The 72,089-nt window shown below is 37.2% G+C and overlaps 1 protein-coding gene across 2 annotated transcripts; it reads right to left on the reverse strand.

Moving 5' to 3' along the window:
- Window positions 1-245: 245 nt before the first annotated feature.
- Window positions 246-45,765, reverse strand: LOC149797305 (tubulin--tyrosine ligase-like protein 12). Of its 2 annotated transcripts, XM_089962023.1 has the most exons (14): window positions 45,503-45,765; window positions 40,409-40,530; window positions 38,289-38,453; window positions 27,239-27,275; window positions 26,664-26,823; window positions 25,350-25,483; window positions 24,392-24,582; window positions 20,458-20,676; window positions 16,153-16,264; window positions 14,344-14,498; window positions 12,225-12,309; window positions 10,388-10,456; window positions 5,269-5,407; window positions 246-2,226 (listed from the first exon to the last, which is right to left on the reverse strand). In XM_089962023.1, the coding sequence occupies exons 1-14, from the start codon at window positions 45,629-45,631 to the stop codon at window positions 2,078-2,080; spliced, it is 1,866 nt and encodes a 621-aa protein (XP_089818149.1). In that variant the 5' UTR covers window positions 45,632-45,765; the 3' UTR covers window positions 246-2,077. The 2 variants fall into 2 exon arrangements, with proteins under 2 accessions (XP_089818149.1, XP_089818151.1); XM_089962025.1 differs by lacking the exon at window positions 45,503-45,765 and having other exon boundaries at window positions 40,386-40,518.
- Window positions 45,766-72,089: the final 26,324 nt, after the last annotated feature.

Below are 72,089 nucleotides of genomic sequence, written 5' to 3' on the forward strand. Positions count from 1 at the left end.
CATGGTAGAGCCAGAGATCAAACCATGGACTACATAGATGAACTAAAACTGTGCTGCCACTGTGATACCCTGATGCAGTCTTTGTATTCAAAGCTAGACTTATTAAATACAAAAACTGAATACGATGACTTAAATATAATAATTGTGCAAAAATATGGTCTTTTTATGAATGGGTCACAAAATTACTTTCTGTTAATAATATCTGTCAGATTTACTGGCTGATAGAATGATCATCAAAGCATATACAACATATATATGAGGTTTTTATTCACAAAGAATTAAGTGCCTTTACAGTTATTATCAGAAATAATTATATTTCTTATATTCGATGATACAGGGCAAATACTTATCAAAGGGCTAAGCATTGCACAGAACATTTAAGATACAGGAACACCTAAAAGTAGTAATCTGCCTTACTCATTTGTTTGAATTTTTGTGAGATTCCTCAAAAATGAAAACTGTATTTAATTTCACAGAGTATCTGCTATTACCATGAAAACATGGTAATAATTTTTAAAAATTATTGTCAACAGGACTTGCACAACATACTAATTCAGTGCAATTTTAATGATATTTGACATAGGATTTAAGGTAAAACTGGAATAATAGATGTATCCAATAGAATTAATGCATATATTGGTAAAATACTGTTCCTTTCTTAATTACTGTATGATCTGTCTACAATGTACTACAATATATGCATGTCTTTTGCACACTTGTCCTCACAGATATAATCTGAAAAACAAGGCTTTCAAATAAAACAGTGTCTCACATGTGAATATGTGATTATCACTCAGCTTTCTGCTTTAGCAGACCAGAGAGGTTTGCATTGGTCTGGTGCAGTACAGTGCCTTGCCCAAGGATACCTAACCTAAGTTGATCTGATAGGAGGATTAGAACCTGCATTTCTTCATACAAATTAATACTTTCATAATGTCCTAGATGAATACGTCAACTAATGTAGATGACATATGAGTTTCACAACCGTCTGAATGCTGTCAGTCTATACCATTATTGTGGGAGAAAGAAGGATCCTCAAAACATCTGGGTACAAACATTAGGCATATAGCAGTAGTTAAACAAGTTCAGTTGAGTACAGCAACTAATACTGAAGATACATGACATTCATAAGCTTCAACACTAAATCTTAATGTTGATTTAACCACCACCAATGTGATTATAATGTCTTGTTATTTACAGGTAAGACCTTAAGTAATCATGTGCACTGGATGAACTTTTTGGGAATTTGTTCACACTTTTTGATTCCTGCAAATAAACAAAAGTTGTTAATTTAAAGTAGCTCACAAATACTGGTCTCCTCAGATATGTGCATGTATTTTTCAGCAATATTAATATGAATAAAGTCTTGAAAGTAGGTGACATTGACCCATTTTAAAGTACCAGGCAAAAATTGATCCAAACTTCAAGATGCAACTTTAATCCACTATTCTACATAATTGGTGAAAAAGTATTAGTCATACCCAAGACATTATTTAAACAATTTTGAAAATTCTTGAAATTAAGTTACAGTGACAAAGCTTGTCCACTAAACACAATTTCTTCTCACAGTGCATACACAACCAATAATATTTTCAATAGATATATCAAAGTATTAATAGCGAACAGACCAGACAGTAGACAAAGATCCACAAATGTATAAATGGATGCAACGATTTAAATGTGTATGAAAACACAAAGTGAATTCTGAACACAACCCTGGCCTTCAAATGGTGTATACAAAGCAGGACAATAACTATAAATTCACTGAAAAGGATATGAAACCTTGAGGCCTCCTCTCTATCGTATATGATTTTTCCTTCTTTACATCACAACAATGGCTAACACCATTTATTAAACCAAGGTCTCCTTTCAAAATTTGTTCTGACAGAAAATAAATTTTCAATAGTATCAAGCCAGTGTTTTTATACTTTGGTATCCTTAAAATTTCACAATATGAGGCCCAAATGGAATAATATTTGGGAAACCATTTATCTTCTAACTTTTAAGATACAAAAACTATTTTTCAGTCTCAAATCATAAAAACCACCATATCAGCTGTTAGTCGAAAGTCTTTGTATCATAATGGTGTGTATGGTCTGCCCTCTACGTCATCCAAGAAAAGTACACTAAAAAGGTTATTAACAAAATCAGGATAGTAATGGCATGCTCGTTCACAATCTGGACCAAAGTTGACTTCACACAAGACTGGCTGTATCACCCTATTTCCTGGAATGAAGATGAGAAAATTATCAACTGTGCAGTCATTTCCAACTGTATGAGAAAACTGTATTTATAGTTCAGGAACATAATACACTTTTACTTTCAATTGTTCCTTACATTGCTGACTGTACACTGAGTAGGGTGACTAGAGATTACTATCTTTCCCATTTAGTGCAGTACAGATTTTTATCAAAGAGCCTTAGGCCAATAACTTTAATTCGATGAACTATTTTCTGTACCATAGTTTGGGACACATATCTTATATACAAACAAGTTGAGTCTAACTACAAACAACACAGATCTTGAACTGTTGTTACATAAGGCACTGGAAGATCTGGGTCTATGCTGTTTGTTTTACTGATTGCTACTAACTAACTGCAGAGACCCATTTCATCCACTAGCAGACAACCTGGGTTGATGCAGTTTGCAGCTGGACTTGTCTTTTAAGCCACAATATACAGCATTGAATTTATTTATATTACCAGATATAAACTGTTGTGGGTACTAAACTGTTGTGGGTACTTAAATTTGTGGATATGCATGGGGGTTGTTTTTGTGGGTGTAAAGATTTGTGGATATGCCTGAGGCATCAGTTTTTGTAGGTACTTATATTTGTGTATGTACCTGGGGGTGTTTTTGTAGGTACATAGATGGGTGTGCCTGAGGTATTATTTTTTGGGTATTACTAATTAGATTTGTGGCTGTGCATGAGGTGTGTTGATGTGAGTACTTAAATTTGTGAATGTGTCTGCGGTAAGTAATTTTTTTAAAAGCAAAACAGTTTATCTGAAATATTCTTAAAATTCATAATTTTAAAAAATACACAAAATCCATAGACACTGATACACCACTTATGACTTCATTCATGTTTAGACTTCACTAACATTTTACTGATATGATTTATATAACTTCAACTTGTTCTTCAAATTATGGGGTAGGGGTGCATTCAGTGTCAAAATAATTCACTTTATTAGACTACTACAGTAGCAAATTTCAAAGGTTTACAGGTTATCAAAAAGTCTAAATATTTAAAGCACCAATCGCACTATTTATCATAAATTTCACCATTCTTCTAATAGAACTACTGTTTGGAAAGAAGGAAATGACTTATTAAAAAAGCTACATGCCAAACTATTTTTGAAATAAAAAAATTGTTACGTTCAAACAAAGTGCAAATATTCAGTTTATAATTAAGAGGTGCCTTCTGTTAATTCAGTCAACGAAGTCGCTCCTAACTCCTTTTATGACGTGCCCCAAAAATAGTGATGGGATACATTTGACAAATTCCATTAATGACTAATCTAGCGGCAACAACATTCACATGTGGCACAAAAATTTAATTAAGAGTGAATAAAGAGAGGCATGCCAGCTTTTTGAAAGCGAATCTGAGAAGAAAAAGTGAGCATTTGATAAAAATAAGATTTGGGTGAATATTAGTGATCATCTGGGGCACTGGAATATACATTGATGAGGAAATCTGGCCAGAAGACAATACAACATAGTGTGGTATTAGCCTCTTATGCTTACGACAGTGAAACACCAAATCTTGTTACAGTTTTTGACTGAAATGAGTACAGCCATGCACGTTGCCAATCACTGGATTAATTCTGCACATGTGAAAAATGACCCTGGTTTCTCAGCTCAAGAGAGAAATTAAATGGTTCATAATGTGATGAAATATAGATATTATCTGGTTTCAATGGAACCCAATGATGTTTCAGACCAATGTCTTTCAAGATTCAGCATTATTCTGATGACTTGTACAGTTTTGTGCATATAACGGCGACAATGGGACTTTAAAAATAATATTAGCAGTCACAAACCTAAAAAAGAAGACAAAGGTGAAGCAAATTGACATTGTCGACTGGAAAGTAATGGACTGTACATCAGCAAAGAGATCAGAGAGAAGAGCACCTCAGATTGGTGGTTGTTGTTGTAGGGTTTAATGCCATTTTTCAGCACAAGACAGGCTATACATGGCAGTCAGTATAACTGGTGGAAGAAGAACCCTGGAAACCCCCAGGAAGAACCACCAACCCACGAGAAACTACTGGTTTTTGCAGATGCAGTGCAGAACCATGAGCAGTGTAAATGTCAGACCTGCATCACATCCTCTATTGTTCAAGCAAACCCAAATGTGCCACAAACAGTTCAGAGCATAAATTGGCCTAATTAGTCACTCACGTACTCACAGAAATCATACCAGTCAGTGATGTCATGTTCATCTTTATGAACAGGAAAGAAATTATTCATCATGATTTATTTTGACTTCTAGCTCTACTGGTTAAAGACCAGAAAAGCTATTGGGATGATATGCTGTTCGTCGTCCATCCAACCATTAGCACATGTCTGTTATTGCTACTAGTCCTAAAGTACTTACTGGATTGCCCCGAAACTTTACACCCATTTTCATTCATGGCCAAGTCGGTCCTAAATGAAAATGGTACAGCTAGGACATCCAATATAACCAAAGCAGTGGCCATATTTGCAATCATACCATAAAAGATAACAAACTTTCCCATCATTTTATACTAATCGTGTTGTTGATCTACTATAGTCTGTGTGGATCTGCAATGAATTTTATGGAATTGTAAATAGGTTAATTGATGACATATGAAAAAAAGACATACTGGGATCTCAAAAACTAAATCACTATTTTACATTTCTATGCAAGTTTTTTATTACATGTTAAATGAGATTTATACTATTAACTAAATAGTTTAACTAAAAATAACTCAGCCAACTTTCAAATGAACAAAACAAGAACCAATTTTTTCTTCAAATAGCACTCTAAAAATTAATCAATCAAATACTGTTGGTGATTTTCAGGTATACATGGATGGCTCTCACTGCCCTAGGTGTACCCACTACTGTATGCTGAAGGGGACTAATTAGCTGCCTGACCAAGGGAATAATGAGTTTTATGTACCAACAACAATGTCATACTTTTTGCAAAACAACAAAAATTAATATACAAGAAAATTAGTAAGTATAACTCTTGAGAAGTTGAGGGATTTAGTGATTATATCAAAGCTTGACACTACCAACCTTTGGTATTCTTATCCCATTTAAGTAATAGATCTATTGCATACATAGCTCTGGACTGGGGGGAGTGAGCAATGCCTGCAGGGGCAGGCTTAGCACTGGCTGCCTCAAAAATCCCCCTTATCATCTGGAATATGGACTCCTGCAAGAATAGAGCATTCAATTATAGCAATGGTAGATGTTGTATGCTGTCATACTGGAAAATACTGTTGAACATGTATGATAATCACTCAGAAATTCAGCTTAAAGTGATCTTTATCTAGAGGTAGTCTTAATAAACATGTCATGTGGGTATCCTGAAAGACAGAAAGACATACAAATGGAGAAATTAGATAAGCTGAAATTAGCAGTCGTCTGAAAAACAGATAGAATGTTCTGTAGAGAGGTTAACAGCACATCAGCACAGTCTTGACCTTACAGTACTGAGGAACTTTGGACATCCAAAAAATGTGTAATTTTTTTCAGACAAAATGCTATAATGGTCAGAAAAAATCTTGGAAAAGTCTGATTTACAGATATATAGTACATGGACAGGACCAAATCAAGATTATCTGCTAAAAGCAATGGGGACTTGAAAATATTAATAAGAAAGCTTTTAGCATAGTAGATTTATTCTTCTGTGAGAAATATGTTTGATGGAAGAGAAAGTAGGAAAAACTATGCCAAAACGTTTGCAAATTTTTTTATTACTTTGTTAGATATGACAGGTTTGCTGTAAAAAAACACAGTAAATTATATTTGGCAGCTAAAGACATTGTAATTTTGTATAAGAAACTTGTAATATTGACGACAATCACATGTCAACTAGCACCAATTTCTGCAAATTAATTTAAGTACAGCTGCGATCCTGATATCGTACAAGTTTTCTTTAACAACAATGCCTACTGATCAGAATTACAATGCAGTAAAATCTGTCTTGAGGGGAGATAATACCTTCTAATAAAATATGGTATATCGAAGTAAAGTATTTCTCATGACAGGTCTATGAAGAGTCAGTTTTCAAGGTCAAAATGGTTTCAGAAAAAATGTCCATAATAACTGTACATGTATCTTATTTTTTATTCATAATTCTTGCTAAAATATTAAACGCATTCATCTTATATACTAATAAAAATGTATCGATCATGAATATTTACGTTTATTTTTTTTAAGTTCACCTGACTAACTGCAATGTTAACTAATATAATACAGTGTGACCCCACTATAACACGGCAGCTGGGAGCCACAGAACCTGACCGTGTTATAGACTGAACCATGTTATAAGCAACCAGATCAGTTAGCTGAAGAAAATGATGCATGTACCCAAACAAAATTTGCAGGTGGTGGGTGGTGGTGGGGGGGTAGGTAATAAATGCAGGCAGTAAAATATGTGCTTCAATGGCACAGTAACCATCTTAAATCGATGCATATAAAATAGGAAGTACACCTGTAGTGAAAACAGAGAAGGCATATATAATATTTTACTTTATTTAGAGAACCACGGATTGGTACATTTACGTGTATACTGTTTATATATACATGTTTTATGTACAGCATGAATAGAGTATCAACACCATGTACTCACCGGCAAATCTCATCACATACATTGAATCCACAATATAATTCCATCGGACAAAATGCACATGCACAGATTTAATATATTCAATAATTTTGTCACAGGTCATACAGGTCTGAATTCAGTGGATAAATATAGCACAATCATGTAACAAATGAAGCACATTTACTTTTCAGTACACCCCAAGTCGGTAAAAGTTAGTCTGCATTTTAAGCCAGCGTTGGTAGCATTCGTAAACACAAACGTTTTCCCTGCAAAAGGAAACTTTCACAGCATAGTAAATGTCTTCCAGTCACACTGGAAAATGATCAGATTCCATTGCTTATATTTAAGTTTGGCATTGACATCTCTGAAGAAAAGTTCTTTGTTTTCATTGAAGATTGTAGTCAGCTTTCTTTGAAGAAAGGTGCATGTGTTATTTAAGTCACTGCTAAAAGACAACTTTGGAGAACCAAAAAATTGCCAATTTCTTATTGTGGCGGCAACATCATATAATTATACTGCATGATTTTTTTTCTCCATTTGTTTAGCATGTTTTCATAACAGTTGGTGCTTCAAAGGTAATGTTTTCTTTGAAATTTCAGCAAACTATTTTATCAGGGTACATTTTTAAAAAAGGAATTGGCCGTCATTTGGTTGATTATAGTTACAGTTTCTCCCTGCCTATTGAACAGACCAACAAGTAGATGGGTTTTTTTTTTGGTTTGTTGTTTTACAACTATGGTATCGGAGTGATGCTGCCTTACACTCATGTGTCAGAAATGTAACAAACGGTCAAAGGATGATAGAGGCAGGTGATCCAGTCTGAGTGGAAAAAAGAGGAATTTTACTTACCATCCACACACAAATGTCAGTCTATGTAAATATATTAACTACTAGCGAGCAGCCGAAAATCTGACAAAATATAGATGACAAAAAAATGCCTCGTCCAGTTGATCTCTGCAACCAGAAATGTCATCAACAAAAAAGCAGATATCTCACAACATTCACTACTCATGCTCGATGTCAACATAAGTGGATTATGATATAACAATGCACTGTTAAGATGGTTTTTCAATATGGACAAAGAAATTGTTTATGTAACAATAGATAAATTTCAGTGCATTGTAAATCAAGTTTGCAGCTTCCTTTTATGTGGCCTCTGAATTTATCCACTCCAAACCAATGGTTGTATATATAAGTTGAACAGCCAACAATTTCGCCAACAAAAAAAATTGCCAGATGGTATATCTGGCCATCAATAAGCAAAATAAAATCGCAGTTTGCAACATTGGCAAAGCCCTACACGATCCTAGAATAAACTTTTTCCACTTGATTTTTTGTACTTTTAAGAAGAAAAAACTACTTTTTCGTGTACGAGAAAAATACATATAAAATTTCAGAAGCCATGAAATGATCATCTTGTATTATTCATGCATGTCCTCTTCCCCAAAATGATAATAAACTTTCTAAAGTTCTTTTTTTTACTTTCAAGATTATGTTTTTCGTGTGTGAGAAAAATACATGTATGTACAATTTCAGGAGACACACCACAACCATGTTATATACGAATTCGTGTTATAAGGGAGCATGCTATAGTGGGGTCACACTGTACTTATAAAAGCTTTCCATTGTTAAGTTAGCTTTGATAACACTTAATGGATGAATTTATTTTCTGTCAGTGTCCAAAACTGTCACCCACAACATAATAAATGGATCAACTTGATAAATTAGGGTACGTATCAGATGCGGTAAGGAGAGATTGTTTCACTTTTGGCATTGTGTGCAGGTTTTAATAACAGTAACAATGATGAGCAACAGAAGAAGAAAAAAACCTTAACAGTAACTACAGAATTTACTCATCCGGGAAATGCAAAGGATTTGTTAAGAGAATAAAGACCCTTGCCATTATGTAATGTAACTCCATAAACAAATTAGTAGTATCTGATGAATTACAGCGAAAGCATGGTTAGAAGATCTCCCTTTACGACAATATTGGAATTCTTCAGATTTTCACAACAGATAAATAATACTAACTTTTTTTATTACAAATGTTTTAAAGATTGATACATCCAAAGACAAGCTGATTACATCTAAAAGGGATTTATGAAACTGCAACAATATATTGGCAGCTTGTGACATGTACTTAAGTGATCTGTACTCAAGTGTGGTTTATGGACTGTGGCATACAACTCTACCTTCAGAATAAAACTGATATCCAGACTCAGCCTTTTCCCCCATTTCATTGCTTCCATCTTGGTTCCAAACAATCTACACTTAGCCTTCAGAATTTGTAACTTGGCAATTTTGGTCACAAAGGACAAAGTAAAGATCTATAGTTTTTATATCTGGTTTTTTTATGAAGTTTTCACGGTAACGAAGAAACACATATTCTGCCTAAAACAGAATGACCACTAGTCACATTAATCAGGGCTGTTCCATTAAAACACACATGAGACCGAGTGAAGGCACTTTTAAAGTGGGGTCCTCACCCATAGATGCAATTTAGAATTTTCTTATCATTTTAATATGAACTCTGTGAATCAAAGTACCCTGGCATATATTTAAAAAAAACTGCCTTCCCTGGGTACCATATGCATTTTAATGAAACAGCCCTCAGATGGTTTCTCACGCCAGTACATTTATATAGTGAAATGATTATGGTCATTAATGACAGTTACTCTTAGTAGTGGTCACTCAAATCAGGCTTATGTGTAATACAAACAATAGTCTTTAATTATCCATATGCTTTATTGTCAGTCCATTACCAGATAAAATCCAAGCTGCCAAGCAGAAATTAATAAAACATTTATATTTATCTAACTCCCATGTTAATCATGTGCAAGATGTTGTTCCTGACTTACTAGTCCACAAAACATGCCAGAGATAAAACATGTACATAATATGTCTATTAAAATAATATTTTCAAAGATTTTCTATAACTCCCAGGTCACTGTTTATGATGTGGAGGATGGGATGGGTAGGCTACAGAATGCATGGAGAATCACAAATAGTAACACTTTTGTTGCTCAAACTTTCTATAAGATTTTATGGTCATAAATTTCAGCAACAAAATTTAAACAGGCTCTTTCCAAGGTAAATGTCTGGGACATCTCAAAGTACCAATACCTCAATCAAACCCACTCTCAGTTGTGTCCAACATTTGATCACATAAACGAAATACACAACACAATTAAAATTTATATCAAAACAACAGTCAAATTAGTTCAAAACTTACAAACTTTTCATACCATTATTTCCTGAATCAACACATATCCTCTAAATCTGTGAAAGGTTGCTATGAAAACATCTTTCATTTGCAATGAACAAATCAAGATATTTTGAAAAGTAGAGCTGCATAATGTAAATGATGAGCTGCTCCATGTAGACAAATTAATTATTACCTATACATTGTTCAGTTAGCAGAAATGAATGACTTATCACAATATTTTATCAATTTCCAACATTAGACCAATAAATGGATGAACATATATATATACGAGTCAGATCATGGGCATCCAAAATAATGTCCTGAGCACTTCCTGGACTTGACTGACAATAAAATGCTGAAAATGACATGAAAATTACCTCTACTTCACTCCAACTGTGTCCTGGGTACTGGCTTTCAAACATGGGGATAAATTCATAGTAGTGAATCTGAAACAAAAAATCAAGAATCAAAAGAATAAAAGCAGCAAACAAGCAAACAAAATGGCTGAGATTTGCTCACCTCATTGGCATACACAGAAAAGTCACATTCTTTGTTAGCCATATCTGATGTTTTAGTACAATGCTTTGACATTTAGCAGAATTACTGGATGGGAGCTGAGCATCACGTAGCAAACCAATCTGAATGACCATTGCCTTTTCCATTTCATGTTAGAAAATTATGTTGGATGAAAACATTATTCCTTTTGTACTGCCCTTAAGCATTGGATTTGGATTCTTTTTTAACGTAGCTTTAACAATTTTTCAGTCATATCACTACAATGCCTTCAGTATAGCAGTGTATAGTGATGTCATGCTGCAGACATGTAGCATCTTGTCCCACCCAATCACATTATCCTGACACCAGGCCAATCAGTCCAAACACTAACCTCTTAATGCTGAGCACCTAGCAAGGCAGATGTTAGTAACAAAAAATTAAGTCTTTGATATGACTCAGCAGAGGTTCTAACCCACGACCTCCTGCATCCAAGGTGTATGTTCTAACCATTTAGTCACTGAAGCGGTCCCTTAAGCCTGTGGTTGTCATTATATCATAATAATTTCACATACATCACAATCACTAGATGATGTGTCTTCACTAACTGACTTCATAAAGTTGATTAAATTCTTCTCAGTAGTGTTGATGAAGTTGCTTCAAGTTTTTTTCTATTCTTAGTAACAACATCCATATTTGATTGTGATCAGCATTATTTGTTTGAAATTGAAAGGTCTTTACACCACGAACATTTCTGTCAACTGTTCAGTATTTTCTAAGAAGAAATCATTCATGCCAGAATGCGAACAAGATTTTGTAGAAATCTGTGCAGCGATTTTTGAGAAAAGCTGAAAATAACAAGCTTAGATAAAAATTGGATGCTGGATGCCAAAAGGCATATAATAAATGCTGGATTATTCAACAAACTCACACGGCCTTATGGCTAGATAAGTTAAAACATTTACTAAAAACTGTTTAAGAAAGCACTTAAGTAAGCCTGTGTCTAAACACAACACTTTCATAAATTTCAAATGAATTTCCCAACTTGACTATCCTGTTCATATAAAGGACATTATGCAGTAGAACCTGTCTTGAAAGACCACCCATTCTGCCAAAAAAAGGTTTCACAGTAACCTAAAACACCAACTCAAACCTTGTCCTTAAATGCCCAAAACTCTCAGATTATTACAAGTGATAATATCAGAAATGAAATATGTTCTGCAGTGAATAGCAATATGATGACTCACTTGGAATTCTTACATATCAGGGCACAAACTTTAAATCTTTGCTAATAACACTGAAAAGTTTACGTTGAATGCAGCCACTAGGATTAAGATTAGCATAAATACCATTTTTGTCTCTTTGCTAATGCTGCCACCACTACTGTGTTGCTGACAGAAAAGTTCCATCCATGTCTTGTAATTTGTAGATGAGACAAATATTAATTTTACAAAGCATACTTCCCTGATTCTTATTAGTTTCATGTCAATTTCATTATATGATCATACATTTTCATCAAACTTTGACAGAAAAAAACTCATATAACCAATAAACCAGAGTGGAAGAATCCATATAGAATTAATGTTTAGTAAAGTTTGGTCAGAATTGAAGAAATGTAGCCTTTTTAAAACACATATTGTAACCTAAAATGTATGATTCATTGTAGTTTAAGACATGGTGATTTCTTTTAGAAAAATGAAACTGTATATCACAACAACTTGCCTGTTTCAGATTCTTGCCTCCTTCAACATAGTTCATCACAGTGAAATGCTTTTCATATACATCAAGCTTTTCCAGCGAAAATGGTCTGAAAATCATCAGGATTAAATGTGAGCTTGAATGTTATCATGAATTTCAGAATAAATTATAAGAGGTTCGTTTTCATTTAGAAAACATCTTGATTGAAAATTTATTTTTCAACAGCTATACACACATCTGTATATGTAACATGCATCCAATTTTGAAACTAAACAATAATTAAAAAAATAATTATATTTCTTACATTATCGTGCATGTGGTATCCCGGAATGGTTAAATCTGGAGATTTACAATAGCCATACTGACTACTGCATCTTGCATATACATCATCTACTAATCACATGCAGTGGAAGGGGAAACCCATGCAATTCCAAACTATCTTATTAGGAATTGTATTTCTAATCAAGAGTATATTTAATGACCCTGTTGTCAGCATTTGAAAGAACAAAGTTAACAAAAAAATTATAAATATTTAAATATGCTCTCTTTATAAGCTACCAAATCAGCATTTAATTCAAGCACATTTATAAAAGCATTACATCAACTGCCCATTAACAGTACAGCAAAAAACACCATTATTTTTATACTTATTTTTAAAATCATGCTAATATCACAACAGTTTCATACTAGTACTATCCCAAGGATCACATCACACTAGTACTATCCCAAGGATCACATCACACTAGTACTATACCAAGGATCACATCACACTAGTACTATCCCAAGGATCACATCACACTAGTACTATCCCAAGGATCACATCATTTCTTCCAACTTTGTTACTGACAGTGCATTTAAATGTCATCACTTCTATCTACTCAAGCAGTGTGGATAAAGAATAGATAATCCTATCTTCCTTGAGGCAAGCTAATAAAATATGCCAATTCATAGCCAATGAACCAGAAATATGTCTGAAAGACATAGATTCCTCTACCAATGTGGCAATATTAAATAAATTTTGGTTCCAAGCATAAAGGCAAACTATTTAGTAAAACAGGGGCCACAACTCAATCAAAATTGGATATAAATGGAACTTAATTTAGAACTTATTTATATTTAACCTCGCACTAAATTTAGCTTCAATCTATTAAGCCTTTCAGAAGTTATTGTGCAGATAAAAAATTCATATGTTAGATATGTAGGGAAAGTTTCTTTATTTAAACAGGGGCAAAACTTGCACAAATTCTGAAAGAATATGGATTGAATAAACTAAGACTAAGACATGTTTTATACTTAGTTTTGATTCATACAGTTCTTCAGAATCTATAAAGTAAATGCAAAACTGATATTTGCAATACATGGGACACTGAAGACATGCAGTGATATGAGTAGCACTTTTTGACCCTTCCACAGAATATAGTGAGGGTACCAAAATAGGTGCAAAGGTTGTTGTTATTGTTGTGGGGTTTATTGCTATTTTTCAGCACAAGATAGGCTATACATGGCAGCCAGTATTAATGGTGGAGGAAGAACCCAGGTAAACCCCGGAAAGAACCACCTACCCACGAGAAGCTACTGGCAAGCTTTCGCACATACCCACATAGGCCATTACCAGTGATCCATAACTGTAAGTGCTTTAGACCACTCGGCAACTCGGGGCCCAGGTGCAAAGTTATATTTTATGTCCAGACAAACATGGAAATTACAAGCAATTATTAATTAGTTTTCAGCTATTGCTAACAAGGTCAGTGTGCATAATTGTCATGAGCAACAACCCTGTATACATAGTGATGGACATTTTATGCAGCCTTTGTCTGTCAGAGGAAACAGTTTAATGTCATGTTATGTATATACCAGAAAAAACAATACACAGGTATAACAAAAAATGCCCCCAAAAAGAGAGACAAGTAATGCAAACAGTCCATCCATTACTGCTCAAAGCAGACAAAACTCTTACCAAGATCATCAATGTCTCACTCATTAAAGATATGTGCATCTTTATGCGAAGGTTAAAATGTTTGCCAAAACGTCAAAATCATCAGTCAAAACTGAGAGACAATCTGCCCATCATAGACAAACAAGAAAGACTTTATCTATGTCCCTCTTTTTCCTTGTGTGAAGAAAAACAGCATACAGTAGGTACCTGTTGGCAAAACGAAGCCAGAAGACTTTATCCACATACAGCTTGAGAGGCTGGACACTGGACAGCAGGACAACATACCGTAGGTCAAACTTCACACTGCCCCCTACATCCTCTCGGTAGAATAAAACTGGGTCTTCGACATACTTACAAGCAATCTGAAAACAGAAAACATGCAAGTAAGTAAATAAGTACTGCTGTACCTATTTATAGATATTTTGTATCTGTTTATCAATCGCTTCGCCAATAAATTTGATGGATATACACTGAAACCAATAATGATCATATGTTCAAAACACAGCTTACAATGAGGTAACAAGCTCAGGCAATTTTAATGCAAGATTGAATCATTAGTTTGTGCAAATGTTCAATGTGACCAGTCTGTGAAGTACACATGAATCTCTTGTTTGGTAACAAAATCAGCCAACAAAATGCAAGCTGATCCCATCAATGAACCATGATGTCACTTTTAATCATAAAATCATACACACCAAATCTAAGCAAGATCTGTTCACAAATGAAGCATCCAGAGTGGTCACAAGCTCAGCCAACTAAATAATTGATCACGTCATCAACATACATGGATGTCACTGATACCTGAACTTGTATGAGACATTTAAAAATATAACCAAAACTAGTTCATAAATGAAGACACCACCCACAGTGGTAAGAAAGTTCAGCCAATCAGAAGAAAGATTACCTCAATAATATACATGTTGCTCATAATCAAACTCATCCCAGATCTTGACGAAATAGACCTATGTATCAAAATTGGTTCATAAATGAAGCCTCTATGTTGGTAACAAGCTAAGTGAATCTGGTGCAAGCTCATTTCATTAATATGCATGGCTGTCATTCTTAACTGAATTTTGTCATGATCTTCATGATGCATACCAAATCTGATCGTAATCAGTTTGAAACAAAGCCTACAGAGCATTAACAAGGTCAGTCAATCAGATGCAAGACCATCTTAAATAATATGCTTGGATTTATACAGAATAAAAATCTCTTCTGAGACACTGATGATATAAAAATTGTATTTTAAGTCTGGTAAAAACTGGATTAGAAACATGGCCTCCAAAGTGGTATCAAGCTCAGCAAATAAGGTGCAAGCTCACCTCATTAATACACATGGATGACACTCATATTCAAGTTTGTTGGAAACTGATTACAAAAACGTTTGTTCTCCATTTTATCCAAACTGGGTCAGAAATAAAGTATCCACAGTAGTAACGAGCTACACATCTGATACAACACCTCATAAATATATATGCACATGTGGTTCCTATTTAAACCCTTCCAAGAACAACTTAACATTCTAAGTTTGATTATAATTGGATCATAAATATGTTCTCCACAATGGTAACAAGCATTTGTTGACATGACACATTATGGCTCATGGATAATACATGTCATGTGACAGATGAAGGGCCATACCATAAGCTGACTTGGCCTTATCAACAGTACCTAGACTACCCTTTTGATTCGAGAAAAAGAGAGTAGAAATTGCAGATGTATTAGTCTTTCATAGAGAATGTTCACACTTGAAAAGAGAGATTACCCACCAACACTTCTTACAAAGCCTACATCAAGATGCTGCCCTCCCACCACTGAGTAGCCATCATATCCAGCACCAAAGCATATTTAACTTTGTTTTACCTCTTAAACATATTAGGTTATCTTTTAATCAAAAAGTGGGTGTTTTCATAAATGGGGGACTACTACATCTACCTGCATGGTATCACAACTTTAAATGTGGAACTGATGTATAAAGGTGGGAACTTGGTAAAATATCTCAACAATATTACATACCTTTGGTCCAGTATCTGGCAACCTGAGGATGTAGTTCAGGTTGTTTGCAATATGCATGTCCATACCTCTGGCTAGATTCCAGGGTTTACAGATCCAGTGATTATCTACACCCCTAAAAAATAGGCAAAACATTAGTCTCAACAAGGATAAATAACCATAATGATCCTAACCTTTGACCTGTGGCTCATATATTAATCTTCCATGTCACCTTTTAAAGTTTGGTGCAAAATCTGGGAAGCAAAACTCTTGCTTTGCACCCTGTGGTAGAACATTCAATTCCAGTATTTGGCCTATGCAAAAGTATGTGGTTACCTACCCAAATATGGCAGTTTTACAAAGGTTCTTCAGTTTCCTGAATGTCACTGACTATAGTATGCCAACATCTGACTAATTATACTGAGTATGTTTTGTAAATTTTAAGAACTGGTTGCACTAATGATATCACTTTAGTGGAGGGTTTCAAAATGAGACCATCCAGAGGGCCACATGAGATAATTTTCCATGGCCAGAGGTCCGCACCACCTATGTTATCTCTCAAGACACCTTGTGATGCCAATCATTTTGCGGGCCACAGGAAACAGATTGGTGGGCCATGCATTTGACACCCCTGATTTAGTGTAAGAATAAACAACATAGACCTTACATGAGTTGAAGTGAACACATGATCAATTGAGAGAATAGCAGACAGTTCTGTGACTGCCAACTTTAACCTTTGGATAAAACAAAGTGGAATTTTGTCTATCTGCAGCAACAGCACAAATTTTTTCATGATGATTACATACAGTTTCAAATGGAATTGCCTGAATTAAAATGGCAGTTCCACTTTAAACAAGCTGCTAAAGTTGGTCTGAGATCATTGACCTGGTGACATATACCTAAAAGCAGATGGTCAAAAATCTAGGTCAGCAGGATCCTTTTTGTTAAAATGTCTTCCAGTGCTGTTGATTGGATATATTACAAGAAAGGTTTTTTTTTGTTTCTGTATCTTCACATTTAATTGCATATCATAATCTCATCTACTACTATTCCAATTCTGTCCAGTGGATTTTAGAGTTGTTGTGCAAATATTTTTCTACTTCTAGTAATGGGGACACAAGTGATGGAAAAATGACATCATTTGTAGAAATCTAAATGGCAGAATGGCATCATCTGTAAAAATCTGAAAGACATTCAAGCTAGCACACTTCCAGCATAATTAAAAGTTTCCCAATTTTTAATAGGAGCCAAATTTGTTTTTAGTAACAGCAAGCATATTAGTGGCAGATTAGCATTATCTGTACAAAGTAAAAAGCCCCTCATGCTTTCCATAAAATTTGGTCAAATTCTGTTTAGTGATTTTTAATTAGTCATGTAAATAACTCTCATCTTCAGTAATGGCAGTGATGCTGCATGGCAAGTTGACATGCATTGTTTAAATTTGAAAACCCTCAATGCCCAAATGCTTTCTGTCAAATAAGTCAAATTCTGCCGAACAGTTTCTCAGAAGCAGTTTAAATAGGTTTTTCTATTTTTAGTAACAGCAGCCATATTTGGTGGTGAATCAGCATCAGTTATGTAACCTCAAAGTCATTTAAACCTTTTAGTAACATCCTGTCAAGTTTGTTCAAATTCTGAACAGCAGTTTTCAGAAGTCACTGAATATTTAATTTCCATTTTTAGTAAGGTGGCCATATCTAATATTGGACCAGCATTATTAGTATAAATACATGAAAAGCTCTCTATGCCAGGATGCTTTCTGTCAAATTTGGTCAAATTCTGTTCAGTAGTCTATGAAATTATTTTACTAATTTTGATATGCAGCCTCTGTCTGATGACAGATTGACAACATTTGTACAAAATCAAGTTCTACTCATTGGTTTTGGAGGAGCCACATAAAGGTTTATCTAAATTTATGCAAGGCAGTCATATTTTATGACAGACTGCATGACTGCATCATCTGTACAAAGTGGAAAGGCCTTTATACAAAAAATCGCTTTGATAAGTGTGTGTGAAACAATACGCTGAAAACAACAATTATTGACTGACAGATGGGTTTCTCCAGATATTTGATGACGAATCAACCTAATTTGTATGAAACTGAAATGGCTTATGCCACAATGCTCTGTCAAACTCTGTCAAATTCTGTTCAATGGTTTTGGACATTAAGTTGTTTCAAGGTTCTTCTATTTGTAGTAATGGTGGACAAAACTGAAAGGTGGATCAAACTTGATTGCCTTTTTGCCAGTAACGTCTATGCAAAGTTTGGTCAGAACGAATCTGGAGAGTTTTTCAAAGAAGTTGAAGAAGAAAGAAAAAAAAATTCAGAAGCAAGATATTGCACAATGCAAATGACAGAAAAAGACCCATACCATAAGCTATCTTGGAAACAGAAAATGCAAGAACAGCATCAGTTCCAGTGAATTACCTAAAGTCAACTTCAGTTCAAATGTTGGCAAATATTTTTAAGCACTAGAGATGGACAATATTCTTAAGTGAAACATGTCTGTACAATACAACTGCATAAACTGGACCCTGGGATATTCAGGATCCCTGTCTTGTGGCTGTAAAAATGATATCCATCCATGCCTACTAATGATAATTTAGTACTGAGTACTATACTGCCTGGGTTTTTCAAATACCATGAAAGTTTTATATTATTATTGTGTCCTCTAAATTTTGGTACCTAAATCATTTCAAGACTAATGTAGACTTTGAGTACAAAATTCATGAATTTTCACTGATCATTTTTCAAACTTCATGACCCGCCAACGAGCAAATCTTACAAAGTATGTACATTACAAGTCAAATTTAAAGTGTGGTGCAATGTCAAAGAAAGCTAATTATTTCTTCCCCCACATGAATACTGTGAATTTATTTAACTTTCAGGGAACATTAAGAATAGCAAATTGTTTCATCGCACAATTTGAAACAGCAATGATTACCCATGTTTAAAATTCATACAATTTCGACTTACATAACATCACTTTTGCACAAGTACTCGATGCTGGCTGACATTGGCTGTTTAACTGTCTTCCTGACAACTGTTTTAACAGTGATAGTACTATTCTTTGAGTCTGAATAGTTGTACTTAAGAAGCTTGAATGTGGCTCTGCTGGCTGGGACTGTTTTAGTAAATCCTTTTTTCTTTGCTCTTCCATTTTATGTACTGCAAAGCTTTTCTTACAAAATGTTTTGTGTTCGTTTCCACTTGGATCCATTGTAACCATGATATGAAGTATCAATTCAAAAGCTATCTGGCTTGAAAAGTGTATACTCCAGGTATTGCTTGACAGAAGTCAAAAGATTTAGCAAAGTTTCGAATTACATATGTTAAGTATTAATTCTGCATGACTAATATCTCTACAACTCTGATGACAGTTACAAAATCTTCGCAGAAAAATGTAGATGGAAGATGAATCAAGCATGCAAGAATGAGCCTACAAACATGCAGTTCACAAGTTACTTCCCTTTGTTCACTTCCTCAGAAAACCAAGGTAATGTCAAACAGATCAACAAACTCCAATATTTTAAATGAGAATTTAAAAAAATAAAAGAATGGAAATAAAACATGACAAAGAAAATAGCGAACTCTTATTTCCTGCAAAATTCACAAACTTTCAACAGTCACTTTCATGAACAATGAAATGGCCACCAGAAATTTTGCAAACTTTCATAGTCATGAATGAACCCTGAACTTTTAAAAAATTGTATTCCTGAACACCCGAGGAAAAAATGTACCAAAAGTTACAGATAATATAGTATTCTGGTTCTCTGTCCATTTGGGCATAGATATTTTAGTCCTCGTCAAGGCTAGACCAAGCAGTCAAAGCAATATTCTGGCTAACTGTCCAGTCTGGCCTAATTGTTTCATGTGCCCTTCAGCTACAGGTCAAACAGGTTATATTTTGTTAAGATATGTCAATTAATGATGTTGAACAGAAAAAGACATTTATGTAATTAAGATCAGATGCAACTCTGTATACTGCCTTGATTGGATCCTTTTCTGAGAGTTATCTACCATGAAATATTTGGACAAAGTCTTGACACTGGACTAAACAATCATGCATTGCACAGTCATATAGTAATATATGACCACATTCTTTCAGATTTACAAAAACTTTAACATGAAACTTTAAAATTCTTGACAATGCTTTATCACAGTGCAAATATGATTCTTGATAATGACACCAATGCCATGGTTAAAGTTAATGCCCATGTCTCACCATACTAACACAAGTTGGACAATGATGCAACACTGACAATACTAGATGTACATTCAAATTCATAATTGTTTTGCAGTTATTGTGAATTTCTTTTTATACTCACTTTTTCTCTCTGTGCTGAAAATATGAAACAAACTTGGGGAGTTCTGTCTGAAGATTATATGTGGTTGCCAACCATTTTGGCTCCGTTTCCATGGACTCAGGATCCACCTTGCCACTTCCTGCCCGTCTGCTAACAGCCGCCAGGATATCTTTAACAGTCACCACACACTCACAGGGGAATTGGTTTACCAACTTTCCTGGGTTTTCTTCACTCAGCGATCTGAATTTATGAACAAGACAAGAGTTTAAGAAGACTTTAAAGGCAGTCATCATGAACCATAAGCTTTGTCAAAAAATTAATCAGACATTATTGACCTTCAAATTCCTTAGAACTCTGGGTATAAAACTAGGTAATATTTTCTTTTCTAATCCATGGAATATAATCTAGATACTTCAAAAGTTTGTCACTGCACATAATGTCTCACCTGTAAATGGTGTTATGACACTGCCACTTTGTAATTAAGCAGGTGTCCACCGGTAACACTAGCACATCAAGGAAACAAAAGTACATCAAGGAACACTAGTACATTGAGGAAACACTAGCACATCGAGGAAACACTAGTACATCATGAAACTCTAGTACATCATGAAACACTAGTATATCAAAAGGAATAATATTTAGGTATATACAGTTCTCCCTCATTATAACATATAATATTATAATTATTCCAGAAATAATGTGGGGCTATGAAATGTACGACAATATGGTTTGAAAAAAAAGAAAATGAAAATTAGTATATTTTTATTTTCTTTTTTAATACACTATTATTGATAAAATTAAATGCACAAATAACAATAACCCAAAAAGTGCTTATTGTGATATAATTTGCAGTTAGAGGTCTATCACTGCTTGCCACAACTTCAAGTTGTTTTTCAGGATCAACAGTTTTTCAGGATCTCCTGTTTACACATGACAGTACTTCAACTTGATGGGAATGTTTGTAAAACTAACTTTAACTGGTACACTGGGGTCTGTAACAAGCATTATGTCATAAGTTTTAAGCTTGTATTCATCTAAGAAGCTTTATAAATGTATGTTTATAAAATGCAATACCTAAAAAAAGTGGCCAACTCTGAGCATCATTCATCTCCATATGATAATTTTATTCTGCAAATACTGGCTGATAATAGCGATGATGACAGCGATTTCAAAAGTTTTGAAGTCTTTGAGATTATTTGAGCTGTGAATGTTTTTACTGGAAATGCTAGAGAGTGATTTTGAGCCAAAAATTATGCTCAATGTAAGTTTGATGTGCATGATGGATGGACCAAAACTGATAGCATACCAGTCAACCCACTGTTCAGTTGCATTTCAAAATTAAAAATAAAAATGAAGATTTAGACCTTTTAGATATTTTGTTTACACAGATTTTTTCACCTGATTGTACATGAAATGAATCTTTATGCACAGCTGAGAATAAATAGTGAGCTGGAACTAGTTTTGTTTTGCACTGGTTATGGCTGTGGCCATGGGTTTTGCACATAAATCTGATTTTGATTTTTACTGGGCAGATGAATATGTGATATCAACCTGACAACTTCTACCAAAAAAAACAAACAAAACAAGTTTGGATAAACTGCTTAATATTCTAAGCAAGTAACAACTGAACAGTGTGCAGTCTTGTTTTTTTTTTTTCTAGTACATGTCTGTCATCTAATGCCACCTCATGAGCTTACAAAGACAATCACATGTCAAGCTCATCAGTGGCATTAGATGATGTTGTTGTTGTTGTAGGGTTTAATGCCATTTTTCAGCACACGATAGGCTATACATGGCGACCAGTATTAACGGTGGTGGAAGAACCCAGAAAAACCGCAGGAAGAACCACCAACCCATGAGTAGCTACTGGCAAGCTTTCTCACATACCCGCATTGGCCAAATCGGCGACTCGAACCCAAGCAGAGGTGAGATGACAGTGTTCCGTAATGGAGAGCACTTTAGACCACTTGGACACTCGGGGCCCCGGCATTAGATGCCAGACATGTACTAGAAAAAAATAATAACAAAACTGCAAAGCTTTGTGAATATTTATTAGACTTACTTGCGGTGTTCCATGACTGCATGCTCATTAACTTTTACTTATTGAACATACATGATTTTCACACCTTGGGATATGAAGTTTTGGTAGATGTACATACACATTGTTGAACAAAATATAGGGAGAATTTTTTATATATATATCTGAACTTTTTAATTAAAAAAGATCCAAAAATAAATATAAAATAAAAAGGTAATTAGTATATATACCTGTTTGCACCTACAAGTGCAAGACGATAAAGATACATGTGACTTGATGCTCATAATAAAGTTCAGACATTAATAAATGTTTTGTGTCTCAATTACATAAAATAATTAAAATACAGATAATTTAAAAGCAATGTGCAATTTTCATTTCTTTTCTCAAACAATTCAGCACCGAAGGATCTTTTGCTACAAAAACTGTATAGCACTTTAAGGGTTACATGAAAAAATATAATTCATTTCTATATCTGACTGGCATTTTGTTTCTCCCGATTCCCCAGATATATATAAATGCAATAATCAAATATCTTATCATTCTCACTAGACCGCAGTGTAATACATAATGCAGTTGGCACTTGTGGATTCCGACTACTGCATTATTATTACATGTTTGACTGGTTTTTTTTTCTTCACACAACTCCAAACACATATGCAATCATGAAATTTTCAACTGTTCTCAATATACCACAGATCAATACACATCAAGGTTGGTATTTATGAATATAAACTACTGGATTATAATGAGATAGTGCTATAATAATAATAAATCAAAGTTCCAGATGAATACAGCAACTGACATAACAGAAACCATATATACTCATATGCTGTGTCCAAATGAACACTATACAGACCTTAATCTGTCATTGTACAATATGGCAGCAGATCAGGGTTTGTATTATTTGTTCAATGATTAGTAATACTACACTGCAATGACCCAGATCTGTCAGTGCATTATGTAATAGCAGATCTGAGTGTGCAGTTTAAAGTGGGACTTGATCTATAAATGTCTACAGAAGGTATATGATTTTTCGAAGTCTTTATCACTGGATCTTAATGCACAGGCTACTGATGCTGTTGTTGCAGGCAAGAAAGGAAACTAAAGTACCATACTCTATTTATTACAAACTAAAATACCATACAATATTTAAACCAAATTAAAGTACCAAACAATATTTAATGCAAATGTGTCTTCTTAAGTGCAAATCCCTATTTTTGGGATCAAAATTGTCCTTTTTCAAGTACACAAGTCTTGATCCAAGTATGACTCAGAAATGGGAATTTACTACTAAAACCTATGTCAAAATATCACATATTTTAAATAGAATATACAATCATGAACACATAGTGTTTTATTCACAGATCAAACATAAATTGTTTAAAAATTAAAGAGTTAATACCATGAGAAAAGATACCATGAGACGGTAAGCCTCTTAATCAAGACTTTTTCCGTATGTCTCAGGATTCATTTTCTACATTTTTATGCAAATTGCCTCCATTATGTAACTATTGTATTTTTACAAAAAATTTCTTTAAAAACACAAGGTTTACTATACCATAAATATAAAGCTATGCAAGATAAATTGTGCTATATATTTGTCCTAGCGATATTTTGCAGTCATACTGGTACCAATTTATACACATACTCAGTACTCAGTGCCAAAGTGATGTTGATGGCTCATGAAAACTCGTATACTATATTACTATGTAGCTATTAACATGATAGAAATATCAGCAAACTGTTGTCTCATTTTTTATGCACAAGATTTTTTTTACTTAAAATAATTTGGTATCAGCTATTATGCCAATTAATTAAATAATAAATGAAACAAACAATGGATGTAAAGATATGAGTAGATCTGCATTACAACTGTGTTTTGTGAATAGAAAGACAAAAGATAATTAAACTCATAACCTATAATCCTTCAGATGTGTAAGTAACCAAAGAATGTCTGCTTCTTCCTCTGTAGAGACCAATTCAAATCTGGGGTCAGTCAGATGTTTGGAGAACATCGGGTTGTCTGTGTAGACCTTAACATTTCGATCTCTTGGAAGACCAGGAAAATCTTGTGACAGGTCTGGAAGTGTTTCATCCACTTTGTGACTCTACAAGGTAAAGAAATTTTGAGAACATTGTTATCACCACCATTTTCTATGCAAGTATTAAGTATAATGGTTTCAGATTGAGAAAAGACAGGAATTTTAAATTTACTACTGTTTTACATTCAACCTCTGGTGATTGGAGATGTATGTTGTAAAGACAGAATATTGTTAAAACTGGAACAAGAAATTGTAACACAAACCCATTTCATCCCCCTTGATACAATGTAGAGAGAAAAGGAAGTATTCACAATAGATACCTCTGTACGAGGTCATATCAATAGTGATGCTAGTAACATCACCATCTCATTACATGGGGTCTGCAGCTAAAGTGTTGATCTCGACACTTACAATCTGTAGTACTAGCTTAATTCTCAGAAAAAAATGTCAACAAACTCAATAATCTTTATTTTTCATGCATCATTTCAAAAGAGTTATCTAATTTTGATCAATGGATAAATACCTGCTTTATTAGTACAATTTTTGTGCACAACAAAAAACTGCAACACAGAAAATATTTTTTTTTATTGAATAGGCACATCTTTTTTCAAGTTACTATTACTGTTCAAATTGGCCATATTTTAATGTAAAAATTAATTCAATCAAAAGTTGTAAGAGAAATCTACTTCAATAATAATAATAACAATAATAATAATAAAAATACTAAACCTGAATCTTCATGAACATCTTTGAAAAAATGTATGCATAATTTTTCTTTTGAAATTTACTGTTTTTCACCTGGCATGGAACTTTTGGGCAAAACGAACACTCACAGTGAAGTATGCTAATTCAGGTTCTTCCTGAATGTAGGAGATACCGGTCATATCAACAGGTCTCCAGGGAATGAGGCGCGCAGATCGAATATCTGGGTCAGTGGTGCCCGATGCAAAATCTCTCGTAACCTCATCTAAATGACACAAACAAAAGATTGTGTCAAATAATGGCAAAACTTCAATGTTATTGTAAGCTTAAAAAATGATTCCTACATTTCCTCTTTTTGTCTGCCTAGGACAAAAAACCATCAAGTCATTTTGCTTTCAATTTAATCATAAAATTGTTTACCTGATTCACCCCAGATTTTGGATGTGCTGTGGCAAAAACTAAATATGGCAGAACATTTGTATTATCTGATACACAAATTTGCAGAGTACTAATGTTTTGCATTAGATGTACCTTTCAGTTTCTGAAATAAATTTATCAGATTTAATGGACTTTAACATAGAACAGCATAAAGAGATATATTCAAAACATTACTTTAAACACAGAAGCAACAAAAGCATGTCAATGGATCTAACCTTATTCAAGCAGTCGAGTAGATTAATGTAGCCATAAAGATGTTACTACTCTACATGAAACATTTAAAGAGAAATAAGCTAAATTCAATAATGACAACAACAGTAACAACATCACTGCCACCAGAAGATATTTGTCTTACCTAATCTTTGCCAAGATCATGAGTATATATTTTTTTCATTTATTACTTCTACTGTAAGAATTCTTTTTATATAAATAAATTTCTTTTAATTTTGAGAAATGTTCATGTGTGAATTACCTGTATCATGCTATTTTTTTTTACAAAAAAATAGATGAAATACTGTATAAACTTGTGTATAAACCCATTTGCATATAAGTGGAGCCACCAAACTGAATAGGCATAAACACTAAAAAGTGCATGATACATGTATAAGCCAACCCAAAAATCCGAGACAACATCACAATATGCAAGTGGAAGTTCTAAATGCATTTATAGCAGCAAAAATTACATGCATACCTCTCTTGGGGTTGGCATGTATTTTTATTAAAATGAAATGGTATCAATTTGTTTGAAAAGTGAAGAAATTTATTTCATTTTGTGTTTACTTATTGTTTTTGCCTAATTCAGATGATAACAAGAACAGAGCATTTTAGGGTTGCTGTAACACTACGTCTCCATTTTGACCCAATTATTGTTTGTTGATGCATTATTCGGCTTGTACACAAGTACATACCGTTATTGATAACCATGTGTACATAAAACATACAATAAATTCAAGTATATTTTATATTATAAACCAAAGATTACAATAGTTCACAAATACACTACTTACCTCCCTTTTCCAGCTCCTGTACTGGCCACAGTAAGGTGAAAGTCAGCTGGCTAGGTGTGTAGTAAAAGGGAGCTGTTTTGAATGTAGGTGTATCCGAGTGCTGGATTCTTGAACCAAATTCATCCATTATGTACCAGATGGGCTGAGCTTCTTCGTATTCCTTTTAACAGATTCAAATACATGTAACATAATATTTATCAAAACTTCAAAAATGTCAAAGAATCACATTTTTGACTGCAGTGAACACAAGTAAATGGTACTTTCAAATAAAGAATTTCATTTAAATTTTGAGGCCAGAAAAAAACCCATGACAGTAACTTAATGATGAGTAGGTAAAAATGCTGGTTATCTCAATATTCTCAAAAAATGGGAGATTGAACTCATTTAATTAGGCATGTTTTGCTGATAAATTGTATTATTTTTGATATAATTTTTCAACTGCTATATTTTCACATTGTTAAACAAACAAACTGAATTAGTCATTGTTGCAATAAAGTATATATCTGAATTTGTTATTTAAGCATCTGTAAAAAATAATTATGCATTATGTAGCACTAAATATAAGTTGTATTCACCTTAGAAATATGTCCTAAGGAATAGGTCTGGTTGTATCTGAAGAAGAAAACATGCTGTTAAGAAAGTGGTAACCTTGATTATATACACTCAAATCGTAAATAATCCCTTCCAAGTCTGTTATCTACAAATGCAATTCCAACAGGGGAAAAAAATACTCTTTTTAAGTTTCCATTGCAAAGATGTTTGTGATGTGTAGGGATCTACAAACACTCTATAATGTCTATATTCTAATCAGAAGAAATGTCATCATTGTAAAAGGAACCCAAAACTGAGCAGTTAAGACTATGAAGCAATATTTCCACAAGTCTGCGTGGTGACACACTACGTGGCATGTTCCATGTAGACGATCTCTGTATCATTAAGATATATAATTATTTTGTCTGAACTTTAATTAATGAAAACTTTTCCATTTGAACTTGGAATGTAATTCAGATCTTATCTTATATAAGGTATCTTATTTCAATTAGTGAAAACAGATTCTTAGCTGACTGAGGTTCAAAATATAAACCCTATGGTCAAATTAAACTTACTGAACATCACATCTAATGTTTGGTGGCGAAGAACATTTCTTGGCGCCAATTGAGTATAAAACTATAAAGTGGCAATACCATCTCCCTGGATATTTCCATGCTAGCAGATAAGCTCATCCACCAAATTGTATGAAAGTTTGATTTCTATTTTATAAAGAATTGTTTGAAACGACCACTCCCAATTCTTAACCAAATGTATAAGGCTGGCACTGTTGGTATATCATGGAATTAATACCAAATATCACGCTGGTCATAAGAACTGGCTGCCTGAATTAATCCGTAGTCTGACAGTAATCAAAACAGACTACATATAAACCCTCTTAGGGCTGTTCCATTAAAACATTCATGGGACCCGGGGACGGCACCTTTAAAAACATATATGTCAGGGTAGTTCAGTTTAAAATTCCTTCTGTCCCTGGTTGTTTATTCATTAAAATTGCTTCTATTGGTGGTTGAAATAATTGGCTCTGGAGGTCTGTCTCAAAGTGCAAGTTAAATGTAATACAAAAACATTCACTTTAGATATCCCATCATCAAATTTGTAATTTATTTGTTCTTAAATTTAAGAAGTGTGCGGCCATTTGACCATGTATATTTCATAATTTCTGTTATGTTAAGGTGGTAGAGACTAGTGAAAATCCATTCATTCAATCATAATGAATGTTGTTGTAATAAACGCTCATTTCTGAAGGTCAAAAACCATTACAACACGTACTTCTCCTCATCCAGTTAAATCAAGATAACTGACATGCACAGAATCGACGATGGGGGCAGATTTTGCATTAGTTACCTCGTGTTAATTGGTTGAAGTAGTGTATAATGGTTTTCATTTTTTTCCTCTTTTTTATTTTGCCAACCGAAACAAATGTTTGTGTGTAATGGAGTCTCCATTGGAGATTTTAATTCCAGCATGCAATCATTCCAAGCCCCAATAGATCATAACGATATTTTGGAATACAGCTTCCCAAAATTTGAATATTTAACGGTTATCAAAGGAAAAATCAGATTGATGATGCTTTAAAGCTGGAATGGAAGCAGTGCACAGCATTGGCATTACCACTGTATGTGAGTATGAATTATCTTATGTGACACTTTAAGTGAACTAGTTTGATTCAGTTGTATTAATTTTGCTTAACTACTGTGACAGTTTAAAAGAAATAATGGAACTATTGTGAAAAGTGGTAATATATGGAAAGGAAGTTAAAGTTATGGAACAAAAATAAGAAAATTACCTTGAAACCAATGAGTTGGTGAATAATAGATCATGGTCCCCCCCCCAACCTCAAAGCCAACATGGGCCAGGCACCTTGTTCCAATGCCCTGGTGCTAAATCAATAAATAACCAAATGATTTCAGCACTCAGCAGTGTAATAGAAGAAATGGTTTCATTTAGATTCCTAGAAATTCCTACTGTTCATTTGAGTGTGCTTCCCTTTGGAAGACTTCTTTTTTACAAGTTTCAAGATATGGCTGCTCCCTCTGTCATAGCCTAGATGATACTTTACTGCTTTTTTCTGACAGAAATCCAAGAAGGTGTCAGAACTGTTATATCAAGAATCATCGTGGTGGACCAACTGGTGATTTTAGTGCAAAACAACTTCTATTCATGCTGACAAATAAGGTACAGAAGCTGAACTTTAGGTTATTGAGAAAGAAATTGCGATCAACAAAGTAAGTGCTGCTCTTAAAAAATGGCCACCAAATTGAGTTCAATATTACATGATGCAGAATGCAGTAATCCAGAAAGCAGCCAACGGGTACAAAGTTAAAGTGGTTGTTTTAATATGATGTTAATAAATTACACAAAAAGTTTTCTTTGAAGGATTTCCTAAGTACAACATTTACGAAAAAAACTGGTATGTATATATATCTCAACAAAAGTCTGTATAGAGTTACTCTGATTACACTACCAATCCAATTGGTAAGGGGATTCATATTTATAATACAAAGGTGTTGAGATGGTTTTTTTCAACTGCAGGTAGTTTTAAAAGCCATGCAGCTTGTACATTTAAATGTTATGTCAAATAGATAAATTTCAATGACGAGTGCATTATTTGACATATATTTTAATATCTCGTTCACTTCTGATGAACTGTGGGGTCACATTTTGGTATCACAACATGAAACATAGTTACAACACTGGTAGCCATGTTTAGAGCACTGACTGATTATTTACAGGATTTAGGTATGTTTGTGTTAGGGGTTTTCTCATATAGTTCCAATTTTTACTAGTGCTTATCAGTTCTTTTATTATTTTACAGGTATCTTCCTCAAGGCATTATGATACATAAAGGGATGTCCTGAAAAAGTTACAAGTTTTAAAATGCTGAAAGAAGAAAGATTTACTGGTTCTGTTGTTATTTCTGTTAACTTTGTTTAATCAGTTTAAATTACAAGAGTACATTTTAAGAATTGAAAGTTTGCCATTTATTGATGTTTATAGAATTTCAGATTGAGCATTGGTCACTGTTGTACATTTTAATGTCATACATGTAACTGAAGTCCCAACATGTCATTTATCCTAAGCATTCAGTTTTTAAAATCACATTTGCTGCCATGAGCCTGTTGCTATGATCTAGGTACATGTCCATGTATTTGTGATATGTAAGATGACAAATGTGGATGTAGATACAAGGGTTAGTGTCAACACTGCTTGTGTTAGCTTTCTGTTTCAGATGGTTGTTGTTGTTGTTGTGGGGTTTAACGCCATTCAGCAGAAAATAAGCTATACATGCGGCCAATATTATTGGTGGAGGAAGAACCTGGGAAAACACCGGAAAGAACCACCGACCCACGAGAAGCTACTGGCAAGCTTTCTCACATACCCACATAGGCCGTGTTTCAGATGGAGTTGTCATGAACAATATATTGAGTTCTAAGTTTGTTGGTTAACTTGACTGGGTCTCAAATTACACATGGTCATATACATTCTTGACAAACTTGAACTGAAGTTTGGACAATTTATTGTCTTTATCCTGTTAAAGATTGGGACACAACATTTTAACACTGATGTAAGAATTCATTTTGGGAATATATTTTGAAATAAAGATTTTAAATTGAATGCTGTTTTGAAGTATTATGTAGACCCCTTCCCAACTATAAATTATAAGCAGGGCTCATACAGAATTCTGAATGATAAATTCAAAGAATTTTCCCAAACATTCAAAGACCACAAACATAGATTTCCAAGACCTATTTTCACTAACATTATGTTATGGTGCTGACTTCCTTTGATGAAGGGTATGTTGTTTTTATTGAAGATTGTAGCTGGCTTGCTTTGATGAAGACTGCATGTGTTATTGAAGTTGCCGCCAAGGCCAACTTTGGATGACCAAACAAATGCACATTTATTATTGTGGCAGTAATGAAACTGAATGGGTCATCAAAAGAAAGAAACCAGGAAAACTTGACTACATCGCAATCTAACAACCATGGACAATGTTATTTGTGATTATGGAAAGAAATTAAAATGATTGGGTTTATTTCAATTTTCACAGACTTTTTTAAAGACCTCAGGGTAATCTGCTCGATTTTCCCAAACTTTCAAGGTCTTGAAAATGCTACCTCATTTTTCCCAAACTGCGAAAGACCTTCAAAGACCATAGGAATCCTGATTAGGCATACAGAGCCATGCATAATTTCATAGAAATGTTGCATATAATGTAGATCAGTATATGGTGACCTTATAAGTTGTCTATCACATTTTTCATCTGCTACAAACAGGATTATTGAGTGGTCGTAGAATAGCAATTACTGCAGAGGAGTGACTGTCCATGCTAACAGCATTTCAGATGCGCTAAATGTTTTGGAAAAAGAGAAGGCATGAAAAAAAATGTAGACATTGTAGCAATCCTGTATGCATGTCATGGTTTTGCAGTATTCACCTAGGTGTGTTAAATACTCTTTCTCTGCAGCCCTAACAACTTTTATAAGCACCAGTCATCACTCAAATGTACCAGTTTTTGACTCTCAGCCATGAATGTTCATACTTAACAAAGCCTAATGTTGCAACGAAACATGCTGACCAGAAATATTAACTCTGACAGCCAAATTTAAGTTTGTATTTTATATTGAACACTTTGGCTATCTTTTTTCTGGCAATGGGCCCAGCCCTTATACACTATGACTAGCATAAACATAATGACCCAACCAGAGCTCATCTGCTAGAGATAGTCATACAGAAATGCACATCAAATTAGAACTATAATCTTGAATACAATGTTTACCAAAGTAAAATAAGTGCAATTTATAAACTTTAATAACAGTTACATTTATATATACACAGGGTTTCCATGATTTTCTGACATAAAATAACAAGTGTACTTGTGTACCAATCTGATTAAAATCAAATCTCCACTGTCCTATGTGAAGATCTGACAGTGACTGCTTAAGGGTCATGTTCTGGCGACCTTTCAATTTGCCAATGGAGATTCAGCTTTCAAAAATTTGAGTGGCTGATAAAATTAGTGACTATGGTAATACCATAGGTCAACAGAACATAACCTCTAAGCTAAAACTGTCAGATATTCATGTGGGACAGTGGAGATTTGATTTTAGTCAGATTACTTCAGGTACATGTTTTGTAAAACAGGAAAAGTTATCAGCTTTAAACATTACAAACAGTTTGGTTCACAGGAAGCACAGAGCACAAGACAGTTGGATAAAATAAACAATTTTGTTGAGATATTCAAACGGTAAAGACTTTATTACATTCTTGGGTAAAGTGGGGTTTTTTTTGTTAAAAGGTCAAAGTTTAATTTCCATCGCCAAATTCAAAAGGCTTTGTTATAAAGTTTCTTTGTTACCAGGTTTAATTGGTTATGAGTTTGATGTTAGTATTGTCCATCAGATGAAATTAGCTCAATTATACTATTTTTATCACCTGACATGCTGAAGACAGGTAAACAAGGGCAGTCATTTAAATAACAAAAGCACAAGAATAACATCTTACTCATAACATTAATTTAAAACTGCATGTTGCTGATTCATGAAAATTGCACATTGCTTTTAAAGCATAAATAGAAATGTTTTTGTTTTTGTACTTTGGATCCAATAATTTATAAATTTACCTTTACACTGAATAATTGAGTACAGCTCATACTGACAGACCTGATTATGTTTATAAACTTCTGCAAGTCATTCAAAAATGTGTGAAAAAAACAAATTTCAGATTAATAAAAAAAAACCACGACTATTAACAATTTTGATCCCTCCAAAAAAATGAATGACTAAATTACTTGTTAAGTTATTGAACAGAGACATTTCAACACAAAAGTGATTTTTATGATTCTCTGGCTAGCTGATTATGTTTACACTTACTGATCCTGTAATACATGTATATATATCCCCCATATAAATTCTATCTGTGGGTGATTTTGTTGTTCAATAAATTCTGTTACCATCTTAGGGTGGCTACCCAATTTCAAAACTGCCTTCCCCCGGGCCCATATATGTTTTAATCCAACAAATGACATCGTGATAAGGGATAAATTCTATATCTCATGGGTCCTAAAGTCCATTTCAGCACAGTCTTATATATGTAGCCTTAAAATTTTCTGAAAGAAATATTTCAACAAATTAAAAATGACAACTACAAACCTTGACAACATAAGACATCGGTGTTTTTGAGCTAGTAAGAAATATGTTTATAGTGGATGACAGCAGACATGGAGATTTACAAAGATGAGATGTCATCAGCTGGAAAGAAGCCTTGTTTTCTTCTTATTACATAACATTTGTATTAATAAAATCCTCCAAAATGCCCCATACAGCCTGCGTCTCTTACTGCCTCTGTCAACTAAAATCCAGCTCCTGGCCTTCGTGAGTGGCTTAGATTTGAAGCCTGGCAGAACATGTTTTCTACTAACAGGAGAAGGGGTGAAGGCGGCCCACTGGCGCTTTAAAACCAGTTGCTTCGGGTAGATGGGACTCGTAAACCTTGGATGGTAGCTCATCTAGGAGAAGGAAAACTCCAATTCCAAACCTCTGCTGCCTTGTGGCTATACCCACTCATGGGAAAGGCTAAGGGAGTAAACCCCGACAGAAAATCCGGAGATGGAGTCCCTAAGGCGGTATGACATTGACTTCAACGTCATTCCGGCAACTCCTGCGACGCCGTTGGTGCCAAGCTGTATCGGCATTCGTCGTTCCCTTGGGCACACCAGCTGCGTGGAAAGGGGGTATCTGCTGCATGGGCAACAGCTGATTCTCCATACCACCCTGCTCAGGCTTCATAGCTCCACTGGAGAGGACACTCCAGCGTCATCGTACGGCATCGGCACAACACGAGAAGTAGCAGTTTACCGGTTCTAAGTCAAAGCTCGATTGGCGTAGAGCTTGGCGCCAGGGGTTACTTCTGATGGTGGGAGAGATCACCAGGTCTCACTGGACAGCTACCGCCCGCCTCAAGCTGGGCAGCCCCCACTCAGTAAGGTGCTGCCTGCCATGGCCTGCCTGCTTCACTGGGTGAGTGGAGCTTAGAGAACCATCTCGACAAGTGGGCCACAAAACTCTGCACCAGGAAAGACTAAAAGAAGAAATAAAAAGACTCCAACTCTTCATTTTGCAACCTGGAACATCAGGACCATGTGTCCTGGATTGACCACTGACCTACAGCAGATCGACGATGCACAGAAGACTGCCGTCATTGACAGAGAACTCTCCCGACTGAACATCGACATTGCCTGCCTCCAGGAGACCCGACTGGCTGACAGCGGCACCATCAGGGAAGCCAATTACACATTCTTTTGGCAGGGGAAGCCCTTGGATGAACCTAGGCAGCATGGTGTAGGCTTTGCCGTCAAGAACACGCTAATTGCCTTCATTGAACCTCCATCATCAGGTACTGAGAGAATCCTTACCCTCCGGCTGTCAACATCCTTAGGCCCGGTCAACATCTTCAGTGTGTACGCCCCAACCCTCTGCTCCATCTACGAGGAGAAAGACAAGTTTTATGAGGCTCTGGATCAGGCAATATCCAGTATCCCCAACAATGAAAGCCTTTACTTACTAGGAGACTTCAATGCTAGAGTGGGAGCTGACCATGAGGCCTGGTCCACCTGTCTCAGCTTTTACGGAAGGGGCAAGATCAACGAGAATGGTCAGCGACTGCTGGAGATGTGCTGCTCCCACAACCTATGTGTGACCAACACTTTCTTCAAATGCAAGGAGATCCACCAGGTGTCGTGGAGACACCCACGTTCACGCCACTGGCACCAGCTAGACCTCGTCATCACCAGGCGTGCAGAACTGGCCAGTGTCCTCCTTACCCGCAGCTACCACAGTGCCAATTGTGACACGGACCATTCCCTCGTGGCCAGCAAGGTGCGAATATTACCCAAGAAGCTGCACCACGCCAAGAAGAAGGGTCACCCACGCATTAACACCTGCTGTGCAAGCAACCCAGAGAAAACACAGCAGTTCATCAGCAAACTGAAGGAAGCCCTCACCAAAGTGACACCTGATGACACCATTGACTCCAAGTGGTCCCATATCCTTGACTCTGTGTACAATTCAGCCATCACAGCTTACGGGAAGAGGGAGCGAAAGAATGTCGACTGGTATGAGGCAAACTGGGAGGAGATGGAGCCCGTGACTGAGGCAAAGAGGAAAGCCCTCCTGGCATACAAGGCTGCACCTAGCCCCAGAACACTACAAGCCCTCAGGATTGCAAGGAATAACGCCCAGAAGACCGCCCGCCGCTGTGCCAACACCTACTGGCTGAACCTTTGCAACAGTAAACAGACAGCTGCTGACACCGGGGATACAAGAGGAATGTATGAGGGTATCAAAAAGGCGACAGGCTCCCCCAGCTACAAGACCGCCCCCCTCAAGTCCAAGACGGGTGAAGTCATCACAGACCAGGGGAAACAACTGCAGCGATGGGTTGAGCACTATCTCGAACTATATGCAACCCAAAACAATGTCACTGGAACTGCCCTGGACGCCATTCCAGACCTGCCTGTCATGGAGGATCTAGACACACAGCCCACCCTGGAAGAGCTCGGAAAAGCCATCGATTGCCTTGCCTGTGGGAAGGCTCCTGGAAGCAATGGCATTCTGCCTGAAGTCCTCAAGAGCGGAAAACCAGCACTGCTCCAGCTCCTACACACACTCCTCTGCCTTTGCTGGGAACAGGGATACATCCCACAGGACATGCATGACGCCAACATCATCACTTTGTACAAAAACAAAGGAGACTGTAGCGAGTGCAACAACTATCGGGGCATCTTCCTCCTCAGCATCGTCGGAAAGGCTTTCGCCCATGTTGCCTTGGCGCGCTTGCAGATCCTAGCCTCCCGCGTCTACCCAGAGTCCCAGTGTGGATTTCGAGCCGGCAGGTCAACTGTAGACATGATCTTCTCACTACGTCAGCTGCAGGAGAAGTGTCGCGAGCAGCAGATGCCCCTCTACATTGCCTTCATAGACCTGACGAAGGCGTTTGACATGGTTAGTCGGAGTGGACTCTTCAGACTCCTGCAGAAGATCGGCTGCCCCCCATGTCTGCTTGCTGTCATTATGTCATTCCACGAGAACATGCACAGCACAGTGTGCTTCAATGGTGCAACATCTAAAGCATTCCCAGTCATCAGCGGAGTCAAACAAGGCTGTGTCCTTGCACCGATGCTCTTTGCCATCTTCTTCTCCATGCTTCTCCAGTACGCATTCAAGGACTGCAGCGAGGGAGTGTACATCCATACCAGGGCTGACGGCAAGCTGTTCAACATCGCCCGTCTCCATGCTAAGACTAAAGTCACAGAGGTACTCATCCGTGAATTGCTCTTTGCCGACGATGCAGCTTTGACATCACACATGGAAGATGGACTTCAGCAGCTGGTATGCTGCCTCTCCCGTGCATCTAAGGAATTTGGACTGACCATCAGTTTGAAGAAAACGAATGTCATGGCACAGGACACAGACTCGCCTCCCTCTGTCTCCATCGATGGGTACAATTTGGAAGTTGTCGAGAACTTCACATACCTCGGGTCTAACATCTCCAGCTCACTCTCCATTGATTCTGAGGTGGGCGGCAGGATTGCCAAGACAGCAGCAGTGATGGCCAGACTTAACCAGAGGGTCTGGAACAACCCCAACCTCACAGAGAAGACCAAACTGCATGTCTACCAAGCCTGCGTGCTCAGCTCACTTCTCTACAGCAGCGAAACATGGACCACCTATGCAAGACACGAGAGGAAACTCAACAGCTTCCACCTGAGATGTCTGCGGTGCATTCTGCACATCCAGTGGCAGGACAAAGTACCCAACACAGAGGTTCTAGAACGCGCCAACATGAACAGCATGTTCTCCATACTCAGCGAGAGGCGCCTTCGCTGGCTCGGCCATGTCAAGAGAATGGACCCAGGTCGCATTCCCAAGGACCTGTTATATGGGGAGTTAGCAGAAGGTGCACGACCAACTGGACGACCACATCTGCGCTACAAAGATGTTTGCAAGAAGGATGTGAAGACAGCAAACATCAATGTCAACGACTGGGAGAGCTGTGCAAACAACCGTTCCAGCTGGCGTCTAGCTGTCAGGCAGAGAGTTCAAAACGCAGAGGAAAAGAGACGAATAAAACAAGCTGAAAAGAGAGCTAAAAAGAAGGATAAGCAAAAGCGTACTTTGGAGCTACGCCATCATCTCCCGTAGATGGACGGATGCCAAGATTAATAAAATGACTACTTCATGGAAATATTTTTTACCAACAAAATATGCTAAATCAACAACTGAAACCTTTTATTATTTCCTTGTTACTGATCCAAAGAAATACAAATTAACCGTTAATGTGCATCTTGGTCTGCAAACAAAAACCCTGAGCAGTTGAAATTAATAGTAAAGCTAGTCATACAAATTTAAATTGTCACTAAAACTTGCTTAAGCTTCCCAAGGGAAGTAAAAGTTATTAAGCATTTACTTCTGACCTGTTTGACAGTCTGCATACAAAAAATGAAGCAACTGTTTACAAAAGTCACAGTGCCAGTTTTACTATCCACCAATTAGTGTCACAATTGTATACATAACTCTAAGCTCAATGACAACTTACAATTACTGTGTAAATATTGACAGCATAGAATGTTAATGTATAATCTGCAAAATATATGCTTCTCAAACTTTACGGAAGGGCCGCTGATGATCACTGTGTCTGAATTAATGTTTTTTCAATAATGGCCCAGGTTGTAGACTTAAACAAAGGTACTGGGTCATGATGTTGTTGTGCTATGTACAAATCTGTGTTATAATGAGATGATTCCCCTATATCAGATTCACAGCACAGTAAAACTTCCTTAAAACAGTCACTATATGGACCTAACGTTTGGTCCATGTAAGGATTACTTAATATGAGATTAGTCTTGCCGGAACAAGACTATGTGGCCAATTCATGGAAATGCTCAGGTTACAGTGATTGATAAGGAAAATCATCTCAATGGGGCCACACAACTGTCCCTGTGGAGTTCTCCATTATCTAACAACAGTCTTATACATCATCTAAAAAACTGATTAAACTATAGCCTTTCCTTACTTCCACATTTCATCCATGACTCCTGTAATGACTTCATCCTGCTCTTTGCCCTCTGTGCCAATACCCATCAAAGCCGCCATTCTTTCCAAGAGCCTTGGCATTCCTTTGAGTTGTACCCATGCATCTCTAACCCTATATGTCCAGGCATGGTCAATCAGGTAGATGCTGTATGAAGAGAATATTAATGAATTATCTTCACTCGCTCACAAGTCGAGTCCAACTTCAAACTGCACAGGACCAGATCTGCCATTGCATAATGTACTGGTAGACCTGGGTCAATGCAGTTTGTTACAGTAGAACAAACAACACAGAGCCTGATCTGCTAGCAGATTATGTATGGAAATTACAGTAGTATTCCTGAGCGTTGACATAAGAGACATTGTAATACAATGTCATTCCACTTATAACTGTACCTCCTCATACACTGCTCAAGATGCACAAAATCTAATAGTTTCTTCAAATGACAACTATGTGCTAGAGAAGTTTTATTCTGGGTTTCTCCACCAGAATCATTGAGTGACTGCCCAAACATACAATATACAAAAATTTAAATTGCAGTGCCAGTTTTAAAAGGAAGATATAAAGTCATACAAAATATTGATAAAAATAAATCCCCAGCAAACATTAGTATAGTTGTATTGGGTGTTAATATAAACAATCAGACTTTTAAAAAAATGCTCCAAAAAACCACAAATTTTGTCCCCCCAAATATTTCTGAGTTTATACCAATGACAGATCAAGAACATCATATTGTTTCATTACAATGAACCCTGTGCTCATTCACATTTTTTATCACATATCAGGCCCCCGGAGGAAGTACTGTGAAATCATCAGTTTTTTAGCTGTACCCATTGTCAAGGCATATGCTTACTACAGACCATATATTTAAAGAACCAATGAAGAATAGGACTCTTTCACATATCCATCAGTTTAAAATGTATTCTAACAAAACTACTGTATACTGTATATACCTGTTCACAAGTTATGTCCAACTGCAAACCATACAGATCCAGATCCACTGTCACATAATGTTTTGGCAGATCTAGGTCTATATGCTATGTGCAATCAGTAGAAGACCACAGATCCTAATCTGTGAAAGCATTATGCAATGACAGATCAGGGTCTTTACTGTTTGCAGTTGGACTCAACTTATAAGCCAGTATATATGGTATATGCATGTAAAGGGTTTTCAAGTGCATCAGTACTTAAAGGCTAAGTTATGCTAATGCTCTAGAACGAGCTGCTGTGGTGGACATAATGTATGTCAGATTTTTTAGGTTCCCAAATTTTGAAAATTCGGACATACACTTTAAACTTGATGTCAAGTTTGTCAGTGCTTACCCAAAGCAGGAAACTAAAACAGTGTGGGTTCATGATAATAAATGTTATTGTATTAAAATATTTTCATCAGCCAATCAACACCCCAGACAGATGTTGGGAGGCAATTTGGGATTCCCTGTACAAACAATCAGCCATTCATTGATTACTAACAATCAGAACAACAAAAGTTTTAATTGATTTATCGCATATCATGTCAAGGAAGCCGAAGGCTGGGTTACTACAACAAGGCAGTTACTGGAGAGGTAACTTTCTTTGAATTTCGTTTTTTGTGTGATTTATTGTGTTTGTGCCAGTGACAACACACTCATACATTCAAGTAACATGTCAGAAACTCCAGTTACAACTTTAGACTGCATACACCAATCCATAAAATGTTTTGTATACACATTTATAAAAATCAGTTGCCCTCAAGAATGCCCTACCCACAGCCCTCAAGAATGCCCTACCCACAGATATCCAACAGCCCGTTCAACTCTGCAGGTAGTCGAACAGAACATGCCCAGTTGGAAATGATCACAGAGAGTTTATTAATATCCAATGTACTACCGAAAGAGAGTGTTTGCCCTAACAGCCCACATACTGCCTCTCGCAGCAAAGATTTCAGACCAGAACAAGTTTTCAAAAACAACACCTACCCTAGTTATTCAAAAGGCAATGATCATACATATAATAAGGGCAATGATATACATGTAGATTTTATGTAAGATTCATGGACATGTCTTCAATATGTAATGATCTGTTGCAGGAATGTTTTACTGTTAATAGTTGTATTATCCTACTGTGTAGGATCTTCACACTGTATGCCATCCTCAACCGTCACAAGGACATGCCACTTTGGAGGAGTTTCTTCATCTTCTGACTCCTCCATCACCATCTGAAAAGTGTCTCCAGCATCAAAAACCTGCAATTCATAGTGCTAAAGGTTACTTGAAGTAAAACTTAGGATTTAAGAATATGGAATGGCAATAACAAATTTTGAAAGGAATGGATACGATTGTGATTTTACAATTTTCTCTTTTTTATTTTCAATATCAAATGTTCTTTTTGGATTCTAGTAAATCTATATCAGACCTGTGCTGAACTACTTTCAAATGTAATCAATGAAAGTACAATTTATTTCAGACAATTTTGATTGGAATTACAACATTTCTTACCATTGGACAGAGTAATTGATTAAATTATCTTCTGTTTTGGAATGTAATCACAATAGTTTGATTACTTTCGTTCTTCTTTTTTAAAATCACAAAAGATATTAATCCTGGGGGAAAATAAGACATGTCACAGTCAGTTTGTCCTTTAAGTATTTCATGTGTATTGGAGTCTGTGATTTGGATTTTTAATGTAACTTTAACAATTTTTCAGTCATATCGCTACGATGTCTGCAGTGTGGCAGTTTATAGTGATGTCTAGCACTGGGGCATGATGCTGCAGACAGTCCTAACACTAACCTCTTAATGCTGAGTGCCAAGCAAGGCAGCTGTTAGTACCATTTTTGTAAGTCTTTGGTATGACTCGGCCAGGGATCGAACCCACAACCTCCCGCATCCAAGGCAGACGCTCTAACCACTAGGCCACCGGAGCGGTCCATGTGCATTGGACCCGGAAGATCAGTCAATATTTCGTGAAAACAGGGGTTAAAAAAATGTCATGGAAAACCTCAATATTTTAGACCCCAAACTCCCTATTAGGGCAAGATATGCCCAATTAGACAATAAGGGACTGTAAGTGGTGAAAAGTATGTGGTTTCAACAACTGAGACATTGAGTCAAATATGGGTTAAAAATTTTTAATTTAAAAAAAAAAAACATCAAATAAGTTTAAATAAAAAACACATACCTGCACAACAATACTAAATTGTCACAATAAAGGTAACAAAAAGAACAAGGGAAGTAACATTTTACATTGTAATCCAAGCTATTTGGAAAACAGCATTTTAATCACTTGATTTTGTAATCTGACATGATGATGAACTCTAATAATATTCACATCATGAGATATTCATTACACATTACATGTTCAGTCACTTGAGTCACAGGATGAAAACAACCATTCTGAGTTAGCAAAATCACATCTGGCTGCTTGATACTGATGAAGCAGCTGATTATCTCCCCTTGTACTTCAAATAGCAACAGGATGCAGGTTTATGCAAGTCCACTTGGATTTTAAAATGTATACCGGATTGGATAGCACAGACTTAAGCTGTACAGATCACAGATTAGGCCGTTTTAATTCAAGTGTAGCAAGAAATACAATGCACATAAAACACGATAAATGCTTGACATCATATTTTATATGTAATCATGCTTGCAGAAAGGCTCTTTTAACCAACCATAACTCAAGAGTAAAAAAAGCTAAAGGTGTACATAAAAATGGTCAATATGTGCAATAGTGTGTTGCAAATAAATCTGTCTGCAATAATTGCAATGCTTCATGTATAAACAAGATTAGATTCCAAATAATCAATCAATTACAGGTTTGGTGGCCGATTTATTTGACTATGTACAAATCAATTATTTTGAGGAATCTTTTTCAAAAAGTACTTGCATACCTTCCTGTCTGTACCCCCTAGTGATTTTAAAAACAAAAAGAATCAAGGACATAAACAATGCACAAAACTTATTTCATTCATCAATTTATAATTTCTTACCCGAGTGTTTCCAAAGGGCCCCAGAAACTGTCATGTTGGCATTTCAAATCAAATGGAAGTTTCTTTAATAACATGGTCACTTCATTTTAATGGGTGAGTTTATATTTTCAAGCAATTGATGTGATATAGTTCACCATCTTTGATATTCTCAATAATTCTGTACATTTTACAGTTATATCTCTTTGAATATATGTATACAAGAGTTTTTCCTTTTCATTTGTTCCAATTTTTAAAGAAATATAATAGACACTGGAAATATTGGATGCAGACAACAGTTGTGACCGAAATGGGCTGTTCTAGAAACAGAAAAGTAGAGTGACCTGTCTGTCTGCTTGTTTGTTTGAGATTTTGTTCGTTTTTAACTGCCGTTTAGCTGACCCATGTTATGGAACCACTGGTGACAGTCAGGCTAGAAATTATAAACTGATGAATGAAAATACTAAATTCTGTGCATATACCATATTCTTATCAATTACGTAGAGAAAGCTGATAAATTATCTACAATTATTGAAACATTGCTACAAGATAGTTTGCACTTTATTTGGTAACAGGCCAATTTGGATCATGGCTGATTCAATCAAGGCCCAAATTAAGGACCAATCTGGACCAAATACTGAGCTGATTCAGACCATGTGAAATATTATTAAGTCTCATCTGGGATTTAAAGGTGACATTTACCTTTATTTAAAATACAATATTTCTCATTACTTCCCAAGTACGTTGAACAGTTCAATATGCACTTAATGAAACAAAATCCTGATTGCACAAGTGATTATGGGGTTGTTATATATAATGATTTGAAGTAACATAAGACTGTTTATCTTGCATCAGCAATTTAGTACATGTAGTTAAATATTTTTAAAGCAGCTCATTCAGCTTTGTACAAAACTGAAATAGTTTATTTAAATGAGGAAATTACTAACACTGACAAAAACTGTAAAATCAGGGCTCATGCAGTTATTGTTTTTACTATACATATTGGTCTAAGTAAGTTAATGCTTCTGTTAGATTTATTTAGAATTTACCTTTATTAGGCATGCTGTAATCTATAACATTAGTGCTAAATAATACATACAGACTAAAAAAAATTAATTTGGATCCTGTCAAATTTAAGATTTATTTCAATACAATATCATACATCTTTATTCTGATAATCTTTGTGGACCTCATCATAATTAAAATACAGAAAATGATAATGTAATGAAATTGGCTGTGTTTTCTCTGTTGAATGATGAAATATATTTTACCAATCTTGCTTTGAAGCACAGTATGGTCTGATTATGTCAATGCCTTTATTATGTACATTTAGAATGTATTGTTATACTGTGTATTGTACTAATAGTACTAAATAAAACATATACTAAAGAATGAAGTGTAGTCCTGTAAAATGTATGATATAGTTCCATGCAATATCACATGTCAATATTCTCTTAATTTTGTGGACATCATAAGATGAAACATTTTAATAATCTTTGGTTTAAGCACTATATGTTAATTTTACTTCGCTGAATTCATAATGAATCATTTAATGTTATGTAAATTAATAACACTGAAAATTAAAATCAATGCAGTTAATTTGTTTTTGTATATATATGGTGTGACCCCGCTATAGCATGCTCCGTTATAACACGAATTCAGATATAACACGGTTATGGTGTGGCTCCTGAAATTTCATTTACATGTATTTTTCTCGTACATGAAAAAAATCTTTCCTAAAAGTACCAAAAACATGTAAAAAGTTTATTACCATTTTGGGGAAGAGATCTCATATGAATAATACAAGATGATCATAGCATGGCTCCTGAAATTTTATATGTATTTTTCTCGTACACAAAAAAGTAGTAGTTTCTTCTTAAAAGTACACAAAATAACGTGTACAAAGTTTATCATGGGATTGTGTAGGGCTTCGCCAATGTCGCAAACTTGGATTTTTTTCCCCTTATTGGCAACAAAAATATACCATCTGGTGATTTTTTATTGGCTAAACTGTTGGCTGTTTAAACTTGTATATACAACCATTGGTTTGGAGTGGAGAAATTCAGCGGCCTCATGAAAGGATGCCATAAAATGGATATAAAATGCACTGAAATTTATCTACTGTTACATGAACAAATTCTTTGCCCATACTGACAAACCATCTTAATAGTGCATTGTTATATCATAATCTGCTTATGTTGACATCGAGCACGCGTACTGTATGTTGTGAGATATCTGCTTTTTGTGGTTGACATTTCTAGTAGTGATATCAACCGGAGGAGGCATTATCTTGAATTTACAATGTATTTTTTAAATGTATTTATGCTATTATTGAAAGTGGATATTGTACAAGAGCAAAAATATTTTTGAAAAAGCATATTTATTATCTTCAATAATTTATATAATAAAGCAATGGAGAAATTAACATGGTCCATAAATGCTGCCATATAACTTCAGTAGCTGACTGGTGGAGTTCCATGTCTCAGCACAGGACTTCCACATTGCCATAAATCGTCCATGGCACTTCATCATCTGTTTACATTGGTATCTCCTGCGTTTACCTTATGATAACATCTTAAATGATAACCATGTGCTTATTACTTTTTTTTCGTCATTGCATCCTTAATTAATCTAACTGCAAACACCAAAAGTGGGATCATTTGACCATGAATTGACAAAACCTGTTTGACCAAAGCCGCTATAATTCAAGCAATTTTAATGCCATTGCCAATTCACTGAATAACATATTTGAACATAAAATATAATGCTGACTTTGCGATAAATGGTTACACAGAAGTAGTTATTATATTGTATATGTGTATTAATATACAAAAATATACATTCAGAAATCAATATTTAATGGACTTAATGTGTGCTTTAAATTAAATATGAATTACTAATTGAAAGCATTTATACTGGCGTGATTTATGAAAGTTTTCTTTATTAAAAGATTGGAAAGTTATTCTGGTTTTAAAAAATCTATATGTGATAGTTCATATCTATTTAAATCTGATTTCGGCCATACATTTGTTAGCAACCATCAAATGTAAATTAAAAACTGAATATCAACCATTTACATTATGTATGCGAAGAGAGTAATAACTACTAAGATAAATCAGACAGGTGTGTTCCATTATTTTTCTTTTAATATTTCACATGGTCCGAATAAGCCTGACATTTGGACCGAACCAGCCCCTAATTTGGGCCGAATCAACCAGGTCCCAATCAGCCAGCATAATTTTTATTTTACCTCTTCCTTCAGTTTACAGTACAAAGCATTCCAGTACAACTCTGGTACACCGGAGTTCCGAAGTTGTAGTCCGTGAGTAGCGACAAATTGTAAGAAGTCACTGACATCTTTATCTTCTTCTGCTTGCATTTTTGACACTGTGCGCCAAACCTTCAACAAAACTGTACAACACGTGCAATGTCCATGTAAATAACGGAAGTATAGCAGTAGTCTCCCCACTTTTCCAACGTGAACCAGTTATTATAGCATTTAGAAAAGGGCGATCAGCCTTGTTTAATTTAACTCAATGATCCATTGAATACGACAGCTAGTATGTAAAAATTGATGTCAGTAAGTCACATAAAAGAACTGATAATAAATATTATTTTTTTGTCAAACGTAATAACTAAGTTATTTATCAAATTTATTGTTATCAGTTTCTCCAGCAAGGGGCCGGTTATTGTAATGTTATATTTTGTAAGCGTCTATCGACTATGATCAATTGGATGTAGAATTTGAAATTTGTACATGTATAAGAGGCATAGTAACTTACTAGCTACGATGTTGTAGCCTCAGTTTGGTTTTTTGTGGTTGGAGTAGGAGTACTAATATCAGTACTAAGTAACTTACCTGACAAATATTGTTACCTGCTGGGGATTAGACGACAAGAGAAGACATTCGAATTTAACCAAATAGAGCGCATATTCATGAGCATAATGTATGAATGTATTGTATTTAGAAGCATTAATTGATAGGCAGAGTTCAAATCCTAGCTTTGACCTCGAATTTCAACTTTAACTGGTTCGTATCGCTGGAATAGTGGAGAACTCGCCTTGGGATAACTCTCCCCATGGAGAACTTGCCCCTTGAAGTAATCATCCCAGGTGTCAGGAGGTCGCCCCAATGATCATAGATACTAATTTGGAGGTGTCGCCCCATGATGGTTACCGCTTTATATGATCGCCTCTTGAATTATTCATTTACCTCGTAACTGAGATTGTACTTCATGGGGATTAACATTTATAATCATTGTCCTGCAAAAACAATAGTGAATTGAGTCATCGATATTCAAGTAAAAAATATTATGTTGGTGGGTGGAAATTTAATGTGCAATTCCCCTGAAGTATTTCTTTAATATAAAATAAAAAAAAATTATAAATGAAAGTCGTATACTGGTTGTAATAAAATACAAAAATTACAGAACACAAAATTGTCTATATTTATTCAGAGAACAACTTCGGAGTTTGTTGTATCACGTGGCTACCACAATTAACATGTGCTCTCTGCTTGATGAATTTGACTGGCCTGATTGCTGCAAAACCAAAGGGTTTCTTGTCATTGTTCTCGAAATAAATATGTTGAGAATTATATGTTCTTTCTGGTTTTAAAAAAGGTATATTTACTGCTCCGGTGGCCTAGTGGTTAGAGCGTCCACCTCGGATGCAGGAGGTCGTTGGTTCAATCCCCAGCCAAGTCATACCAGCGATTTACAAAAATGGTACTAACAGCTGCCTCACTTGGCACTCAGCATTACAAGGTTAGTGTTAGGACTGGTCGGCCTGGTGTCGCCCCATGATGGTGTCAGGATAATGTGACAGAGTGGGACATGATGCTACATGTCTGCGGCATGATGCCCCAGTGCTAGACATCACTATAAATTGTCACACTGCAGATATCGTAGCGATATGACTGAAATTTTTTAAAGCTACATTAAAAATCCAAATCACACACACACACACAAAAGGTATATGTCTTTCATTTAATATAATTGAACTTTTTTGTACAACAACATTAAAAAGGAGTTTGTTGTTGATATCACTTGACTATTGGACTCCCAATACTGTTGTTGGAGATTTGTGAAGTCATCTGACTAGTAACACAAATGGCAAGTAGCAGCAGGGAGGGCGAACAGACCAAAGCAATTTTACCAGTAAACCCTTCCAGGAAACTATTCCTCGATAGAGGGCTTATTTCGACGAAATAAACCCTTCTATTCAGATCATAGAATAAAAAAAATGTCCCCAAAAATTCGGAGAGTCTCTCCTCGAGAAATTTTTCGAATTTCCCCAGGGATGCAATGCATTTCCGCTGGCAACTTGGTTTACTTCAATAAATCTGAAACAGTTTCCCTGGCGATGCTAGCATCGCTCGCGGGGTCGTCATTGAGCAGGGAGGGCGAACAGACCAAAGCAATTTTACCAGTAACCCCTTCCAGGAAAATATTCCTCGATAGAAGGCTTATTTCGACGAAATAAACCATTCTATTCAGACCACAGAACAAAAAAAAATATCTAAAAAAATTCGAGAAACGCTAGCGTGCGAGAAATGCTTCGACGCCAAGGAAACATTTTTATGTTAACCATATAATGTATCAAGTCCGATACGGTATCGTGTCCGCGGGTCGTGTAAATTTATTGTCACAAATCCGTGCGCGATAATTAAATCGCAGGTTATCAAATAATGGCAAATATCGGAGAAGCACTCACAACTAGATTGGCACGACAACGACTAGCCGCGATTAAAAAATTTATTCCGGTCCATGATTCCGTCAAAGAAAAATTAAAAGCAAGACAAGAAGCGCGAGTTGAGTTTGCAACATCTGCGGAGGAATTATTTAAGCCTATTACAGCAGCTACTGGTGAAGTCAAAACTGCAATTGTAGGAAAACCTGATCCTGCTGACCCTACCAAATCAAAACAAGGGTTACTTCAAGCAATAGAAGAACTTAAACAGCAACAGGCAGATGCAGGTGCCGCAGCTGATCCAGGTGCCGCCGGAGTAGTGACAGTTGCTAAGGAAACATTTATTAATAAATTTACCGAAGATGGTATTACTGAAATAAAAAATATTCCGCTTACTAACGTAGATGAGCTTAGGGAGTTTTCTGCTTGGATTGTCTTAAATTATCCTAACCGGCAAGATTTTCTAAAACCAGGAGCTGGCTCGGGTATGACTCAGGGTGAGTGGCGGGATTATGTTTATAAAGTAAACCGAGACATTCCTCGAATATCTAGCATTGATGATACCTATAATTTTATAAAAACTGGCGTAATTGGGGTTAATAAGAAACTAAGAGACCAAAGAAAGGAGGCAAAGGAGGAGAAAAGGCAGGCAAAAATACAGGAAAAGGAAATGAAAAAGCAGGCAAAAATACCGGCGAAGAAAACACAAGCTCTAAAACAGCAAATGACACTGCCCGATCCAGTGCCTGAATTTTTATCGCGTGAACAAATGGGCGCTAGCTCTCCCGATGACGATGATGATTTTTCCTCTCCTGTTTCGTCACCCATTCTGCAACCCGATACGTCAGAAAGGGAAATACTAGAAAGGCAACTAATCGAATTAAATGATAAATTAAAATATGTAAACGAGGAAATAGAAGACATAAAAAAACTGAAGGGTTCTGGTGCTAAAAATGCTTTATTAAGCAAAATCGATAGTAGAAATTCTATAATTATTGAAATTGATAAAACAAAAGAAAAACTAAGGAAAATGGGAAAAGGTTACACCGGTTACGGTTATAATATCTGTCCTGATAGCGTCGTCAACGATGTGTCCAGACTAGAAGTTCTCATCGGAGGAAGACGTGCCGGAAACAACTCTCCGGAAATAATAAACGAAGCCGCAGATATCTGTCAGCGACTATTTCAGCGTGGCATTATGGATATCGGCGTTTACCGGGGACTCATTGATGAACTCACGGATGGTTACCACAGCGACTAGTAAATTTAGTTAGAGAAACAATAATTAAATAAAATGATCGTGCACAATTCTCAACCCGGACACGCTCGTGTGTTACAAGTCCGCGTAGTGAACTCACGATTACCAGTATACAGAGCAACCTACGGAGATGGTCTCGGTGATACAATTACTGGTTTGTTTTCAAGAATAGCCCCTAAAGCGATTCCAATTGCAAAACAATTGTCGATGAAAGCTATTGATGTTGTCAAGGATAAAGTCCTTGGATCTGTTGGTGATCTCGCCGGGAAGGCATTTGCGTCAATCAAGGATAGACTGTTACAGTTAACTCGTAGATCAAAAAAACCGCCACCGGTAAAACTGGCCAGTACTGAACTTATGCCCGCGGACGTCAGTAAAGTAATAAATCAGGCTGCCAATCAAAAACTTGCAGAGCTTGTAACCCAAACACCCGAACAAATAAATACAAGCCTGATATCAGGAAGCGGATTTCGTTTTAGACGACAATAATTTTATATAAAATGTTCAAACGTGTATCTGATCCCGCGTTCGACATGGACGCACCAACACTCAAAGACGAATCCGTGCGCGATTATCAGTATTATTCTTACGAAGCACGAACACCTAATCAACGGGGTCGAATTGAATTGCAAGTCCAAGACACAAGTAGATATTTCTTGCCCGCGGAAGCATTTCTTGAAGTCGAAGGTATTATTTTGAAAAATGATGATACCGAATACGACATTGATACCCGAGTTGGTTTTGTTAATAATGGCATCATGGCGCTATTTAAAAATGCTTCATACAGCATTGATGGGAGGGAGATTGAAACAATTCAGGATAATGTTGACGTTGCTACAACTATTCTTGGATTAGCACGATATTCAGATGATTACACTAGATCAGCTGGCCCAACAATGATGTTCGCTAAGGATAATAGTCAATTTCCCGATCAAAGAAACGTTATTGTAGGTACTGTAAGAGCAGGAGGAGGAGCAGTAGATACAACCGCAGTAATATCAACAAATCCTAATTATAATCTTGGGTTTTCTACGCGTAAATTAATGCTAACAGGAGCTCGCAGAGATTTTTCATGCGCAATTCCGCTGTCTCACATTTTTGGGCTCTGCAGAAATGTCCGAAAGGTTATTTTTGGAGCCAAGCATTCAGTTGTACTTACCCGAAAAGGTGACGACAACGACGCTCTCTGGCATCAAGTAGATGATACAGTTGCTAACACGGAAGCACTTCACGGTAAGGTAATATTATCAAAACTTGCATTGTGGATGCCAACAATGACACCATCGCTCGCTGAGGAACAACGACTTCTCTCTTTTATGGACCAAGGCGGCAAATCATTAATATCATGGTTAACAACAACAACAGATTCTATTCAAGGTTCTGGCGTTGGACAATTTACTTGGCATATATCATCACAACAGGGTGTATCAGCACCGCGTCACATTTTTATCGCACTTCAAAATAGTAGCAGAACGGGTTCGCAAGTAAGAAGTCACATGATATTTGACAATCTTGAAGTCACTAATGTTTCGCTGCGGATAAACGGTCATCAAGAACCATCCGAAGACATAACAATAAGTTTTAGGAATAATCAAGTTGCACGCGCGTATCATCGTTTGATGACATTTATGGGGCGCGATCAGAATGTCGACACTGGTCTGCAAATATCACAGTTGGATTTCACAACGCTGTACCCGATTTATTACTTTTCGTTGGAACATCTTGATCTAGCCAAACAAACTGTCGTTGATATTTATTTTCGAGCTAATGTCGGTGTGTTTCCCCCGGCAATCGTTAATGCAGATCAAGTCGTAGGTCCCCCTCTAGTTCCAACTACAATTGCAGGCCCTGCTGGGTTTAGAGCTGTCGCGGTTGTACTTTCCGACAAAGCAATGCTGCTTGAAGGTGTTGGCGGACGAATGAGGGTCATCGACGCTCCAATCGAGAATATGTAACGCAATTAAAATCAAACTTAGGATATAATGTCATACAATCACGTGAATGTTACTTTGTCGCCGTCGCAAATAAAAAAATTACAATCAGCGGCACGCGCACGTACCGGTGTGACTATCACGCTGTCGCATAATCAACTCGGTGGCGGTACAAATAAAATATCACTGACAAATACGCAATTTAATCATGTCAAAAAGGCCCGTGCAAGTGGTTCAGGAGCACGAATAGATTTTTCTGCTGCTGCTGTCGCCGACATGAGTAAAGCCGGCGGAATATTTCCTCTCATTCCAATACTCGCCGCAGCACTTCCCGCAGCGTTAGGAGCAGCAGCAAAGGCCGCAGCGTTAGGAGCAGTTGGAACCGCAGCTGGTCTCGCTGTAAAGAAGGCCGTTGGTGGAAAATATAAAACTCGCACAGGCGGAAATATATTCCCACTCATGTCCGCGTTGACGGGAACTCCGATACCGATTAAGGAATTAGTTAAAAATATAATATTACCGAAACTTGCCGCGGCGAATATTCGCGCGGGATCCGGATACAAAAAAAGGGGAGATCCGCTCGCGGATCAGGGCTAAGACTACCAGGAACTCCGGCATCATGGTACCCAAAACGGGTTTAAAAACGCTTCGTCAGTCTCCAATGAGCAATTTTGATTTATTAGATGCTGTTAAAAAATTGCGTATAAAACATTTCAGAGGTGTATTCATGCGAGATCAATTACCGCAACGACCAAATAATCCAGAAACTGGCATTATCAATCTCGACAACAAAGACGGTCCTGGAACTCACTGGGTTGCTTACGCGATCGATCCACGTGGAATTATCTATTTTGATTCGTACGGTTTAGCACCGCCAGTTGAGTTTCTCAGGTATGTCCGCAGATTTTATAATGTTCCAGTGTGGCAGTCGACGCTACCAACACAAACATTAATTGATCCGCCCATTTGTGGGAACGAGGTTTTAAATGTTCTTGATGCAATCTCAAGAAATCCAGCAACGTCTCCGCATCGAGTAGTGCATGAATATACCGCATCGAGAAACGCTAGCGTTTCCAATGCTAGGCATTTTCATGCTCGCATTTGAAAAACAGCAATAAGAATAATGGTGGATATTTACGGAAGACCTTTCACAAGAAAAGTCAAACCAAGCACAGATGCTGATCTCTCAAAATATGCGACCCGAGATGAAGTCGATAATCTTTTGAATCTAGCCGGAGTTGACCCAGATGAGGTTGCTGTTTTTCAGGACAAACAAGGAAAACTAAAAACTAGCAACATCAAGTGGAATGATTTAATCCGTAATGTTCGTACAGCTGTCCCTGGTAACTTTCCCGTTTTTACTGACCGTGGTAGCATCAGGGATTCAAGTATATCGAACAAAATCATCAAAGACATCAACGATGAAATTAAAAATTGTGTGAAAAAAATCGGTGACACAATGACCGGCGAACTCAGCATGAGCGGCAACAAAATAACCGTTCTAAAAAATCCGGAAGGTCTCGAAGATGCCGCAAATAAACAATACGTCGACGCGCAGTACCAACTCGTTGCTGGCCTAGTCAGCGATAAAGTAACAAAATCCGGCGACGTAATGACCGGAGAACTCAGCATGAACGGCAACAAAATAACCGCGTTAGCGAATCCCGAATCCGACCAGGATGCGTCAAACAAACAATACGTGGACATCGTCAACGGTAAACTAAATACGCTGCGGTCAGAGTATGATGTTCACGTGAACGGGTTTAAAAGACTCCAAAGAAACTTGGTAAAAACTGATGAGGTCGTGGATAAGTTCTTTGGGACTCCTCCAGTCGTCGACACGAAACTTTCTGAAATCATACCAAATCTTACTAATAACGCCAACGATATCAACAAAATTAATACCCGGTTAGGTGTAGTCAGAACGGAAAAAAGTTTTTCAGATCAAGTTCAGATAATAGAAAATAACATTAACACGATCAAACAAACACAGCAGAATATCGTAGCGGGAATTCCTGAGATCGTTAACAAAACCAGTCTGATTAAAGTTCCCACTGGAGTTACTCCCGGGCATATCACCAACATCGTATTCACGGTATCATCGGGATTCGCAACATGGTCACGACAAAATAACACTATCAAATATACAGCAACAGCCACCGGTGTTTACAGGTTGTCTGTGTTTTGAAATCTTCACAACATATCCTTGGAGACATTCCACCGATAAGTATTCCGGGGTTTGCACTGTAATACTAAACAGCGGAACCGAGGAAACATTTATGCTTGAAGCCGAGGACGATAGTTTAACAGCAACATCTTACTGGTTTTGTTTGGAATTCGTCGCTGCAACGCCTCAATTGGTTACCGCGTAATTGAAAATCGGCAGCGATTTTTAAATAAATGTCAACGTTGAAATCCGAAGGATTTCCAGATGCTCAACAATATCGATACAATCAAGTCCGTGAGTGGCAATCTGAGTTAAAAACTGTCATCGAAGTAACCAGTCAAAAAGTAAAAAAATACCGCAGACGCATAACAGTGTTAGACGTTATGGTTTATTCAGTATCTGCCGTTGTTGCATCCGCGGGAGTAATACTATCAGCGGTCACTCCGGTAACAGCAGTAGTCGCTGCCACGATCTCTGTTTGTGCGACCACAACCACGGCAGGAGTTTTCGGCATCATAGCAAAAAAAATATCCTCGTGCGCTAACACAAAATTACACGATTACACGACAAAATTAAATACAGCCACGACCGCATATCAGAAATTATCATCGCTGATATCATCATCGTTAGACGCGCAATCCAGCGATGCTGCGTCAATATCAGATTCTGAATTCAAACTAATGTCAGATGCGTACAATGACTATTTGAAAACTAAACAAATAAATAATGTCACTGATGGCAACGCCACAAGAACTGCTTCAACAAATAGTCACAAACACAACGCCGGTAAGGACCACAATGATCTCAGTGTCCTCGACGACACCAGAATTCAGCATTAATTTTCGAACTCCAATTCGGGTGAACGAAATCGCGTTGTCGAAGCTCAGTGTGTATCACAGCTGGCCCAATATCAGGTCGGAATCATTTGGTGGTCTGCAGCCGAATAATTCGTTTGTGTTCGGGAGACCCAGCGCGGACCCACAACAACGTGAACTTGAATGGGATACAATTACGCTACCCACTGGGAGTTATCAGATCGAAGAAATCAACAATGAGATACAACGCCAAATAAAACGAATCACCGGCAAGGAAGCCAAAATATCTGTGACCGCGCACGAACCAACGCTGTCTGCGGTCATTGAAATCTCAACACCGGGATACGCCGTGGATATTTATAGCAGCTCTCTTCGAACAGTATTAGGATGGCCACAAAAACAACCCGGGTTCGTGCCGGGTCCGGAACTGCCACCGAAGTCGGATTTCACGACCACGAAGGAAGAAGTACACGACCTCGTTAACAAGGTTGGCGACGATGGTTTTGTTTTATTTCGACCCCAACCACTAATAGAAAAAGTCGAATTCACTGCAATTCACGAAGATGGTTTGGGTTTAGGATTTAACCCGTCCGGGAATTATTATCTCAAGGTTCTACATGTAACCGCGATAGAACCTCAGATATTTATTCCGATCAAACAAATGCATCAAGAACAACTGAAACTGTTGCGGGGATATTTCCAGGATTATATTTCTGATATAACAAGTGGAAACGCTAGCGTTTCTACAAGCAGTTCTCGCACGAACATTATCACGACCATAGAAAAACTAAACAAACTCGCATCCGCGATGGAAAAAACAAATCAAATAGTAATTCAAAAATTTCTGGATGATCCCGACAAAGGAATAAAATTTGCAACCTTGTATGGTATCCCCGTGAAGGATATTCCTAGTTTTAAATTTCCTGGGTATAACGCACCCGTGCTGCGAGAATCAGTCCGGGATCTCATCGAGGAATCCTACAAAGATATCACTGACGCGTACGCGCGAACAAAACCGCAGCCGGTTATTCTCAAGCACGACAACAGCACTACCGCGGACGGCAGACACATCTCCGTCGGGATCGTAAATATCACAGATGTTATTGCGGTCAATCTTGTATGTGACGTCATCGACGGTAGCTACAGCGCATCAGATAATACTACACCCCAACAGGGGTTTATCCTGTATACGTTCACACCAAAAGACCCCCCTGGTTTTCTGATTGTGCAAGAACCAATCAATGTGGTCTATCTGCGGTGTAATAATCCGTGGTTGTCAACGATAAATTTCAAACTCGTCGACCAACGGGGAAATTTGTTGGACCTGCGTGGCGAGACTGTCTCCGTGAACTTACTGGTGAAATCCTGAAACTCTTCGAGTTTCCAAACTGGAAATGCAAAGCATTTCTGGAAGAGTTTCCACGCATAGCGTTTCACAATTAAAAAAAAACAGTTGTGTATAATGGAACACGAATACATCCACGCACGAGTTCATATTCATGATAAGCAAATTCTTCACACGGCAATAAAAACCGCATTTGGAAACGCTAGCGTTTCTGGAAACTCAAAGAGTCAGCCCCCTAGGGTTTCCCTAGGGGAACAGTATTTCCCCGTTAAAATAATCGTTGACGTGTATGGCAACGAAGACTTCTTGTTAACTCCGTCACAATTGACGCAGCTACAGCAAAATCATATGATCACAGCTTGGTGTCAACGAGAACAGATTATGAACTATTCTCATTGTTGTATTGATGTTGAAACGCTCGAGCAAATCCTGGAAGTCTAAGGACTTCTCATGTAAAACATTTCGAAAACTCTTTGAGTTTCACACTCTGAAAACGCCCCTGAGAAGTCCCTTGGACTTCCAGAGAAATGCTTGAGTTTCTGGCGATGCTAGCATGAGAAACTGGAAATGCAAAGCATTTCTGGAAGAGTTTCCACGCTCGGGCAAAAAAAATAATACCCTTTTTTTTTTACCCGTGGAAATGTGCTTTACACTTAAGCGGGGGGCTAGCGTTTCTCAGGTTCTACTTTCACTTTGTGCTGTGAGTCACACGCTATGCGGTTTATACTTCCTTGTCGGCCTCGTAGTCACAAATACTAGTATTTTCGTCAGAAATGCAAGGCATTTCCGTGTCTAGATTCTTTATATAACCTTTTAACCGTCTCACCCTGGTGCTAATTAATTTTCGAGTCTCATACTCGTGTGACAATCCAAGACGAATCTTCTCAACTGCACGGCACAGTGGAATAAATTCAGATACCTGATTGGACGTTATCGTGGCAAGTGATCTGTAAATGCGATCTTGCAAACCCTTAATGAACCTATAACGGGCGGGGAGATTGTTCTTCCCCGATTGTGATAGCTCATTCAAGGATTCAAAATCTGACATAATTGTTTCAGTGTCTAGTAAAATATTAAAACCTCGCTGTTGTAATTCTTTAATTTCAACAAGTATGGTATTTATGTTTTCGTGATTCATATTATTATATATTTTCATATTTTTAAATGCATGAGAAGTCCCTTGGACTTCCAGAGAAATGCTTTGCATGAGCGTGGAAACTCGAAGAGTTTCTCATGCTAGCATCACCAAAAACAAAAATAAACAGATAGATGATGAGCGGTTATCACTTACTGGGTACTCTTCACCGGCCTACGGTTCTTTCATGAGTCCTTTGTTAGGATTTTTTTTTCTTGGTCTTATATTAGACCTTCGTGTTGTGATTTTTCCCTTAGGCACCTCATGTTACCGTTTATTTTTGGCCAACACTCTTTCTGAATGTTTCTATTGGTGGGCACCCAGGTGACGTAGAGCTTTATGCATCCATCTATCTGTTTATTTTTGGGGGTCACTCACCCCATGAGGAACTTCTAGATCGTCAAATAACGGTCTAGAAGCTCGGGAGGGACGATACAACACAGAACAACCTTTAACCTCTGATTCGAGTGTCATAGCAGGCAAAGGCACAATGAACATGTAATCTTATCCCGAGACCTTATCCCGACGACACAAACATACACAGGTGGGTCATTTTCTACGATCAGCAGCAGAGCAAAACCATCCATTGAATCGACCATTGGATGGTGCACAAAAGACACCCGCCATTGGCGGATTTAATTTATGGTTTTGCTTGCGCTGCTGACTTTCGATCGACCCAAAGGTCTTAGGGAGCGATTTCGTATATAACCCAACTGTTACTTGCGAGTTGGAAATTCGCTCTAGCAGTGGGCGGGACTTGTTTAAAATATTTTAATTGTATGTTTTCTCGAGCGCGGTCATATAACAAGCACAGAAGAGCAAAACAGTCGGATATATTCAGTAAAACGAGGATATTGTTTGTAAAAAAATATATATTCTACGGTAAATAAATGATTACATGTTATGAACTCGATAAAATATTTTATCAAGGTGGCTTTCTCAGGGGAGCAAATCCTCTGACGACGACAACTCTGCAAAGCGTTACACACTCTCGGAGGAGTTATCGTCGTTTGTGTCAACGATAAGAGTTACATAACAGAATGAAATCTTCTGTTTGAGCTTCTTTGAAAATGCTGTTTTGTGGATCCCATCTGCGACATGCTGTACAGAAGGTGGACAAATACCGAAATACCTACCGGCGGCGTTTATTGACTGGAATACAATTTCTTCACCTGTAATTGCGTTTATAGATTTAATAGCTCTTCTTGCAACTGTTTTACAACGCCCTGTGTTACCCAGTAGGCAGTTCTTGCTCTGAGTGACCACGCGAAGATTGTTTATAGAGTTATCAAGTATGTTACCGTTAATGTGATCAATGACAAAACCCTTAGGGATCACTCCAAAGAAACATTCATAGACGAAACGATGACATAAATACCTCTTTGAGCACGTGGCAGTAAATCTTGAATAACCACCATTATCAACTCCACCAACTGGTCGTCTTCGCGTGCAGTGTCGTACTATGCCATCTCGGTTTGCCTCATAATTTGGAATAGTTGGATGTGGAACAAATTCTTGTTCGGGGACGAATTCTTGATTCATTATACTATAAGCAAATCATTTGTCTAATTCATAATTTGTCTGAAAACTTATTTATGTAATCACGCTCCGAGAGAGTGTTCGAGGCTGGATATTTTTTATCATAATACCGTTTTAGTTCTCGATAGCGTTTCCCCCCACACGCTGAACATAATTGCGTTTTTCCTCGTACTCCAATGCCGCATCTGATACACGGCATCGGTCCTAGACTCCCGCCGCGGACCTGTTGAGCATGTTGTCCACAGTATTCGTGTCTGCAACGTCTGCTACACGGCGCTGATGAATTTAGTTTAATCCACTTGCATTGGTGCATATAATATATTTGTCTATTTAAATACTTGTCTTAATTATAATAATGAGTTTTGAAAGACTATCCAGAATAAAACCCGCAGGCGGTCGATTCGATCTTGACCGGTTAACCACTGATCGTCGACGAAGAGAGTTGGCAACGGTAATTGGTGTTATCAAGGATGCCAAAGAAGAGTTTCGTCGTGATGGTGCCGCACACACGTGGTCTTCGTATAAAATTATCCCCGGAAACGCGAGCGTTTCTCATGCTAGCATCGCTCATCGAAGAGTTTCCCGTGAAAACTCCTTGAGTTTCATCATTGATGGTACCATCAACGATACAATCGCGCGTAATATAATTGAGTATCTCGACGATAGAAGATATTTCGTGCAGATAAAATTTATTGTTGGAGTCGACGACGAGGGAACCCGAAAGTGGATTATCAGAGACAAACTAGACCCTGTTCTTGATCCGCGCGGAAAAACCATTTTGTTGAGCAAAGACTCAAACCCGGGAGTACTTGTTGGGATTGATAAACCATATTATGCCAGAGCGTATCCTGTGACCGCGGTCGTTTATGGAATTTATCCGATAAAGAAACCAAGTGTCGATAAACTCGCCCCGATGAGGGTGTCGCCGTTGACAGAGTCAAGGATGAATTGTGTAGCTGAGCGAGTAATGGAACATTTTAAAAATGCAATGCGAGGAAACGGCCTAACACCGCTAAGACAAACTAAAATAACAGCGTGGGCGACACACGTAGCGGATAAAGGAGCGTCAATAAATGATGTTGCTGAGCTAGAGCGATTACTAAAATTTCCTATAACGGTTTCATCGTTAACCGGTACGGTATTGTATGCGTGTAAATATGATTCCCGTGGAGCACCAATAACTATTATCGATCATAACAGTCACGCCTGGTCTGTCTCGGTTAGGATATTCCCGCGAGACCGTGTTGTGAAGTATTATCCGGAATTGCCGAGCGGAACCGCTAGCGGGGAGAGTGCGAGGCACTCCATGTTTGATTTTATTTATCAGATAAGTAAAACCGATCCGGTGTCTGTGTGGTTATTCAGAAGTAGCGAAGATGGAGAATATGATCAGTTTGTGAGACCCGACGGGGAAATATACAGAACAATGGCGTTACAGCACGAAATGAAAAAACTCGCAGAAAAATATCATGCGACGGACATTGATACGTTACTGACACACTGTTTTACTGTCCCGGGTGTTGTCGCGCATGTAGCCCGGGAACGAAATTCATGGAGACCAACTCCGAAAAGTTTTCTTGGGGATATCCAACAGAGCTGTGTCGAATACGGACACGGCGGTTTGTGGAATACTCGATATGATCACCGCGGTATGATATCCGTGGACATGACGGCGTGTTATCCAGGAAGTTTCCTTGGGCGTGGAGAATGCAGCGAATATTTTAAACGGTTTGGCCACGTTACAAACTCGATGACAAGAGTTGCTGTAAACGGACCATTGCCTGATTTTGACCTGACCGGATTTGCTTGTGTGTCGTCGTTTAAATTCGCTAAGGATTTACATCCTGTGTGTTATGTTTGGTTTGGCAGACATTTCGTTGAGAAGCGATGGGCACCGATAGTGTTATTGCGATACATGCTTGACAGTCGAATACTGTTGTCACTGACGGTCAGCGAAGCGATTATATGTTATTGTCGTCAAACCGAAGTTTGGTTGCCAACTCGGGGTACGTTAGAAGAAGTCATCGAAGATTGGTCACGAGAACATCCAGAAACTTCTATCGACGATATCATCAAGAAAGCTCCTGAAGTACTTAAAAATGACGAAAGCACAGCAAAAGATCTAGGACGAAGAATAATAGGGAAATTCACTCAAGGTGGAGCGTATGATCATAAACAACATCACAGTCGATTAATCATGGACAAGGCTGAATTGGATCTTGTTGTCGCTGATGCAGCCACGAACAACATGTTCTGTAACCGCGAAGATGTGTTTCTGTCAAACGGGGAAAAACTAGGGACTGTTTTTAGTTATATCGACGGAGAATCATCTCAGTACACACATTTGAGATCTTCGATGCTAGCTTATGTATCCATAAATTTGTTGTCGATGATTAATAGATTCCCTGTTGTCGCAGTGAGAGTTGCAACGGATTCATTTTATATCGATAAAAAACACTTAGCGGTGTTGAATAATGTTATATCGGATGATCCATCGTGGGGCTCGTGGAGAATAAAGAATGAAATGTTACAGGGATATTGTGAATCAGCTGACGTTGAAATCGTGGATGAGTATCGCAGCGCAGAAATGTCTTCGACGGTTTCGTCGGGGGCAACTTCGTTGCTGCCGCCGGTGCACGATCCTGTTACAAGACACAAAACAGTTTATCTAAACGGCCCTGGTGGTTCTGGTAAAACAACTCGGGCGATTGAATTATTTCGCGGTTCTGACTTGGTCGTGCTGACTCCCACACACAGACTTGCCAGGGAGATGAGACAACGGGATGTTAACGCGTGCACGTATCACAGTTTTTTCAAATACAGCGGCGGCACGTGGACACCTGAACGAATGGGAACGAAATATATTCCCGAGAAAATAATCTGGGATGAGATAGACACTGTGCCGTTAGATATATTAAAACAGTTTCTGGATTGGTTGCTAAAGAAAAATACCGCAGTGGTGATGTGCGGCGATCATGGTCAACCACCGCCATTTACAGGTGAATCTCCACACACGTGGCTGAAAACTTTTGTAGATTATTATGAGGAAATAACTAACGATGTTAGAGCACTCGATGAAACGCTGAAAGAGTTTAAGGCGTTGATCAGGCTACAAACCAATAAAGTCCAGTGTGAGATAATGCGTGAAATAATTCCAGAGACGGAGCTGAGCGACTTTTGGGAAACGTGGAAACCAGATGATTTAATTGTTGCAAGTAGAAAGATAGTCAGGGACACGCTTCAGCAGCAGTTATTTCAGTTACATCAGAAGAAATTTCCCATGCTGGCAGTGCCGTTGTGTTATAGACCAGCTGATACGCGATTGCAGAATATTGATGTTGATATTCCAGGAAAATCGGAAAAACAAAATTTAGTATTAAATGATATTGTTATCGTTGATGTTGATGCTGTCGAACAGGCACTGAAAATGAGCAAATCCCCGTGGACGCTAGGATACGCTATGACCATCCACAGTTCGCAGGGACTAACTATTTCAGATACAACAGTTTGGATTGTTGATGATCGCATCGAGTGGTCAAATTTAGTTTATTTAGCCGTGTCAAGAGTAAGAAGGATAGCTCAGTTACAAAGAATTGTATTAGATGATGTTATCAACGACAGCATCAACAGATCAATCGCTGATGATACAATAAGAAAGAAATTAGCCGGTTACAAACAGAGCGACAAAAAAAATGGTAACGAGTTTGATCTTGACGAAGCATTTATTATACAATTACAACAACAGCAGAATAATCACTGCGCGAGTTGTAATTGTTTATTGCTGTGGCAGTATTCGAAAAATAATCCAAGGCAATTTACCGTAGATAGAATAGATAGTAATCGCGGTCATACACGTGAAAATGTGATGTTGACCTGTCTTGAGTGTAACCGACGCAGAGGTGTTGCTGCAGTTATTTAAGTGATCGAGGTGGTAATTGTGTATCCGTGGGAATCACCTGAAGTTGCTCGCGTGTGAATCCACGCTGAGGAGCAGTCGAATCTAATCTGTAGATTGCGTTTCTCCCAGTTGATCTGGTTATGCTGGATATCTTATGTGTAGTAACACTCCATGTGGGATCGGTTGCTCTTTTTTTTCCTCCTTCTAGTTCGCCTGGTTCGTATAAATACCTAACGGTGACATTACCCAGCAACGGGGACGCTAGCGTCCCTGGCTGTGTTGAAACATGTCCGCGTGTACTGACGCGGGGTATATATTTTTTTGTGATTGCATTTACAGGTCTCATGTTTGTTGTTCTGGTAATTTCATTATTCAGCGCGGCTATCACGTTTGGCAGTCTTGCAACCCATTCACGAGATCTCGTATCGTAAATGAATTCCCTCGCGTACTGGTATCCGAATAATCTCTCAGCGAGTGTTCTATTAAATCGCTCAACAATTGCCTGATCCCGATGAATTTCAGTATGCCCTCGTCGTATGGTAACGTTATGCTGCTTTGTCAGTGATGACACCGCGCCCTGAAATTCCTTGCCAGGATCAACTTGTAATAATCGTGGCCAGTTTAGAGGTCCTCGTTGATAAATTCGTTTAAACGCAGAGGCGACTTCGGACGCTGTTTTAGTCGCTAACGGTTCTGCTTCTTTGTATCTACTGGCAACATCAACTACTGTTAGCGCGTATTTGTATATTTTTCTACGGACAGTATCATGAGGCAGGAATAGTATGTCAGCCTGATGAACTTCATTGGGGGTACTAACATCAAAATGTGCAAAGTTGATTTGTCGAGGTGGTGGTAGGTAGATTTGCCATATTGCTTGTTTTGATAGCCAATTTTTGGCAACCTCGCGTGTTACTGATGCCGCGTTGGCGAGTTTATTAATTGCTGAGTTACCTCTCCAGTATCCGATTGGGGAATAATAAATCGCTTCCATTTTTATTTAATTATCCAGCGCCTAATGCTAATTCAGATTTCATCGCTGATCTTATTAACCAATTAGCGAGTGACTCCTTAAATGATTTATTTTTTATGGCGCTTAGTGCATGAATTAATTTCACATCCGCGATATGCCTGTCTTGTAGATCTTTACTTCGATAAGCAACATCATGTATGTGACACGCTGCGTCAATAGCGTTTATCGGATACTCTCCCGGTTTTGGTTTAGATTGTTCATCAAGTCTGATATCTAGTCGGGTCCCTGGACCGCAGTAATTGTATCCTGGGAGATGTTTTTCTCCGGGATACTTTGCCCAGGGAGTTCCGGGGAGCTTTCCAAGTTTGGCTGCAATGTCACCTCCGCTAAATTCTCGCTTTTTTTTTGAAATCTAAATTTTTTTGTGCCACATCGCGTACACTTACCAGAAAGTGCTTGTCTGTTATTTTTTGTTGTAATGGTTGTTATGTCGTTTGTAGGGGTTCGTGCCTTACACTTTACACAATATAGATCCATAATTATTATTCCTTATATACAAATGGAAATTACAGACTTTTCTGCGACGCGAAGGAAAGAACCAGTCAAGCATAATTCCGTGCTACCAAATTCTATCAGAATGATCATCATAGGACCGTCAGGATCAGGTAAAACGCAACTGCTACTGAACATGATAATGAAGTGGATGAAATGGGATAAGCTGTATTTGGTAGCACCATCTGTAGATGATCAGCGATGCTATAATGTTATAAAAGATTTTAATGAGAGTGCAAAAGCGCTGAGTGAAGACGGCGAGGAAGTAGGTGAATTTATCACTGATATCGAAGAAGCTCCCTCCGTGGAAGACCTTAACGGGGAAATAAATAACCTAGTAGTGTATGATGATGTGATGCTGGACAAGCAAAAAAATCCTGCAAGAATATTTTCACGGGGTCGTCATAAAAACACCGATGTCATTTATGTTACTCAACGTTACACACAAATACCAAAAGTAATCAGGGATAACTGTAATCTTCTTGCTGTGTTTAATGGAGTTGATGTTCATACGTTGAGAAATATTCATCAAACTTGGTGTAGCGGCGATATGGATATTAATAAGTTTAAGAATTTCTTTAGTCGCGCTCAAAGAAACCCGCACGGATTTGTGACAATAAATTTACACGACCCGCGGACACGATACCGTATCGGACTTGATACATTATATGGTTAACATAAAAATGTTTCCTTGGCGTCGAAGCATTTCTCGCACGCTAGCGTTTCTCGAATTTTTTTAGATATTTTTTTTTGTTCTGTGGTCTGAATAGAATGGTTTATTTCGTCGAAATAAGCCTTCTATCGAGGAATATTTTCCTGGAAGGGGTTACTGGTAAAATTGCTTTGGTCTGTTCGCCCTCCCTGCTCAATGACGACCCCGCGAGCGATGCTAGCATCGCCAGGGAAACTGTTTCAGATTTATTGAAGTAAACCAAGTTGCCAGCGGAAATGCATTGCATCCCTGGGGAAATTCGAAAAATTTCTCGAGGAGAGACTCTCCGAATTTTTGGGGACATTTTTTTTATTCTATGATCTGAATAGAAGGGTTTATTTCGTCGAAATAAGCCCTCTATCGAGGAATAGTTTCCTGGAAGGGTTTACTGGTAAAATTGCTTTGGTCTGTTCGCCCTCCCTGCTGCTCAAGTACCAGGTCAGGTTTCATCTATGCTGTAGTTTCATCTAGTGTATCAGCGGATTAAAGACATAACGCATATAATACTTGCCATTTTTGAGACAATCATTTTCCTATCGATTTCATGCAGGTATGAGCTGATATAACATAGTTTAAATTTGCTAGGCCCGCTGGTAAGTGACTACCATATGCCACTACCGCACATTGGTGGAAAATTCAAAATTTTCGATAAGCAGTTGCTCTCATCTCACAACTGAACCGAAAAGTCCAAATGTGAAAAATGGGATTGGTGTTTTCATAGCAAACCTGGATTAGAAAACAGGCTGCTATTCATTTTAAACCAATTTGTTGTCCAAAATGTTGAATCTATGAGCTGAACTTTGGTGCGAAATTATAACAGTGCAGTGACATGTAGTTTGAAGCTTTGTTTTCAGATCTCAAATAGAATGCAGGAGAAATGGCAAATTTTAGTCCCTTTTATTATATATTCAAAAACAATGCGAGCCCCTGTATCAATACAGGTTTGGGGACTGGTTTATTGAGAAGACAATTTGATTTTAAAGAAAATTCAGTTGTTGTTTATGCAGCAATTATAATTTTAAAGGTTTTTTGGTCAAAATTTAAATCAACCCTTTTGTACAGGTTTTTAAATGATAGATATTTAACCAAATCTTAAGGAGTTATGATTGTTTGAAAAATTTTGTTTGGGTTTTTATTGGCACAGATAAATTCAGAGTTAAACTTTTTTCATTTCAAGAAATGATTCTAATACTTAGGATTTTTTTTCCTATTGTGATAGGAATGTTCTAGAGTTTAACGCCATTTTTCAGCACAAGATAGGCTATACATGGCGGCCAGTATAACTGGTGGAGGAAGAACACTGGAAAACCCAGGGAAGAACCACCGACCCACGAGAAGCTACTGGCAGGCTTTCCCACATACCCACGCTAGCCGAGCCTTGGACTCGAACCCACGCAAACAGAGGTGAGATGGCAGTGATCTGGAACGGTGAGCGCTTTAGACCACTCGGCCACTCGGGGCCCCCTGTTGTGATAGGAAATGTTTACATTGTATAACATGCATATATTTCTAAAGAATTCTTTAGAATTAACAGTTTGAAAGGAAACAAAACTAATTTATGTTCATAATGTTGTTTCCACATAGCAACATAATGCAGGTCAGTTGTTGTTTTTGTTGTTGTAGGGTTTAACGGCATTTTTCAGCACATGATAGGCTCTACATGGCGGCCAGTGTTAATGATGGAGGAAGAACCCGGGAAAACCCCGGAAAGAACCACTGACCCACGAGTAGCTACTGGCAAGCTTTCTCACATACCCACATTGGCTGAATCCGAGACTCTAACCTACGCAGACAGAGGTGAGATGACATTGATCTGTAATGGAGAGCACTTTAGACCACTCGGGGCCCCTAATGCAGGTCAGCAAGGTAAAGTTAGAATTTTTATTCTGTACATTGAAATGTCTTTACATGTCAGTTTATTGGAGGATAGTCAAACTTGTTTCGTGTGATACATTTTGTGGTTTTGTACATGACCATCTTTTTTGACTTACACGTTTTGAAAACTCTTGAAAGAGAAACATCTTTAGATTTAGAAAAAGCATGTTTTATAATCCAAAATGTTCTATATTTCCATTCAGTAATGGTCATATATGAACCTTAAAAAAATTAATTTCATCCTGGAAAATCTCTGGAAATGACCTGGAAATTTATCTTTAGAAAAGCATGGGAACCATGTTTGTGGCTACTGCTTTTACAGTCAACCAGTTAAGGTAAAATCTGATAGTTAGATTTGATCAATTTTTTTCATCACTATTCTAAAAATGTAATAAATAATAAGCTATTATTTTTTTTTAAATGCAGCATGGGTAACATTTATGTGCGTTTCCTTTTGCAGTAACATTATAACTGTTGAAACTGTTTTTTCATTGTAGGTATTTTGCTGTCCTGGGTGTCCTGTGAAATTCACTAAGGAAGACTTTATTATGAACCATTACTTGTGCAGACATGTTCCTCAGATAGAAAATGGAGATCATGTGTATGTTTCTTGAAGCATTTATGCCAAAATCTGAAATAACTATTCAAAATTAGCCCAACTAATTTGCTTCTTCTTGGCAACATAAATGCATTAAAATATATTGTATTATATATTTGGTGTTTTCTGTGATACAAAGTTTTATTGGTTGCATTTTTGAGTATAGATACACTAGTATTGTTTTTCTTTAAAGTTCTAATCAGCTCTTTGTTTCCTCCATGTAAACTTTTTTTGAATAGAATGTGAATTATTAATTTTGAAACAATACAGTATGAATGTATTATATGTGTGTGAGTGTGTGTGTGTGTGTGTGTGTGTGTTTACATAAAAATGTGAACTAAATAATTATTTTGGGTCCTTGGGTTATGGCTATCTTCACCAGTTTTGAATGAGGAAAACTTGTACTACTTCATTAGTTTGTCTTTTCTACTGAAAACCTTACTTAACTAATTAAATTGTACATTTTTTAAATTAATTTCTAAGACCTGACATATCTCCCATGTCCAATTCTTTACTGCCGGAAACCTCATTACATCCAAATAGTAGCAACACAGGTGTAAAAGAAAATTTGATTTGTCAGAAGTTAGCATTGCAAAAACTGCGTTTACGACCAATTTAGAACATTCCCAGAAAACCATTTGCATTCAACATGACAGTATCACTCATTTGATAGAGTGTCATTTCATGGATTCAAAGAACAAGCAGCTTCAACTGTTTGAGGATGCTGCTATCAATATATCCACTTTTCCAGATTGTACTGAGGGAGTTTTCATATTTGCCTTACTTAAAATTACAGTGTACAGCAGTGAAGTACCTATTTATTATATATGAAATGATAATTGAAAGTTGAATAAAACACATTGAAATGTACTTATTATAAATGTCTTGCTCTGTGGAATTTCAGTCAATCCAACTATGGTAGAATGACATTTTTTAAACTTTGATAATCATGTTTAGAGTACATTAAAATACCTTCCTCATCATCCAGTGTTTGAATTTGTATTGGTACACATGTTAGGATCCCATGCAAAAGTTACAATGTTAACCAAAAATTTATGGATTTAGATAAGATTTATTTGTAGTTGTGTTAGTATCTTCCTTATGTGTATAGTAAATAAGTTTTCACATTTTTAACACTTTAGCCTTATTTAAGAGTGGAATACTATTGACACTGTTTAATGATAAGAGCATCACATTTCTTTGTTTGCCTGTTCGATAGTTCTTTTAATATTTTTTAAATATTTATTTTCTTTATTATTATTCCCCATACACAGGTAGCAGTGGGTCTGGGATCCATCCCACTGACTACCTCACAGTTCATTATAAGTGAACATTACCATACAAGGAATAGTGGTTAACACTAGTACATAGTATTATATTGTACGGTAATTCTAAATTCAATACAGAATTTACTTTTGGCCGAGATAGAGAGAGAGAACAGGGACAGGAAATTTTGTTAAGATTAAGTTGGCCAGTAAATTAAAAAGTTTACTTGTCTGTATAAAAGACCCACATGTCCTTATTTTCATAGTTTGTACAAATAATGGAAGACAGGACTGTTAAAATGTTTACTTTTATTAATCTGCACCATATAAATGCATGCAATATAGATCTGTGACATCTAAAATGCACTGTATATTTCAGTTTCTCTTAATTTTGGACTTTTATGGTCAGGCTCTACAACTTAAACAGCAATGCATTTCTGATCTCTAACTGCTGAATCGGTACTTGTCTGGAAAGATGGATACGAATTTAGCTCTCCTTGTTATATTGTTGACATTTTTCAGTAGGACATCAGATATATTGTTTGGGGAGCCCTGAGTGGTCTAAAGCGCTTTCCGTTACGGATCACTGCCATCTCACCTCTGTCTGCGTGGGTTCGAGTCTCGGATTTGGCCAATGTGGGTATGTGTGAAAGCTTGCCAGTAGCTTCTCATGGGTCGGTGGTTCTTTCCTGGGTTTTCCTGGGTTCTTACTCCTCCATTAATTCTGGCCACCATATATAACCTATCGTGTACTAAAAATGGCGTCAAACCCCACAACTACAAAAAATATATTGTTTGTGAAATCTGTGCATGGAGTTCATACAATCAGTTCCAAGTTCAGCTTCATTCTTGATTTGTACCTCATAAAAAAGCTATAGTCTGCAAAAGATTTTTTCAACTTTGCTATGGTATATGCTGTGTTAAACCGATATTTGCAAAGCTTAGTTTGGAACACATTGTATTTATTTATCACTCTGTCTGAATCACCCACAACTTCTTTCTCAGATTTGTCCTTTTCATTATCAAATTTTAATAGTAATATATTGAGATTTTCACATTTTGGTTTCTTAACACTGCATCTTTCCTTGTAATAACCTGTTCTATAAACAATCCACTGGTTTTTGTTAGCATGAGGGCTGTCACTTACATATATTCAAACTTGTGATTGTTTAATCTTTGTTGGCATCCTTCCATGGAAACTTCTGCAGCCTTCTTTGTTTATCATATTTCCTGTCATAGTCCAGTTTAGTTTTACCCGGTTTTGTTGGCTTTTCATTCATCTTTTCTTCATCTGGTCCAAGCTTTATAAGAAAACAATCCATCCAGATGCATTCCAGGGAAAATTAGTCATAGACGCAGATGATGGTTTCAGGGAATCCATCAACTGGTTCAAACCAGCAGTTTCCTGAGGGGAAGCCCTATCCTCCAGTCAATGAAATTTGTTCTGATATAACCATCAAAGGATATTGCCTAAACCATTACTGTGTGCTTCCATTGGTTGTATCCATAGAAGCTGCAGTTGGTTTCAGTCCTAATCAATAAATTTCAGCATTTCAGTAAATACACAACACAGCGGTATGGTACTCGCCAATAAGTATGAATGATGTTTCTGTAAACATCGCTCATACCAAATGGGAACTCCTGCCTTTTCAAGTTACAGGCCACAATTTACTTGTCCACAGACAAGTAACCATGCAAAAGTCGCTCATCCATAAGAACAAATTTCTGACTTGGACAACATGGACAATGGATTTATGCACCACTAGAGGGAGAGAGAGAGAAAAGAAAGTATATTTATTGCAATAGTAATAGTTTTATTAATTTGGATATATGTGATAATTTAAACATGTAGCATTCAACTCATCTTTTCAGACACGGTTTTGATGAAGATTAATAATATATATTCCTACCTAGTCAGAAACTATTTACAAATATTATATGCACTTCATGTCTTGTCTTCAGTTATTTTCTGATTGACACAAAATTGTGTATATTAATAAACATAGATCTCAGTAGAGAGTCAGAAATCATTTCAGTTCTTTGATGTATAAATTTGATAGCTGTTCCAGTTCAGAATATTTCCTTTTATTTTTTATTCTTCCACAAATACTAATGCTATAGTGCCTTCAAGTCAGCTCCTGTTGGACAGAATGACATGTTAATAATTTATTAGTGGTTTTCACTGCTCAGCTTCTTAAACTTCAGGTAGATAGCATAGTATTAGATTTTTTTCCCCCTTTTTTCATTATGGTATATAGTCAATAATTTGTCCATTTACTCCATATGTTTATATACATTTTAATCCATTCAATACATGGGTCTTACTTTTGTTCTGTTATGATATGATGTCCATTTGTGAAATTGACCAGACCTATTACCCCTTAGAATATTGACCTACTAATGTTTCTTTTTCATATTAGCAGTCGTCATCTGTTGTATTGGGTTTAAATGAAAGGCATCAGACATCTTCACGAGATGAACTTGTTACACACTATTTTTTCAATATTTGTATTTGAACGGATATGTTGATGTATCCATTGTTATTAAATTGTGATTGTTTTCAAAATACTTTTATGCTATTCTTGTGGCTGGGAATACATAATAAATGACTATTGTTTCTTTCTTTCTTTCACTTTCTCACTCTGTCTCTTGGTCTGACTATCACTCTGACTCTTTCAATATGTATTTCTCTGGCCCACTCCCTCGCTATCTCATTTGCTATGTCTCTATTGCTCGATCTCTCCCAGACCTCTCCAGTGGCCTAGTGGTTAGAGTGTCTGCCTTGGATGCGGGAGGTCGCGGGTTTCGATCCCTGGCCGAGTCATACCAAAGACTTACAAAAATGGTACTAAGAGCTGCCTCGCTTGGCTCTCAGCATTAAGAGGTTGGTGTTAGGACTGGTCGGCCTGGTGTCAGGATATTGTGACTCGGTGAGACATTATGCTACATATTTGCGGCATGATGCCCCAATGCTAGGCATCACTATACACTTGATCTCTCCCTCTTTCTCACTGATTGTCTCTGCCACTCGAGACTGTCTCTTGCTATTTCAGTCTTTCTCACTCTCACTTTTTCTCTCGCTTTCTTTGTCTGTCTTGCTATCTTTTCCTCGACCACTCTCATTCTGTCTCGCTTGCTCTGTTTCACTCGCTGTCTTGCTTTCTCTCGTGCTGTCTCGCTTGCTCGCTCTCTCTCTCTTTCTCTCACTCACTCTTGTGCTCCATCTCTATCAATCGTTCTCTCGCTTTCTATCTTGTTATCTAGCTTGCTGAGTCTCTCATGCATATCTCTCTCTCTCTCTCTCTCTTTCTCTCTCTCTCTCTCTCTTTTGCTAACTACACTTTGAGATATGTGTTCTGTATGCTGTGTCCTGTTCGTTCTTGTGTATTGCACACTGGTTTTTGTGTTTTATCCATATGACCCAGAAAAACACCTATTAGTTGACACCAGGGTAAATATCAGTTCACGCCTTCCTAGTGATAGAGTGCATATACAAACAGTGCAAGCACGTATGTTAAGAAAAAAGTGAATGTTCTCCAGTTTGTACTCGTATCCTTGATTAGTGACTGTAAATCCCCTTGTTAGGGTCATATTAACCTTGGTCACTTTTCTAGCCACATGCCGACAAAGAACAGTTTTTATATCAACAAACAGACTGGTAATCTCAGTACACAAAGCAATTACAAATTCTCCCCTAAATACTTCATTATATTTATTCAGTAAGATAATTTAAAAAAATTTAAAATGAATAATATCAATAAATTACACAGCTGACCAATAATGTATTTCACATTTCACTTCTTCCCAAACACACACACACACACATATATATATACACTCGCTCGCGCATGTACTGATTTCCATGTGTGCCCAAGTCAAATCCAAATTCAAGTTTTGCCCTTGTAAAGAATATTAGATTAGTACCCCCTTTCAGTGAAAAAGAAGTAGACAAATATTTTACTCGTTTTGATAAAGTTGCTGAAAATTCCAAATGGCCTATGGAGCATTGGACTTATTACAATGCGTACTCACGGGTAAGGCTAGTGATATTTACGATTCACTGTCAGTTCACCAAAGTGGTAACTA

Source organism: Sinohyriopsis cumingii, chromosome 6, assembly GCF_028554795.1.
Source record: "Sinohyriopsis cumingii isolate HCF-2022 chromosome 6, ASM2855479v2, whole genome shotgun sequence".
Taxonomy (NCBI): Eukaryota; Metazoa; Mollusca; class Bivalvia; order Unionida; family Unionidae; genus Sinohyriopsis; species Sinohyriopsis cumingii.

What these genes read in the sequence shown, in the direction of transcription:
- LOC149797305 (XM_089962023.1), bottom strand. Translation starts at nt 45,631, where the DNA reads ATGCAAGCAGAAGAAGATAAAGATGTCAGTGACTTCTTACAATTTGTC. An exon ending in ACTGTAAACTGAAGGAAGAG is followed by an intron (nt 40,531 to 45,502) that starts GTAAAATAAAAA and finishes TATGAATTGCAG; the next exon opens with GTTTTTGATGCTGGAGACAC. An exon ending in TGCCAGATACTGGACCAAAG is followed by an intron (nt 14,499 to 16,152) that starts GTATGTAATATT and finishes TTCTGTTTTCAG; the next exon opens with ATTGCTTGTAAGTATGTCGA.